Source organism: Macadamia integrifolia, unplaced genomic scaffold, assembly GCF_013358625.1.
Source record: "Macadamia integrifolia cultivar HAES 741 unplaced genomic scaffold, SCU_Mint_v3 scaffold23, whole genome shotgun sequence".
NCBI lineage: Eukaryota > Viridiplantae > Streptophyta > Magnoliopsida > Proteales > Proteaceae > Macadamia > Macadamia integrifolia.
The window spans coordinates 446,873-509,093 of NW_024868623.1; the positions used below are offsets into that span (position 1 = coordinate 446,873).

General features: G+C 41.4%; 1 protein-coding gene across 1 annotated transcript; it reads left to right on the forward strand.

Annotated features, from left to right (window-relative positions):
* The first annotated feature begins 54,614 nt into the window (after positions 1-54,614).
* LOC122066248 (ferric reduction oxidase 2-like) lies at positions 54,615-60,221 on the forward strand. Its single transcript, XM_042630076.1, has 8 exons — positions 54,615-55,135; positions 55,239-55,329; positions 55,419-55,616; positions 55,743-55,977; positions 57,987-58,314; positions 58,410-58,653; positions 58,974-59,677; positions 59,903-60,221. The coding sequence occupies exons 1-8, from the start codon at positions 54,958-54,960 to the stop codon at positions 60,040-60,042; spliced, it is 2,118 nt and encodes a 705-aa protein (XP_042486010.1). The 5' UTR covers positions 54,615-54,957; the 3' UTR covers positions 60,043-60,221.
* The last annotated feature ends 2,000 nt before the right edge of the window (positions 60,222-62,221 follow it).

Sequence of the window (62,221 nt, forward strand, 5' to 3'; positions counted from 1 at the left end):
TATGGGAGATGTGGAGCAGAATGGAGCTACAGGTTATTGTGGGAACTCTTCTCAAGTTAACTTAGGAGAACCAGAGCAAGTCAGACTAACCGGTCAAAGAGGATCTTCACTTACCCGTCCAAATGGTTGACGAGGGGCCTATTCTAGGGTCCCTCCTCCTATGGTAGTAATTAAAGACGAGGAAGAGGAATTTGCAGCACACATCCGAATGGAACATCCAGAAATGGATAGAGAAAGGAAAGTTAGGGAACAATTAGAAAAGTTAGAAAATATGTTCTGAGCAGGGAAGAGTGCGGAAAGCCAAACAGTAGTTTTAGATGGAATGAGTTTCTTTTCTAGGGCAAGGATTCTCAAGAATTTCAAGTGGCTGGCCGACAGATTTGATGGGTTAAGAGACCCCAAGGCTCATCTGAAAGTCTTCCTCAGCATCGCCAAGTCATGGTAGCTTGCAGACAACCAGATCGGTCAAGCCATCATGCTAACCCTATCAGGAGCAGCACTAAGGTGGCTCACACAGTTGGAGTAATCCCAAACTCAGAATTGGACAATAGTGGTGAATGCCTTCACCAAGCAGTACTCATACAATAATGAAGTGGATGTGAAATGTCGGGAGCTTGAGACGTTGAGACAGTAGCCCAAAGAAGGATTCACCGCCTTCTTGATGAGATTTAGAGATACGGTGGCCAAGATGGTGGATCGACCTTTAGAAGCAGAGCAAGTGGAGATGTTGATAGAGAACTTGTCAAAGCCTTATTATGATGTCCTCTACTATCAACATTTATAAACTTTTGATGCCCTAATAGCCACTGGCACACGTTTGGAAAATAGAATCCTAAGGGAAGCTCAGTATCAAGGATCCTCCCAAGATGCAGAGAAGAACACCAGAATCGGATGAGGAAAGGGTCCAGAAACTAATGTGGTGAGTGCAGTTCAGCAGTCAGTCTCATCAACCACTTCTTCACAGCCATTCATAATACAAGCAGGTGCACCCTCTCATAAGGTCCCTCATCCAAGAAGGTAATTTTTTGATTTGGGAATACCCGTGATGACAGTGTATGAGAAGTTAAAGAAATAGCGATTGCTAGGGACGATGGCTCCAAGAGTGTTCAGCAACCCTCCTCCAACTTGATATAAAGATCATGAATATTGTGCTTACCACACTCAGAAGGGGCACAACACTGAGAGATGTTTGGGTTTACAACATGTAATTCAGGACTTGGTAGATAACAGAACCATTGAGGCCAAGGTGAAGCAACCTCCCAATGTCAACACTAATCCACTCCCTAATCATGTGAACAATCTAGATGAAGAAGCCATAGAGAGTGACCCCACTCAACTCATTGTACCTAGAGCTCGAAAGAATCATATGAATGCCCGTGCTTATAGGAAACTCATGAGTTAAAGGGCCAGAGTCATGAGGACCCTCAAAGGAAAGGAATCAGAAGATCGGACTCCTGTCGTTCTTCCTTCCTCATCAACAGAAGAATCCACCGTACCATATTACCAACCTCCACCATACCTCCCGCCTTCACCATATTATCAGGCTCCGCCATACCATCAACCTTCCCCCCACCATCAAGGAGAAGGAATCTCCTAATCCTATCACATTTCTCACATTACATCATCTTCATACCATCCGGCTTCATATCCCTCATCACCCTCATACCAATCCCATTCTCAAGGTTCGGTATATAACCCAAAAGAAGGATGGACGGACAGGTATGATTGGAAGGATATGCTCACACAACCAGACTCCCCAAAGATGACTTCATCAATAGGATCAGTGAATGCATTAGGGGAAGACCAAGAAAGTGATCACACTTCTCTAATTCAGTTTGCTATATCTTCAGAGTACAATCCAGAGGTAATTGAAGAGGTTACAGTTGATCTTCTTAGAGCAGTAACCGCAATCGCCATAGGGGAACAGGTCAAAGAATGAAGTCTCTCACCAATGTACAGGCGCCGATCGAGATAAATCTGGCACATCTCTCACATATAGTAGGGGCAACATATGCAGTGCGATTATTGATGTTCTTAGATTTAGAACTTTCAAAAGGGGTCCATCATAATCGAGCTCTCCACATCACAGTAGAATGTCTTGACAAAGTGGTTCCCCTGGTTCTTGTTGACAACGGGTCCGCTTTGAATGTGCTACGATTGAGATCGGCAAAGAGTATTGGCATCAACTTGGAAGAAATGAGGCCAACTACCCAAACCATATGGGCATATGATAATACCAAGAGGAAGATCCTTGGCATCCTTACCCTTGCCGTAAAGATTGGCCAAGTGAAATTTGATATTGATTTCCAAGTCATTGACATACTAGCAGCTTTTAACATGCTCATGGGAAGGCCGTGGTTGCATCCTCTGAAGGTAGTGTCCCCTAGTCTCTTTCGAAAAATGAAGTTCATTCATAAAGGAAAGGTGATCATAGTAGCTAGAGATTCCGAGGTTGTTAACACCTTGGCCAATATTGAAAATGGGGAAGAACAAGGCTAGGAAGTCCAACTAAGTCATTTTAAATTAGACACAACTTATGCAGCCATTGCCAAAGAAGTTCCAAGGGAGGAAATCCCAACTAACTATAAAGTCATCTAGAGTCCAAAAGTGGATCAAATGATGAAGAATGTGCAATCTTTTCCTGGCATAGGTTTAAGAAAATATCATCAAGGAGTTCCAAAGCAGCCTAGTTGGGCAGTGAACAAAGGAAAGAATGGTCTTGGGTACACTCCAATGGTCAAAGGGTAGAAAGTGCTGAGGATGACTAGATAGATCTCTATCTCTTACTACCCTACTCTCAATGGGTATTTTGTGAAAGAAGGAGAGGATTTCCCTTTCTGCAGAAATGTGGAACCATGGTTTGATGAAACTGCTGCAAAGATGCAACCAAGATTTGAAGTATTTTTCCAAGACGAGTTCTACTGGGTGACTCATGAAGTGGAACAATAGAAAATGCTAATCAATGAAAGTGATCAAGACAGTTGCATCACTGGGATAGTAGAAATTGCATTGATTGAGATTGGGTCTTCCTCTGGTGACCCTACAACATTGATCCAATCGAAGGAGACACCTAGCCCTCAAGTCCTCCTGAAAAGAGAATGGGAAAAGAAGATAAGGTTCACATGGAGTCTACCGCTTCCCATTAATTTGAAAGGCTACATTTGCTCCCTCCTACAAGAGCCAAGAGACCGAGAGCTACATGAGCTTAAGCCTCATCCTTTTAGAGGAAGAAGTGCATATGCAAAGCAAAGAAGAGCACAGAGGATGATGGTTTGTATGTACTGTGCCCGAACCAATTGCAACGGGAAGGCTCGTGAAGGTGGTTAAAGATGTGACCGAGGCACCGGTATGGCATCCCTCAATAGGCTTGAAAAGATGGACTTTGTAGAAAAAGGATTGAGCATTCTCCACCAATCTTCACCCCTCAGAAAGTTCAACTTCCAAGTGTATGAGATTGACCAGTTGGTATTCGTGAAGAAGCAGGCACTTTTCCAGAAGAACCATTGTGTCACTAAAGAAGTAGTAGCAACTTTCTCAGAAGGAGAAGAAAGCCCTTTGCCACACCTCCTCATTCATCAAGCCACTGAACCGCTCTTGAACTAGACACGTATTGGAGAAAACTTCAAGTTTGCTCATGCTATTGTGTCAATCAACCTGAATACCCCTAGTGAAAGAATTAAGCCAGTTATCAAGTCTGTAGTCGAGTCTATTGTTTTTGATTTCGTGTCAACCTCCCCTTTTGAGGAGAATCCAGAGTCCTTGTATGTCAAGTCTGTTTCTCCTTCTTTCATGAATGAAATTTCTGATTCTGAGTATGACTTGCCTCCTTTTTCTGATGATGATCTTAATAAATATGAAGAATCTATAAAATAGTGCAAATCAAAGAAAGCCCAACCCATCTGTGAGGATACTTAGGTTATTAATCTAGGAACCGACTAATGCCTTTGAGATGTAAAAATTGGCACTACCCTTGATGACGAAGAAGCAGAATAGATGATTAGTCTTCCAAAGGAATTCACTGAGGTCTTTGCTTGGTCTTATGAGGATATGCCTGTATTGACCCCAATATCATGCAGCATTGATTGCAGACTTACCCTGGGGTAAAATCAGTAAAACAGAAGCTCCAAAGAATGCATCCAGAATGGAGTGAAAAGATCAGTGAAGAGGTTGTGAAGTAGTGGAATATAGGGCTTCTACAAGTGGTGAAGTACCCCCAATGGTTGGCCAACATTGTGCTAGTACCGAAGAAAGATGGCAAGGTATGAATGTGCGTGGACTTCTGAGATCTTAACAAAGTGAGCCCTAAAGACGACTTCCCATTACCTCACATTGATGTATTGGTGGATAATACGACGAGGCATGCTTTGTTATCATTTATGGATGGATTCTCGAGATACAACTAAATAAACATGCACCCAGAAGATCGTGAGAAGAAATCCTTCACGACTCCATGGGGAACCTATTGTTACAAGGTGATGCCTTTTGGACTGGAGAACACTGGGCAACTTATCAAAGAGCAGCTATGGCCATATTACATGACATGATAAACAAGGATGTGCAGGTCTATGTGGATGACATGATTGTAAAGTCAAAAGATCGACAGGGGCATATTACCATGGTAAGGCTTTTCTTTGAAAGAATCAAGAAGTATCAGCTACAGTTGAACTCTTAGAAGTGTGTATTTGGGGCAACAACGGAAAAGTTGTTAGGATTCTTGGTGAGTGAGAGAGGCATTGAAGTCGACCCTATCAAGACCAAGGCAATTCAAGAAATGCCCACACCTTTGATTGAGAAGCAAATATAAGGATTTCTGGGTCACATCCAGTATATTAGCAGATTTATAGCTCATTTGACTTCAATCTGTGAACCAATTTTCAAGCTGCTGAAGAAGGATTAGCCCACGGAATGGAATGGCCAATGCCAACAAGCTTTTGACAAAATCAAGGGATACCTCATGAACCCACCAGTATTGACACCGTCGGTGGAAGGAGAACCACTTCTCTTGTACTTATCCGTGGGAGAATATTCCATAGGCTCTTTTCTAGCATAGAAGGAGATGAAAGAAGGGGCAGAGCATGCCATACACTACCTTAGCAAGAAGTTCCTAGAATATGAGACACAATATACATCTTTGGAAAGAACTTGTGCTGCGTTGATTTGGGGTTGGCCGCGTTAGGAATGATGAACAAACAGGGGCGAGGGAAAAAGAAAAAGGAAAATATATATGTGTTTGTGTTTACAGGAAATACAGGAAAAAATCTCTATGGGTCAAAACTCATCATCAGAACCATACTCTGAATCATCCCCATAGAGTACCGGGGAACTTGCGGATGCTAGTCCAGTATGCTCCAGCCTCTATGTCATATCTTGAATCAGTGCATCCTGCTGTGCAATTTCCTGCTCATAAGAACTAACTTGGCTCTCCAATGTGGCAATCCTCCCATCCTAAGGAATATAGGAAAAGATCAAGAAGAAAAATAATGAAGGAAGAAGGGCAAAAAGAAAAAGGGGAAAGTAAAAAATACCTTGGCAACCATCGTCTCGCATAGGCCATAATGCATCCTCCTAATCTCAGAATAGACCTTCGAAGACACCTGAGAAAGAGCATATCAGCCAATGCAAGTTAGGAGTAAATTGAAGGATGATCAGATACTCATATAGTCATAAGGAATGGGCAGCCCGAGCGAAGCATCTACATCTGTTTTTTGCTCTAGAAGATGAAGGAGACTGGGGTTGGCCACGTTGGGATAGTTCTAAGAAGGGAAGCCACTTGAAGGGATGCTAGCAACTCTAAGAGACCCACCTACATTGGTAGAGGGTTCCGCTTGTGAAGGATCAACAACATTGACATGCGACCGAATAGTAGAAGGATCTACACGTCGTGCTCTCCCCTGAAAGAACATCAGTCAAAACCAAAACAAGAAAGAATTTGAAGGAAATACTCAAGAAAGGGCAACATACCACTGAGCCATCAGGTCCAAGGGGATGCATACTGTCTCCTCCAGGAAGTCTCTGTAATCCCTATCCCAGTCAAAGAATGAGTCATCCCATACTCCGTTAGCCAAACTCTCCATCTCATCTGCAAGAATGATCTTTGGGCAGTGCATAGTGGGTGGAGGACGATGAGAACAAAACGTGACTCAACATCCGACCACTGGCGAAATACTTTCTCTCCCAGATACCAAACGTGGCCCCATATGCCCCAGAAAAGGACTCGGTTCTCGGATAAGTGTTTAGCCAATGCGACTCCTTCAGAATCTGGAAATACGAGGCACTGGAATGGTCTCCAAGTGACCTGCAAATCCAAGGAAAAGTAAGTACAACACAAGATAAAATGAATTTCAGTGTCAAACATGGCATACCTCAGTGAGATCACTCAAAAGAGAAGGAGTGGTGGTCCCCAGAGGATGGCATCGAGCCCTGATCACCTGATTGTCTCCCCACCTCTTCGCTATAGGGAAGAAGAATGCCTGAGGATCCCTCAGTTTGGGAGCTATAGTCCCCAAGTGCTCAAAGCACCAAGGCTGTTTCAAGAGATTAAAGTAAGAAAGTGCAATCCAAATGAATGAAAGGAAATAGGTACAAGAAGGAAAATTACCTAGAGGATGAAGCCCGCTCCCTTGAGACCTCGGTCTCCATAAGACAACAGGTCTAGGGTCTGCAGGAGATATGCACTGACGACCCCACCCCAGTCCCAAGAATCTACCTCCCCAAGATTTCAGAGGAAGAACACCAGGTGAATGTCTACTCCCCCTCAGAGGTCGCTGAAAAGGCATTGACCCACAACAAACAGCAAGAAAGAACGGGCCACCTGTGCTATATTGTCTGGTTTCACCCACAGACCGGTTTTCCACCATTGGGCACTGATCTCCCCTAGACAGATATGTGTTTGGTCAACTGCAACGGTAATTCCTGTCAAGTCTGCAAGCTCCCTGACAGTCAGAATCCCAGGTAGGGTCATGGGTCTACCCCCAAATGGAATGCCTGTCAAGGCATAAAAGCATAGAGGCGTGATGGTGATCTCGCTAATAGGAAGATGAAAAGAATGAGTACTCGGCCACCACCACTCCATCTGGGCCCCTACCAGTGCCGAATTGAACTTCTAGGTCTCTAAAAGGGCTAACCAGCATAGGTATAATGCATCAACCATCTCCTTCACTCTACCAGGAAGTATCCTGTATGATGATCGAACCATGTTTGGATGGCCATACAGGGCCAAGGTAGGTGGTTCCTTCCCCTCATGCTAATGGAAATAAAGAATTAAAAAAAAAAAAAAACAAAAACAACATAAAAGATAGTAAAAAAAGAAAAAACAAAAAACAAAATTAGAATAAAAGATGATCAAAATAATGAATGAAATGTAAAGACTTACCCAATAACCCCATATAGAGTTGCAGATGTGGTTCCGACTGTTGTGAAGAGTCTGCCTGGAGTACCAATTGGCCAGGCCCTCATCCCTTTGGGAAGAACTACTGCAACCCTCCAGCTGGATTTCTCCACAAGTCTTTCTCGTTCTTCTTTCAACCATATTTTCAAAAACCATAAGAAGCCCCAAAAAGTTTCCCAATTTGCACAAAAGCCCACAAGAATGTCAAATTCTCCAAATGACTCCTCCCTTAAGAACAAAATGAAGAACTTCAAGAAAAACCTGAAGGTTCCAGAAACCTGAACCACTCATTCACGAATCATTCTTCATTTAGAAAAGTTAGAATGAGGAATGAACAAAGGACGAGTGACCATTTATAGGAAAAAATTCATTTTCCAAAAAAAATAAAATAATTTTTTTTTGAGATTCCAATCCTAAGGTGCAAATCAAAGTTTCTTAATGCCAAATACCAAATTCAAAGTTATTTTGGTGGTAGTTGCAAATTATTCACATGAGAAATGGAAAGTGAAAATCAAAAAGAAAGGTAAAAGTCAAATTCATGTGGTAGGTAAAAATTATTCACATGAGAAATGGAAAGTGAAAATCAAAAGGAAGGTAAAATTCAAATTCATGTCGAAAAAAGCAAAAAGCAAGATCAATAGTAAAATAAAGGTTTTAAATCAAAGAACCAAAAATCAAGAAATCAAGGGAAAATCAGGAAGAGAAACAATTTCATTGACCCGGCCCCAGATGGCCCAATTGCATTTACCCGGCCCCAGGGGGCCCTTTCTCTTTGTATCGGCTCCAAGTGACTAGATCTCATAGACCAAATCCCTGAATTGGCACATGTAAAGCCCAGCTAAGAAAAATCCAAGAATCAAATATTTTCATTCATTGCAAGATTGGATGAGCAGTAAATTTCTCTCTTGTAACCATCGGTCCCAGATACTCCAGATTGGTTCGAAAGACCTACCCTGGAGACCAAAACCCTGAATTGGCACATAAGAAGCCCATCTAAGGAAAATCTAAGAATCAAATGTTTTTATTAGAAGAGCAACAAATTTCTCTCTTGTAAGCATCAGTCCCAGATAGTCCAGATTGGTTCGAAGACCCAGCCTGGAGACCAAATTCCTAAACTGGCACATGTAAAGCTTAGCTAAAGAAAATCCAAGAATCAAATGTTTTTACCTGTTACAAGATTGGAAGAGCAGAAAATTTCTCCCCTATAACAATCGGTCCCAGATAGTCCAGATTGGTTCGAAAAAACCAACCTGGAGACCAAATTCCCTGAACTGGCACATGTGAAGCCTAGCTAAGGAAAAGTTAGAGATCAATGTACTAACATTTTTTTCAGGATTAGAAGAGCAATGAATTCTTTTCCCATAATCCGTAGCCCTGGTAAGTCCTAAAACTCTAAAGAAGTTGAGAGATATTCCCTGATCTATTGTATTTTTCAACTCCGTCATAAATGAGTAAGATAACGGTAATATATGCTCCGGGTGACAAAATGTGGTCGTGCTTTTCTTTGCCCTTCAGCTGTTGGCACAGGCCTTGGCCAAAGAGGGGCATTCTGTAGACACCCAATTTTGTCATACTTCTTCGGCTATGAAGAAATGTGGATCTTGGATGCGACTTCTGACTTTCTATCTATAGAGAAGATGGACTAAGAAAACCCTGAAACATTTCCCCACCTGAAAACTCTGGAAAACCCATGCGGGAGAGAAGAGGGTCTAATTTTGACTTTTTATATATGAAGGAATTTGGTCAAGATAACCATACAGATGGATAGTGCTCGAAAATACTGTTCTGACAATATATGGAACGTCAAAATCAGACCGTCAGATTTCCCACGATCATCCATGAAAAATTAGATTTTCCCTTATATATACCGCACACATTGGCAAGCCTACTAAAAACTTGGAAAAAATCTCTTACCCACCCAAAATTCATCCCCTACCTACCCAAATAACCAAGAAACATTCCCTTATTTGAAACCCTGGAAACCCCCACGCGGGAGAGAAGAGGGTCTAATTTTGACTTTTTATATATGAAGTAATATGGTGAAGATGACCGTACAAATGGATAATGCTCAGAAATACAATTCTGATGATATATGGCACATCAAAATTGGACCATCGGATCTCTTGTGATCGACACCAAAAAAATTCATGATCGCACGCGCGCTGGCCAGTAGGGTAGCTCGAACACATGCTATGCGCTGGTCGGTAGGCCAGCCAGCATGCATGCTATGTGCTGGCTGCTGCCTAGTGCATGCCAACCCATGCCTGCTGGCTAGCCAGCCCTGCCTACACATGACTACGTGCGTACCGCCACATTACCCAACCCGTGCCCCCACATGACCCAGCTTGCACCCCCGCATGACTTGGCCCACTAGCTATAGCCCATGTGCCCATAGGCTGCTGCCAACTCCCCCATTGGCTGCAGCCCACGTGCCCACAGGCTACAGCCAGTAGGGGTGCTGGCTGTAGCCCAAGCCTATGCCTGCTACTACCCAGTCCGTGTGGCTGCTGCCTAGTGCTTAGCCTACCCTACTCCTGCCCAGCTCGTGTGGTTGTTGCATAGTGCCTAGCCAGCCTTACCTGCTACCCTGCCAGTGCCCATGTGTGGGCTGCCCCGTGTGCCAGGTTCCACATACCCATACCACTACCTGCACACCTATGCCACTACTCGCGTGCCATGTGCCGCACACCCATGACATTACTCGCACACTTTGTACGCATTGCCTGCCCTCCTATTTGGACCATGTCCCTTACACTTCGGCCCAATCTTGTGTGTCGCCATCAATAGCCGGGATTAGTTTTCAACTGGCTCGGTAGGTGAAGAGATTTCCTCTTCACCTACTTGAGACCAAAAACCCACTTTTTGGCTAATAATTCTTTCTCCCAGAACACCCCTTTTACCCATTGGATAAAAGCCCTCTACACCCATTTAAGTCCAAGAACCCTCTTTTCTCCATTGGTTAAAAATTCTCCCTCTTCCCCATTGGTCCGGAAATCCTATAAATAACCCCTCCTTTGGATTTTACACACCAAACAATCCCACCTCACTCCATAGTAGTGAAACCCTCTCTCCTCCTCCCCTCTCCCTCTTGCTTTTTTTTGGGTCTTCGGAGCAATCAAGATCTGAAATCTTGTTCGGATCTTCGAAGTGTTCTTTGGGATTTTGAAGATCTTTAATCCAAGTTCTTAGTCCAATCGAGTTTTTTCCAAAAATAGTATGTTCTTAGTCTCCCCCTTTGAGTGTTCTTGAGCTTGACCAGAAATTGAAATCACTCCCCCCTTGAGGTTCTTCGGGTCTACAAAGAGATCTTTATCAAGATCCGGAGCTCTGTTCAGATCTTCAAGGTATTCTTCGGGGCTTTGGGGATCTTCAATCGATTTTTTAGGTCACTCCATTTCTTTCTAAAAACTGCAGTTCCTAGCGGAAGCCCTGTCTGAGTGCCCCTAGTATCTTTCCAGAAATAGCTATTCCCAGCAGAAGCTCTGCCAAAGTGCCACCTTAGCCTAGCCCTCCCCTGATGTATCCCCAGTGGAAGCTCTGTCAGAGTGCCACCTCAGCCTAGCCCTCCCCTAGCTTATCCCCAGTGGAAGCTCTACCAGAGTGCCACCTCATCCTAAGCCTGTAAATAACCTTTCTTAGCTGAAGCTTTATCCGTATCTAAATCTGGAAATAACCTTCCCTAGCCGAAGCTTTGTCCGAACCCAAATCCAAAAGTAACCATTCCTAGCCGAAACTCTGTCTGCATACCATCATAGTCAACATCTCTCAAGAAAGGAAGTTGGAGATCAAGACCATATTCCCCTGAGCCAGGAGAATCCAAAAGATAGTCCGAGCCGGTACTAATCAAGAGCCCACCCCTCTTGACCAGAAACAGGGGTTAAGTTCAGGTATAGTTTCTCAACCAACTTCTCATCATGTAGACTTTATATAGACCTTGTCTTAGTGTATATAGTAGTTTAAATTCAGTTAATGTATATATGTGTGATAACTTAGCCATGCATGTGGAATAGTAATAATTGTGGAAAATGTTCATTCTTAAGCATCTAGTAGGAAGATCGATCGAATCGGGTAGATTAGGTGCCTAACACCTTCCCAATTCTATAACCTGACACTTAATCTAAATCTCTGGACTAGACCAAATTTTGGGCCCTTTTCTCAGGAATTGGGCCCACCCTAGGGTCCTAGGCCCATAACCCTAGGTGGCGACTCCAAACTCCCATTTGTATAATCCCGATCCCCGTATTGGACTATCATCAAACCCCCATCTCGAATAACAAATTTCACACTCTTGCGAAATAGGCCTCATGTATCACCGAGTGGCGATACGGCGGTGTAGGGCCCGTAAGGTAAGCATACAAAACATACCCCCTCCCTCACATGAAAGAGAAAGAGAGGAGAGAGGATGGGATGCAAGTCCTTTCCACCCCAAAAGGGAAGAGAGATGTCTCATCATCTCTAGACGCTACCCTTGCAATACCTGACCCAGCATTCTACACGATGCACATCCATACAACACATACATACACAAATCTTGGACACTTGCCTATGTCCCTGTGAGGGTAGCGGCCCAAGAAATGGACTGGGCCTCCTCGTCCTCTCTCCTTTCCCCTTCTCTTTCAAGAGGGGGAGGGGTTCGTGTTGTGTGCGCTTTGCTTGTGGGCCCTGTACCACCGTATCACCGCTTGGAGATACGTGGAGGCTTATTTCGTAAGAGTGAAAAATTCCTCATTTAAGATGGGTGTTTTGATGATGGTCCAATTCAAGGATCGGGATCATGTAAATGAGGTTTGGAGTCACCACCTAGGGTTATGGGCCTAGGACCCGGGGGTGGGCCCGATTCTTGGGAAAAGGGCCCAAAATTTGGTCTAGTCTAAAGATTTAAGGTAAGTGTTAGGTTACAGAGTTGGGAAGGTGTTAAGCACCCAATCTTCCCGGTTTAACCGGTTTTCTTGCTAGATGCTTGAGAACAAACATATTTCATAATTATTACTATTCCACATGTATGGCTAAGTTATAACACATATATACATTAATTGAATTCAAACTACTATATACACTAAAACAAGGCATGTATAAAGTCTACATTATGACAAGTTGGTTGAGAAATTATACTTGAACTTAACCCCTGTTTGGGGTCAAGAGGGGTGGGCCCCTGACTAGTACTGGTTCAGACTATCTTTCGTGTTCTCCTGGCTCAGAGGAAGATGGTCTTGACCTCCAACTTCCTTTCTTGAGAGATGTTGATTGTGATGGCATTCAAACAGAGTTTCGACTAGGAATGGTCACTTTTGAATTTGGGTTCGGATAGAGCTTTGGCTAGGGAAGGCTATTTTTGGATTTGGATTATGACAGAGCTTCAGCTTGGGAAGGCAATTTTCAGGTTTGGGATGAGGTGACACTCCGACAGAGCTTCGTCAAGGGAAGGCTATTTTCGGATTTAGGATAAAGTGGCACTCCAGCAAAGCTTCCGTTGGGGATAGGCTAAGGGAGGGCTAGGCTGAGGTGGCACTTCAGCAGAGCTTCTACTAGGAATGGCTATTTTTGAAAAGAAATGGGCTGACTTAAAAATGGATTGAAGAACACCAAAGTCCCAAAGAACACTTTGAAGATCCGAACAGAGTTTCAGATCTTAATAAAGATCTCTTTGTAGACCCGAAGAATCTCAAAAAAAGGAGGGTTCTATCTCAAGAACGCTCAAGAACACTCAAGAACACTTAAGAACACTCAAGAACACTCAAGGGAGGGGGCTCAATAACATGATATTTTTGGCTAAAAACTGGATCTAACTAAGAACTTGGATTGAAGATCTTCAAGATCCTGAAGAACACTTCGAAGATCCAAATGAGTTTTTAGATCATGATGAAGATCGCTTCGAAGATCAGAAGAAAATCACGAGGGGGAAGGGAGGGGAGGAGAGAGGGTAGAGCTTCACTACTATAGAGAGATGGGGGTTTGGTGTGCAAAATCCAAAGCAGGGGGGCTATTTATAGGTTTTTTTGGCTAAATAGGAGAGAGGGAATCCCTTTATCCAGTTGATGAAAGGGGCGCTTCTTGCCTAAATTGAGGAGATAAGATTTTTGTCCAATGGGTAAAGGGGGGAGTTGAAGGCAAAAATGGGTGGGGAGGGCTTTTGTCCAATGGGTAAAAGGGGATTTTCAGAAAAAATGGGAGGAGAGGAATTTAAGCTGAAAAAGGTGATTTTTAGAAAAATGGGAGGAGAGAGAAATTTTTACCGAAAAAGGTGATTTTTGAAAAAATGGGAGGAGAGAGAAATTTTAGCTGAAAAAAGCTAATTTTTGGAAAAACAGGAGGAGAGAAATATTAGCCAAAAAAAGGTGATTTTCAGAAAAACAGGAGGAGAGATGAACACCAATCCCAACCATTGATTGTGGCGTATAAGACTAGGTCGAAGTGCCTGAGGTATGGTCAGTTTAGGTAGGTAGTGTAGGTGACGTCAAGGATGTGTGATGGATGATGTGCGGGTAATGGCCAAGGTGGTGCGGGCAAGAGCAGTGGGCATATGCATGCATGGGTTTGCGGGTAATGTGCACAGTGTGTGTGGGTCAGGCTAGCATGGGTGTGATGGCAACATACGCATAGTGCAGGCAAGGTGTGCGCGGTCATACATTAGGGGCACACACAGTGTGCGGCAAGGACTCACATGCTATAGGGTAAGGGCACGCATACTGTGTAGCCGGGGCACGTAAGCCATGAGGCGGGGGCATGCAAGCTATGCGGCGGGGGCACACAGGCTGTGCAATGGGGTGCGTAGGCTGGTAGTGGGGGCATGCAAGCCATACGATAGGGGTGTGCAAGCTATGTGGTGGGGGCACGTAGTAGGCAGCGGGGGCGCACAGGCTGGGCGGCAGGGGCATACAGCATGCGGCAGGGGTGTGCAGGCTAGGCTGGGCTGACTGGGCTGGCTGGCTAGGCAGGCTTGGTGTGCGCGACATGCGTACAAAAAAAATGTGATTTTCTAGAGAAAATTGCGGACAATCCGACGATCTAATTTTGGCATACCATATATCGTCAAAATTGTATTTTCGAGCACTATCCATTTGTTTGATCATCTTGACTAGATTCTTTCGTATATAAAAAGCCAAAATTGGACCCCCTCCTCTTTCTTGTATGGGGATTCCCATTGTTTTGGGTAGGGGAATGTTTCCATCAGCATCTCTATTGGTCAAAAGCTGGAAGTCGCATCCAAGATCCATATTTCATTATAGCCAGATGAGGGTGACAAAATTGGGTATCTATAGAATACCCCTCTTTGGTCGAGGCCTATGCCAATGGCCTATGGGCAAAGTAAAGAACAATCACATTTTGTCACACGGAGCATGTACTGCCATCATCTTGCTCAGTTATGACGGAGTTGAAAAATACAATAGGTAATATTTCCTAACTACTTTGAAGTTAAGGACTTACTTGGAGCTGCCAATTGTGGAAAGGAATTCGCTGCTCTTCTAATCCTGCAAAAAGGTTAGTACTTTGATCTTTAGTTTTCCTTCACTGGGCTTCATATGTGCCAGTATGGTCTCCATGCTGGGTCCTTTGACCCAATCTGGATTATCTGGGATCGAAGGTTACAAAGAGAGGAATTTGCTGTTCTTCCAATCTTGCAACAAGTAAAAATATTTGATGCTTGGATTTTCCTTAGTTGGGCTTCACATGTGCTAGTTCAGGGATTTGGTCTATGAGATCGGGCCACTAGGATCCAACTCAAAGAGATTGGGACCTCTGGGGTCGGGTTAACAACATGGGGCCACCTAGAGCCAAAAAAATGCAACTAGGCCGCCTAAGGCCGGTTCAATGAGATTGGGCCACCTTGGGCCGGGTAAATGCAATTGGGCCACTTGGGGCTGGGTCAATGAGATTGGGTTGCCTGGGGCCGAGTAAATTATGTCTCCTCTTGATTTATCCTTGATTCTTGATTTTTGGTTTAGAATTTTATTCTTGATGCTTGATTTAGAGTATTGATTCTTGATGCTTGATTTAGAATTTGATTCTTGATGCTTGATTTAGAATTTGATTCTTGATGCTTGATTTAGAATATTGATTCTTAATGCTTAATTTAGTATATTGATTCTTGATGCTTGATTTAGAATATTGAATTTTTTTTTTGAGAACAAATTTTTTTTATATAAAATGGGTCCCCTCCCTTATTCATTCTTCATTCTACCTTTTCTGAGTGAGTTTTGAGTTCTTGGAACTCTCCGATTTTTCTTGAAGTTTTCCTTCCTGTTTTTGGAGTTTTTCATCTTGTTCTTAAAGTTCTTAAAGATCTTCATCTTGTTCTTGAAGGAGGAGTTATTTGGAGAATTTGATATTCTTATGGGCTGTTGTGCAAATTGGGAAACTTTCTAGGGCTTCTTGCAATTTAGGAAAGTTTTCAAGGCTTCTTGCAATTTCTAAAAATATGGCTGAAAGGAGGAAGAGGAAGACTATGGGAGAGGTCCAACTCGAGAGTTGCAGCAGTCCTTACCATAGAGACGAGGGCCTGGCCGACTGGTATTCCGGGCAAACTCTTCACAATAGCTAGAATCACATCTGCAACTCCACATGGGGTTCCTGGGTAAGTCTTTACATTTCATTCATTATTTTGATCATCATATTGTTTTTGCTTTTTACTACTTTTTTTTTTTTTATTTCTATTAGCATGAGGTGAAGGAACCACCTACCTTGGCCTCCTATGGCCATCCAAACATGGTTTAGTTCCGACAGAGGATGCTCCCTCGCAGGGTGAAGGAGATGGTTGATGATACCTATCTGTATCGATTGGCCTTTGTAGAGACCTGGAAGTTTAATCTGGCATTGGTGGGGGCCCTGATGGAGCTGTGGTGGTCGAGTACTCACACTTTCCACCTTCCTGTTGGTGAGATCACCATTACGCCTATGTGCTTCTATGCCTTGATAGGCATTCCATTTGAGGGTAGATCCATGACCCTACCTGAAGGATTTCCGACTACCAGGGAGTTTACAGATCTGACTGGTATCACCATTAAATTTGGCCAGACATGCATCCGCCTAGGGGAGATTAGTGCCCGATGGTGGAAAGTCAGCTTGGGGGAAAATCCAGGCAATATGTTTCAAGTGGCACGTTCCTTCCTACTGTTTGCCATGGGTTAGTCCCTCTTCAGTGATCTTTGAGGGGGAGCAGATATCTGCCTAGTGTACTTCCTCAAAGATCTTCGCATAGTAGATTCCTGAGACTGGGGCGGGGCCGCCTATACATATCTCCTGCGGTCCTTGGACCTGCTATCCTATGGAGATAGGGGCCTTAAGGGGGTAGGCTACATTATCCAGGTAAATTTTCTTCTCATATCTATTTCCTTTCAGTCATTTGGTCTGCACTTTCTTACTTTGATTTCTTGAAACAACCCTGGTGTTTTGAGCACCTGGGGACCATAGCCCTTAACCTGAGGGATCCTAAGACATTCTTCTTCCCCCTGGCCACAAAGTGGGGAGATAACCAATTGGTCCGAGCCTGACGCCATCCTCCGGGGACCACTGCTCATTCTCTTTTGAACCATCTCATTGAGGTATGCCATGTCTGACACTGAAATTCTATTTTCCTGATGCTATACTCACCCTTCCTTGGAGACCATTCCATGACCTTGTGTTTTCGGATTCTGAGAGCGTCACCTTGGATCATCAATTGTTTAAGAACTGAGTCCTTTTCTAGGGTATGTGGGGTCATGCCTGGTACTTAGGAGAGAGAGTAGTGCCCCAGTGGCTAGACATCAATCCATGCCTTTCTCCCAGTCTTCCTCCACCCACCATGCACTGTCCAGAGATCATCCTAGCTGACGAGATGAGGCGTTTGGCTAATGGAGTATGGGAGGACTCCTTTCTTGATCCAAATAAGGACTATGGAGCCTTCCTAGAGGAGGAGATAGTGTGCACCCCTCTTAGTCCCAATGGTCCAGTGGTATGTTGCTCTTTCTTGAGTATTTCCTGCAGATTCTTCCTTGTTTTGGTCTTGATTGATGTTCGTTCAGGGGAGAGTGAGACATGTAGATCCTTCTGCTATTCGATCACATGCCAATGCTACCAATCCATCACAAGCAGGGCCCTCTACCAGTGCTGGCGGGTCTCTAAGGGTTGCTAATGTCCCCTTTCGTGGCTTCCCTGCCTGGACCTATCCCAATGCAGCCAACTTCAGTCTTTCTCATCTTCTGGAGCCGAACACAGATGTAGATACTTCCCTTGGGCTACCTATTCCTTATGATTTTGTGAGTATTTGATCATTTTCTAATTTAACTCTTGATTTCCTCTAGTTGATATGCTCTTTCTCAGGTTTCCCTAGAGGCCTATGCTAAGATTAGGAGATGCACTATGGCCTATGGGAGGTGATAGTTGCCAAGGATTAGGAGATTGCACGGTAGGGTGCACTGATTCAGGATCTGATCCAGAGGCTGGAACAGGTTGGACTATCATTTACGGATTCCCCGGTGCTTCATGAGGATGGTTCATAGTATAGTTCAGATGATGGCTTTTGACCCATAGGGATTTGTTCCTGCATTTACTGAAAATACAAACACATGGATATTTTCTATCTTTTTTCTTTTTCCCTCCCCTTGTTTGTTCATCATTTTATGAAAACTTACTTTTGGCTCAAAGAAAATCTTCTTTTCTCTTTCTTTTTTTTTTTTGTTTGTTTGTTTGCAATGCTTAAGCACAATCAATTCCAAAACTCAAGTCATAATTAGCATAATCGGGATAACAGGAAAATCCAAATGCTTCCTCATTCCATTTCCAAGTGAATTACATAAAAACGGGGGACAATTTTCCTACCACAAATGGGATAGGTGAATAACAAGTTGGGGAAGCAATTTTTGAGGTGGGTGAAAGTTCACTGACTCTTCTGGGTCCGTCTCCTCGAGCCCATATTGTCGACTGATGTACATAGACAAATAAAAGGATGTGTGAGTCAATCCCATCAATCTGACATAGTTGTGGCCAGGGGTCTTCATCAGAAAATCTTCTTATGGCTTCCCTTTCACCTCCACGTGATATCCTGCATAGTCCTTTCCTGCAGGTATTTTTCCCAATCAGTGATAAGGTTGAATTCTGAAACTTCTCTCGTATCTCGGTAACAAAAAAACTCTTAGTGGGCTTCCCCTTAATGGTGTGGTGAGCTTCAGTTTCTTGAGGAGCCAAATCTGAAAAATAGCAAGACTCCCCTAATAATGATCTAGTCCGAATCTATGGCCATAGCTCATGTCATCAAATCCCTTGAGCATTTATACAAGAACTGTAGTGATGATGTCACCTCCTTTCTTCAACTGTTTTACTACCTCAATCAGAACAGATGGTGCACCATGCCCGAGAGTGTGGAGAACATAACGAGCTATCATGCAAAGTAAATAAGCATCTAGGGATCTTTGCTAATGGTTTCTTCCCATTGGTAGATATTGGATGAAGATCTGAGCCACCTTCAGAATGTCAATCATCCCATACCTGACAAACTGCTTCACCTCTTCTTATTTCCATCCGAAGAAATCTTGAATTTCCTCTAAGCAATCTTTCTTCAAAGAGGGTTGGAACAAACTGCCTTTGGGTGGAGATAACATACAAATGCAGAATTCTTCAAGAGTTGGGCAAATTTCCACTAATCCAAACCAAAATTCATACAGGTTGGCATCCCAGTGTTAAGGCACCTGTCGGAGTAATTGGTGATGTATCTTCACACATCCAATCCAGCCCAGAAATGACACATTCATGGATTCTAGCAATCCTGGTGCCCACATATTTATGTCTAAGGTCCATTTCCTCAACATCTTATCTAACGAGCCCATGAGTTTTCCTAAAACCAATACAAACAATGAGATATGATGATTTTATCAAAGTATTACTCATTAGCTAATGATTCAAACAAACCTTTACCGCTGTTGCATCAAGCCCTTCTTTTTTTTTTACTTTGACTGACCAAAGGTGGAGAACAAACTAGCCTTGATAAATTGGTGCAGGGTGGCGATTTACTTTTAGGGGATAGAATCCTGGATAAGAATGGATGGACCATAGGTGAATAACAGATGCCTAATGGCTTTGCATGCCAAATGACGATTCTTGGGGGATAGAATCTTGGATAAGAAGTGATGGACTGATGGGTGGATGAAAAATACCTAATGGCCTATCATGCCAAATGGCAATTCTTGAAGAACTATGATGATCTTTTAAGGTACTTTGACTATTAATCAAGGAACCGATTTATTGGCTTTAGATGGTTGAGACTGTACTTGCACATGTCAAGTTGCCTATGCATCCCTCAAAAGGAATTAGGTCTAACATAGTTCAGGCTATTCACCCTTTCAGACAAAATATTTCTTGAGTTGGTCCATGTTGACCAATCTGGGTATTTTTTCACTGTTGTGGTCTATGAGTTTTACAGCTTTGCCTAGTAGAATCTCTTTGATAGTGAATGGGTCGCTCCAGTTGGGCCTAAATTTTCCTCTTGGGTCATGAATTGGGGCTCTTTGTTCTCAAAGAACAAGTTCACCCACCTTTATGTGACGGGGCTTTATATTCTTGTTAAATGCCCTGGCCATTCTCAGTTGATATTTCTTCAGATTATCCATAGCTTTCATACGCCTTTCATTAAGGAAATTGAGCTCATTATGTCTGGACTTTACCTATTCTCCTTCAAGTGGCTGACTATCAAGGAGTACCCATAAGGAAGGTACCAAGATTTCCACTAGTAATACCGCCTCAACCCCATATATCAAAGAGGAAGGTGTTGCCCCTGTCGAGGATCGTACAAAAGTCTAGTATGCCATAAGGCAAGGGGTAACTTATTGGCCCAATCCTTGTGTTTTTCCGCCATTTTTTACAGAATGAGTTTGATATTCTTATTAGCTGGTTCTACTGCCCCATTGGTTTGCGGCCTATAAGTGGTAGAGCGATGCCTTCTAATATCGAACTTTGTGTAGATTTTTTTGGTCTTGCCTCAGAAGTGGGATCCCTGATCTGATATCAATTCTTGAGGTATTCCATATCGCAATGATATTTTCTTGGATGAATTTGGCCACCTTAGTAGCTGTGAGGATTGCATAAGACTAAGCTTCTACCCACTTAGTGGAATAATCAATGGCCACCAAGATAAACTCGTGGCCATTGGATGCTTTAGGGTTGACTTTCACAATGATGTTGATGCCCCAAGTAGAGAATGGTCAAAGTGAACTGAGCGAATGCAGCTCTGTTGGCGGGATATGTATGATGTTAGTAAATATATGACACTTGTAGCATTTCTTGACAAAGTCCATATAATCTGCTTCCATTGTGTTCTAGTAATATCATAGTCTGAGGATCTTCTTACATAACATCTTGGCATTCATGTGGGGTCCATAAAGACCTTGATGAATTTCCTCCAGATGGTTGTAGCTTGTTCTTCATCCATACACAACTGCTATATTCCGTCATAGGATCTCTTGTATAACAGATCTTCTTGGAGAATAAAGTGGGTGGCATATTTCCTCAGAGAAATTTTCTCTATGTTAGTTGCTTCAACCGGGTGCTTCCTTTCCCTGATGAAATCCACTACGTGAGCGAACCAAAACCGACCATCCATAGTGTGAGAATTTATGAAATTCTGATAAATGAGCCTACTTCTTTGTTCTACCAAAAATGGTTAGACTCTAGCCATAAGGTTGGACTCTACCATAGAAGCCAAGGTCACAAGGGCATTAGCAAACCTGTTGTTATCCCTCTGGAAGTATCCGAACGAGATCTTCTTAAAGTGTTCAATCACCTTTTCCAGATGTTCGTGATATGGCTTTAATTTTTCATTTCTAGTTTTCCACTTTCCTTACATCTGACAAATGACAATGGATGAATCTCGGTAAACCTTGATCCTTTTCACCCCAATGGCTAAAGTAGTTTCAAGCCCCAAAGCACAAGCTTCATAGTCAGCAATATTGTTGGTACAGGGGAAATTGAGGCAAAATGATGAAGGCAAATAAAGGCCATCAGGAGTGACAAACAATATTCCCAAGCCACATCCCTTCTGATTGGCTGCTCCATCAGAGAATAACTGCCATTCATTAACTATATCTTCTTCCTCTACCGCTTTGATTCCTTCATCGGGAAAGGCATCATCCGAGGATCTTCCATATTCTATGGGGTGAGCAGCTAAATGATCAGCTATGGCCTAGCCGTTGATAGATTTCTGAGTAACATCAGTGATGTCAAACTCTGATAGCAAAAGTAACCAATGGGCCATCCTTCCTATTAAGGACGGTTCTCGAAGAGATACTTGATGGGGATTGTAGTCAACTGAGCTATGAATTTGCTAATATATTGGATGTGACCTAAAAATCCTTGTATTTGCTTCTCAGTCCGAGGCGTGGGCATTTCCTGAATTGTCTTAATCTTAATAGGGTCGACTTCAATGCCTCTTTCACTCACCAAGAAGCCTAACAACTTTCCCACTGTTGCCCCGAATACACACTTTTGGGGGTTCAACTTCAGATGATACTTCTTAATTCTTTCAAAAAATCACCTTAGTGTGGGAATATTCTCCTACTGATCTTTTCACTATCATGTCATCCACATAGACTTCTACATCTTTGTTCATCATGTCATGCAATATGGCCATGGCAGCTCTTTGATGAGTTATCCCAGCATTCTTTAGTCTAAAAGGCATCACCTAACAATAGGTTCCCCACAGAGTGGTGAAGGCTGTTTTCTCACGGTCCATTGGGTGCATGCTTATTTGGTTGTATCCCGAGAATCCATCCATGAATGATAACAAAGTATGCCCTACCGTATTATCCACCAATACATCAATGTGAGGTAATAAGAAGTCATCTTTGGGGCTTACTTTGTTAAGATCTCGGAAGTCTACACACTTTCGTACCTTGCCATCTTTCTTTGGTACTAGTACAATATTGGCCAACCATTGGGGGTACTTCACCACTTGTAGGAACCCCCTTTTCCATTGCTTCACAACTTCTTCTCTGATCTTCTCACTTCATTCTGGCCATATTCTTTGGAGCTTTTGTTTTATCAGCTTTACCCCAAGGTAAGTCGGCAATCAATGCTGTACAATATTGGGGTCGATACCAAGCATACCCTCGTAAGACCAAGCAAAGACCTTGGCAAATTCCTTCAGAAGATTACTCATCCATTCTGCTTCTTCTTCATCAAGGGTAGTGCCAATTTTTACCTCTCGAAGGCATTGGTCAATTCCTAGATTATAGCCCGAGTATCCTCATAGATGGGTTGGTCTTTCTTTGGTTTGCATTATTTTATTAATTCTTGATATTTATTAAGATCATCATCGGAAAATGAGGCAAGTCATACTCAGAATCAGTAATTTCATTCATGAAAGAAGGAGTAACAGACTCGACATACAAAGACTCTGGACTCTCCTCACGAAGGGAGGTTGACACAGAATCATAAACAACAGATTTGACTACAGACTCGATAACTGGCTTGATGCTTTCTCCGGGGGTATTCAGGCTGGTTGACTAAAAAAAATGATCAAACTTGAAGTTTTTTCCAATGCTTGTCCAGTTCAGGAGTGGTTCAATGGCTTGATGGATGAGGAGGTGTGGCAAAGGGCCTTCTTCTCCTTCTGAGAAAGTTGTTGCTACTTCTTTAGGGGCGCAACGGTTCCTTTGGACAGGTGCCTGCTTCTTCATGAATACCAGCTGATTAATCTCTTGCTCTTGGAAGCCAAACTTTCTGAGGGGTGAAGATCGGTGGAGACTGCTCAATCCTTTTTCTATGAAGTCCATCTTTTCGATGCTATTAAGGGATGCCATTCCGGTACCTCGGTCACATCTTTGACCACCTTCACGAGTCCTCCCATTACAATTGGTTCGGGCACAGTACATACAAAACTTCATCATCTGCGCTCTCCTCTGCTTTGCATACGTGCTTCTTCCTCTGAAAGGATGGGGCTTGAGCTCATGCAACTCTTGGGCTCTTGGCTCTTGTAGAAGGGAGCAAATGAAGCCTTTCACATTAAGGGAAAGTGGTAAAATCCAGGTGAGTCTTATCTTCTTTTCCATTCCCTTTTCAGGAGGACTCGAGGACTTGGCAATTCTTTAGATTAGATTAGTATTGTGGGGTTACCAGAAGTGAACCCATCTTCAATCACTGCAATTTTCGCTATCCTAGTAATGCAGCTGTCATGGTCACTTTCCTTAACCAGCATTTGCTGTTGTTCCACTTCATGAGTCACCCAATCGAACTCGTCTTGGTTGCATTTTGGTGGCAGTTTCATCAAATCATGGCTCCATATTTCCGTAAAAAGGGAAGTCCTCTCCTTCTTTCACGCAATACCCATTTAGAGTAGGGTAGTAAGTGACAAAGATCTTCCTAGTCATTCTCAGCACTATCTGCCCTTTGACAGCTGGGGGAGTGTACCCGAGACCATTCTTCCCTTTATTCACTGCCAAACTAGGCTACTTTGGAACTCCTTGATGATATTTCCCTAGCCCCATGCCAGGAAAGTACTACATATTCTTTATCATTTGATTCACTGGCGGACTCTAGATGGCTTCATACTTAGCTGGGATTTTCTCTTTTAAAGCTTCTTTGGCAATGGTTGCGCAAGTGGTGTCTCATTCAAAACCACTCAGTCGCACCTCCTGGTCTTGTTCTTCCCCATTTTCAATGTTGGCCAAAGTGTTAACCACTTTAGGATCTCCAACCACTAAGACCACCTTTCCCTCATGAATAAACTTTATTTTTTAATGGAGACTAGAGGACACCGCCTTCGTAGGATGCAACCAAGGCCTTCCAAGTGCATGTTAAAACCTACTGGTATATCAATGACTTAGAAATCAACATCAAACTTCACCGAGCCAATCTTTACAGCGAGGGTAATGATGCCAAGGATCTTCCTCTTGGTATTATCATATGCCCTTATGGTTTAGGTGGTTGGCCTCATTTCTTTCAAGTTGATGCCGATAGTCTTTGCTAATCTCAATGGTAGCACATTCAAAGCGGACCTATTGTCAACAAGAACCTGGGGAGCCACTTTGTTAAGGCATTCAACTGTAATGTGGAGAGCCTGATTGTGTTGGGTTTCCTTAGGAAGCTTGGAATCCGAGAACATTAGGGACTGCACTACATATGTTGCTCCTACTATATATGCGAGGTGTGTTGGATTTATCTCAATCGACACTTGCACATTAGCGAGAGACCCTTAAGGCTACTTCACGGTGCGAATGGGATGCCATCAACAATCCCCAAATGGAGATATTTTCCGGGGACTTCTTGAGTTGAGCCAAGACTGGATTCTTCTATTGATGAGGAAGGATGAATTACGGGAGTCTGATCTTCTGATTCTTCTTTTGATAATTCTCTTCTTTTGGGGGTTCCTATGACTCTAACCCTTTGACTCATGACTCTTCTATAAGCACGGGCATTCATATGATTCTTCCAAACTCTAGGTACAATGAATTGAGTAGGGTCACTCTCTGTGTCTTCTTCATCCAAAATTGTTCACATGAACAGGGAGTGGATTGGTATTGACATTGGGAGGCTGTTTGTCCTTGACCTCAATGGTTCCATTATCTACTAAGTCCTGAATTGCATGTTGTAAACCCAAACATCTTTTAGTATTATGCCCCTTTTGAGTGTGGTAGGCACAATACTCATGATCCATATACCAAGCTGGAGGAGGGTTGCTGATCACTCTTGGAGCCACTGTCCCTAGCAATCATTGCTTCTTTAACTTCTCATATGTGGCCATTACTAGCATTCCCAAATCAAAAAATTGCCTTCTTGGGCGAGGGACCTTTTGGGCGGGTGCATCTGCTTGTATTATAAAGGGGATTGAAGAAGTGGCTGGTGAGACTGACTGCTGAAATGCACTCGCCACATTAGTTTTCTGACCCTTTCCCCATCTGGCTCGGGTGTTCTTGCTTGCATCTTGGGAGGATCCTTGATACTGGGCCTCTCTTAAAATTTTGCACTTCACAGGCGTTTCGGTGGCTATTAAGGCATCAAAAGTTCAAAAATACTGATAGTAAAGAACATCATAATAGCCTTGTCTCTGAATCTCATCAAGAAGGCGGTGAATCCTTTTTTAGGCTGCTACCTCAACTTCTCAAGCTCCCGACGTTTCACATCTACCTCAGTATTGTAGGAGTACTATTTGGTAGAGGCTTTCACTACTGTTGCCTAGTTTTGAGTTTGTGATGACTCCAACTGTGTGAGCCACCTCAATGTTGGTCCTGATAGGGTTAACATGAAGGCCTGCCCCATCTGGTTATCTGTAAGTTACCATACTTAGCGATGCTGAGGAAGACTTTGAGATGAGCCATCAAACCTATTAATCTGCCACTTGAATTTTTCTTGAATTCTTGCCCCATAGAAGAAACTCATTTCCTCAGAATCCACTACTTGGTCTTCTGAGCCTTTTTTCGCTAGAATCATGTTCTCCAACTTCTCTAATTGCTCTCTGAGTTTCCTTTCTTTCTCCATCTCCGGAGGCTCAAAGTGGACGTGTGCTGTAAATTCCTCTTCTTCATCTTTAATCACTACCTTAGGAGGAGAGACCCTGGAATTGGCCCCTCATTGACCATTCAGACGTGTAGGTGAAGATCATCTCTAACCAGTTGGTCGGACATGCTCGAGTTCTCCTAAGTCAACTCGAGAGAATTTCCACGATGGCCTGTAGCTCCATTTTGTTCCACATCTCTCATAGTCAGTGTCGGCTCATTCCTGGGATCAGCTCTGGGAGGGTTCTAAAGTCTATGCAATATATGAGCTATCCCTCTCTTGACTTTAGCTATTTCTATCTGCAAGGTCTCCACGGGATGGACCTAGGCCTGTTCAGGTGTTTCTATGTTGGGTGGATCCATGCTTACTGGGTTATAATCACTTGGTAGTAGACAATCTTGAAGAGATAATGAAGGTGATTCTGGACTTAGGCGAGTTAACCGATTACCTTGATGCGTCCATAGGGATCATGAAGAATACTTGAGGTGTGGAATTGTGCTTGAACCAAAAGTGGTTTATTTTAGAATTCTTGAATTCCCAACCCCTTATTCATACATTCACTAAATTAACAGACATTGATTTATCCAAAGTCAGTCCACCAAATGGTAGGGGTGGATAGGGTTTGATGCCCTTGGTCCACCCAATGTTATAAGCTGGAAGTTCATACAAATGGCCTATTGAGAATATTCCCATAAGACATTTCATGTAATAAAGTCATGCTTTCCTTGCTTTTTTCCCACTAGGTGCCCTTCCTCCTGATTCTTCTCAGAACTTCTCGGGATTTGATGTGACTACAAGTCCTTCCTCCTGATTCTTCCCAGGACTTCTTGGGATTTGACATGATTGCAACGGGATTGCCCCTGAGTCACGTATCTGAACATTCTTCTTAAGGAGGAGGGGCACCTTTTATCCGAAACCCACTTTAGGAAAGCAATTCTTTACGATGGGAATATAATATAGGAACATTCATTTTCAAGACCGCAAACAAGCCCCTCAGTTAGCTTGTGTTGCTCCTATCTTCTTCATCTATTTTCTACATGATGTGAGTATGTGGTCTATGCAATAGGACTGACAAGGCTTCCTTGACAGGATCTATATACTCAAGGTACATGATCCTTTTGATATACTCGTAGGTATGAGATCAAGGGGGTTACTTCCTTTCCCATTACTCATGACTGCACACAAGGTTAAGCAATTAGCCACAGGGTGGTGGAACCGTGAGTGATTGTGTGCAAAAGTGTAATGTATGGTAACCATCATTCGATCTCAGAATGCCATAAAGTGCTCAGACCTCCCCGAGGGTGTTGGCACAAATACAACATCGTTGCCATTTGATGATACCTTCCATTCTTGTATAGGAAGCAGGTATCATTTGCTCTCAGAGTACCTCCATGACACACTAACCTCCCCGAGGGTGCGGGCATGATAGGGAGTCCCTCGCCAAATGATTTCACTTTGATCATGATGCATGATATAGTTAGTGAATATAATTAAAAACATGGGGTTAGCCAAACATGTTTTTAAACAAATGTGGTGGAAAATGTTCTTGCATTTAAAGGTAGCATTTAGTATTAGAAGCTTGATATGGTTCCCCAGCAGAATCGCCACTGGGAGGGTAGCAGCCAAAGAAATGGACTGGGCCTCCCCATCCTCTCTCCTCTCTCCTTCTCTTTTATGCGAGGGGAGGGGTTCGTGTCATGGCCGCATGCCGTCGTATCGCCTCTTGGAGATATGTGGAGGCCTATTTCGTAAGAGTAGAAAATTCTTCATTTGAGACGGGGATAGGCTAAGGAAGGGCTAGGCTGAGGTAGCACTTTGGCAAAGCTTCTACAGGGAATGGCTATTACTGGAAAGATTCCAGGGACATTCAGACAGGGGTTCGGCTAGGAATAACTAATTCTGAAAAGAAATGGGTTGACCTAAAAATGGATTGAAGAACTTAAAAGTCCCGAAGAACACTTTGAAGATCCGAACAGAGTTTCAGATCTTAACAAAGATCTCTTTGTAGACCCGAAGAACCTAAAAAAAAGGGGGGTTTCTATCTCAAGAATGCTCAAGAATGCTCAAGAACACTCAAGAACACTCAAGAACACTCAAGAACACTCAACAATACTCAAGAACACTCAAGAATACTCATGGGAGGGGGCTCAAGAACATACTATTTTTGCCTAAAAACTGGATCTAACTAAGAACTTGGATTGAAGATCTTCAAGATCCCGAAAAACACTTCGAAGATCCAAATGAGTTTTTGGATGTTGATGAAGATCGCTTTGAAGGTCAGAAGAAAATCAAGAGGGGGAGGGGAGGAGAGAGGGCAGAGCTTCATTACTATGGAGTGAGGTGGGGTTTTGGTGTTTGAAATCCAAAGGAGGGGGCTATTTATAGGTTTTTTCGGCCAAATAGAAGAGGTAGAATCTCTTTATCTAGTTGACGAAAGGGGGGTTCATGCCTAAATTGAGGAGATAGGATTTTTGTCTAATGGATAAAGGGGGAGTTGATGGCAAAAATGGGTGGGGAGGGATTTTTTCCAGTGGGTAAAAGGGGGCTTTCAGAATAAAATGGGAGGAGAGAGAAATTTTAGCAGAAAAAGGTGATTTTCGAAAAAATGGGAGTAGAGAAATTTTAGCCAAAAAAGGTCATTTTAAAAAAAAAAATAGGAGGAGAGAGAAATTTTAGCTGAAAAATGTGATTTTTGAAAAAATGGGAGGAGAGAGAAAATTTAGCAAAAAAAAAGGTGATTTTTAGAAAAACTGGAGGAGAGAGGAACACCAATCCTAGCCACTGACGGTGGCGTACGGGACCAGCCTAAAGTGCCAGAGGTATGGTCAATTTAGGGAGGTAGTGTGGGTGACATCACGGGTACATGACGGATGACGCGAGAGTAATGGCCGAGGTGGTGCGGGCACGGGCAGCGGGCATATGCATGCACAGGTGTGCGAGCAATGTGCACAGTGTGTGTGGGTCAGGCTGGCATAGGTGTGCTAGAGACATGTGCACGGTGCAGGAAAGGAGTGCACGGTCATGCAGCAAGGGCACGCACAGCATGTGACGGGGGTGCGCAAGCTGTGCGGTGGGGGTGCACAGGCTGGCGATGGGGGCACGTAGGCCATACGGTGGGGGCGAGCAGCCGGTAGCAGGGGTGCGCAGGCTAGGTGACGGGGCCACACAGCATGCAGTAGGGGTGTGCAGGCCAGGTAGGGTTGGCTTGGTGTGTGCGACATGCATGCAAAAAAAATGTGGTATTCTAGAGAAGATTGTGAGCAATCCAACGGTCCGATTTTGGTGTTCCATATATCATCGGAATTGTATTTTTGAGCATGATCCATTTATATGGTCATATTGACTGGATTCCTTCATATATAGAAATCCAAAATTAGACCCCCTCCTCTCTGCCGCGTGGGGATTCTCAGGGTTTTGGGTAGAGAATGTTTCCATCAGCATCTCTATTGGTCGGAAGCCGGAAGTCGCATCCAAGATCCATATTCCATCATAGCCGGAGGAGGGTGAAAAAATTGGGTGTCTACAATCCCATCTTACCTAACTTACCTTTCTCAACTCAAGTCCACCGAAATAGCGATTTCACGAATTAAAGAGATAATGCACACACATCGTAATGCATGAACATAGAATGCAAGCATAAAAGGAAAAATAAAGAAACATTCTATAAAATGATCAAGGCACCCACTCACTTTGGTGTTCAGTGTTAGGTAGATTCCCTTTTTGCACTATACAGATTTTCACATTGCTAGTCAAATTCCCTAAAACCAGAACATATTTAAAGCATTAAAAATAAAACTAATTTTTTTGTAAGCAATCAATTTTGGATAGGATCTTTTCTGTCTCTGCAATTTTCTGTTTAGGACCAAGCTTAAAATCTCATTTCATTTTGTAATTGAGCATGTTATTCTCTTTTTATGTATATAATAAGTCCTAAATAGACCCAATGGGTTTTAGATCAATTCTGGAACCTTACTGGTCTCTGGAAGCCTAATTGGATGGCGACTTTTGGGACGACCGACCAGCCTATTGTCTGCCATTGGTTATCCCAAAACCTGCATAATTCGTTTCTACTAGACTCCTACTGCTCTCTGTTTACAAATTGGAGCTTTTCCTATGTTCTTTGGGATCCGAGTCATTTAATTGAGTCTACTAACCTTTAATTGAGTCTATTAACCAAGGTTTTTGGGTCCAACTGTTACATTTTAACTGGGAAATTCTTCAATTCTGCAGAATTCCAAAAATTTACTAACTCAACTTCAAATTCTACACAATTGATCCATGATTCCCAAAATCCTTGCAATATAGTGAAACTAATTTACTTTAATTTCGTCTATAATGAAGATTGGAAAGAGAATACCATTCTTTAGGTTAGGATTTCAGAAAAATGGGATTTATTATACAAAACAGGCAAGCTTTTCCCAGGAAGTTAATTAAACCCCCAATTCGGCCAGAATTACTAACCTCAACTACTATGCCTAGTAATAAATCTTAAAATCCCTTTTTTATACTTCGTTAAATTCTTGCCTAGATAAGGAATTATCCAGCTGTTGCCTCAAGATCCACAATTCTTTCCTTATTTCTTCTTCCTCTCTTCTTTCCTTCTCTTTTCTTCTTTCTCTCTTCTTGTTCTTACTGTGCGAGGAAAGTTAGGGGTGTTACACCCGTGCCCTAATCCGGTCAAATTTGAACTGTTGTGACAGGCCTCGGTAGAGATGACCCCACCTGTCTGTGTATCGCGTTCCTATCCAACTGGAGAGGATTCATACATTTTTATCCCAGACGGTAACTGACCCGACTCCCCACACTTGATTTCTAGCATGCATCATAATTGTCGAAAAGCCTTGGGTATGTCTGAGAGCAACCACATGTGTGAGACCAACCATAGGACAGCAAGCTATCTTGGCCACCGGAAACAAGCCACCGAAAGCAGCCTAGGCATGAATCTGGTGCCATTTTCTGGTGGGTCCATTGGCTGTAGTCGAGGTTTTGATGCCCGTGGGTCTAGCCACTCGCATCGTAAATGGTTTCGGATGATCCCAAATCATCCTTCACACCTTCCTCTTGAAGTGAACACCTTATGGACCTAAATATGAGGGTCCTCGTGCCCCGAAACTCATTTTTACCCGATTGGTTCAAAAGAGGCCCAAACCAAACAGATCCTTAGGCCCAACTTAAGTTATAAGTTGGAAAATGAGGAAAAGATCCTCATTTCCCTTGTGTCCAATGTAGGAGAGGAGAGAAAGAGGAGAGGAAGAAGAAGAAGAGGAAGGAGAAGGGGATTGGAGGCCTACCTTGGTGCCGGCTGCCACTTTGTTGCCGGAATCACTGCCAAAGGTAAGTACAACCTCCCATGCCACTCTCTCTCTTCATTTTGACCTAGACAAAGCTAGGTATAGATGGAATCTTGGTGTACACACTATGTTTTGGTTGTAGGATGGGTGTTCTACCCTCTCGGTGTTGTTGCCGAGCTTGAACCAAGCCCGGTGAGCTCCGGTAACATGTAATGCCAAAAGTTCAACTAGGATTTTGATCGTTTGATCGACGTATCTCCCAAATGGCTCAATGGAAATGGAGTTCTCTTCGATTAAAATGATGCTGGGAATATCCCCTACAAACTCCACAGAACAAATCTCGACAATCGGGCCCGATTCGAAAAGCCCCAAATTATTTGATTGACTTGTATCACCACCAAAAATGGTCCACTGGATCCACTGGGTCTATTTCCGATGGCATATTTCCAGTAGACTTGGAGCCTTATGTGCTCTTTGTCACCTCCACTAGAAACAGGTCTAATATTTTTGGTGGAAATACCCTGTTTTCGGTGATTGTTTCTGGTGATAGTACTATCACCTAGGGACTATGTCTGTACCTTTTGGGGGTGACTTGTGTGGTTCCCTTATGATGTTTCCAATGCATACTAATATATGATTCCCTTGTGTTTAGGATAGAAACCCGCATGTGCCCTGAAGCCAGAATTGAATTGATTGATCGGTGGCCGTACTTGAACCCTAAAACAAACAGAGATCAACAAGGTGAGGGATGGACTGCGTTTATTTTTGAAATGTTTATTATTTATTAAATTTCTCACATGCTTAGACTTATATGTTCAATTGTAATTATTCAAATACGATTATGATATGCTACATTGTCATTTTATGATTCTGATATGAATTGAATAGAAATGTATGACGGGATCCGATGTGGTCGAGGTTATACCAGTACCATGATCACCGTGTGTTGGCTATGTGTGTGTGCGTGTGCGTGAGACAGAATCTGATGTGGCTGAGGTGGTACCGATGCCGTGATTGTCGTATGTATGTTGCATTCATGCATTAATTATGTGCATTGGAGTTAGTTGTAGTCACAGGTTACACTTTGAGGCCAAGGTCTCCCTGGTATCATGTACCCTCGGACTATATTTGGAAATGGATACGCTTTGTGTCCGAGGTCTTATCGGTGTTGTGTAGTCCATACTCAACTACAATTTGTGTGCTAGATTAAGTAAACGATCTCGAGTTTTACCTTTTGGCCAAGGTCTCTCTGGTATCGTGTGCTCGGGACTATATTTGGAGATGGGTTACACTTTGTGGCTGAGGTCTCTCTGGTATCGTGTAATCTATACTAACTGTATCATTATGAAGGCATGTAGTATATATGTGGTTAGGTATCACTCCCTATGCTATGCACCATTGCCAATAGGAGTTGAGGTGTTGGATAACCCATTGTGGTATGTTTGATGAGCCTTCCTGAAGTGCCACTCCCTTGGTACAATGTGATTGTTGCCAGACGCGAAAACCTATCCGACATGGCTGATGTGTTACCGGTGCCATGACTGCCAGGAGGGGGTTATTAGGAATTTTTGGGTGATCCATGGATGCATACGGGGACTGGCAGGCTTCTAATCATGGCTAGGGTTTGTATCATTGCGTAGTCGATGTCGTTTCTGAGATGAGGGATACAACCTAATTCACTATAGTAGCATTTACCAGACTTAGTTGTATTGCTAGGTGGATAATAAATAAATGAACTGCGTCCATGTTTAATTCCACAATCATGCCTCATAAATATTGCTACTATTGACTGGCTTGGATGTGCTTGACCCCACCCCTCACTGAGCGAGTTGAAAAGCTCACCCCATGTATACACCCCTTTTTAGATGATGATGCAGGTACTGTGATGTAGATGGCAGGTGATCCAGTATCTTCTGGGTCGGAGTACGATGTGAGCGACTGGTGGATGCTAGAAGTGGAGGAGCATGATCAGGACTGTGCTTGCGACCACTGTGCTTACGCCACACTGTGAGATTATACATCATATCGTGGTACTTTTGGATATAAATTTTGGATTGTATATTTTCCTGAGATTGTAGTAGTTTATGTCATGGATGAACGTAATAGAATAACTCGACTATTGCTATTATATTACCATTAGATGTTTCCCCAATTTATTTATAAATTTTGCTACTATACACTGATTCCGCTGCTTATACTGGTTTGTGATGTGAGATTGTGAAAATGTTAAGGTATTGCTATCAAAGATCCTAATAGGTTGGTATGACAGGTACATGTCTTACTCACACCATCGGTATTCCTAATGGTATATTGGGTCTGCCGGGAGTGGGGTGTGACAAATATGGTATCAGAGTGCGATGCTCTGCCTTAACTCACAACAATAATATAATTTGTACAATTAGGAGACAAACATAGGTGTTAAATCTGTTTCATTATAATAAAGAACTTGAAAACATAGTTTACACTTTTTATAAAATTAAAGTACAGAAAGCAGGAAATCCTAACTAGCTTAAGTCTAGGAAATTTAATAATTGGAGCAAATGACCTAATGTAAAAGTTCAACTAAACCTAAAAACATCAGGCTTAAATAAAAGCATGAAAATGGAAATCCTAAAGGCTACAGTGGCAAACATGCCACTACTCTTGCTGCTGCTACTAGTTTCGTTCATGGCCCTGAGCCTGGTCTGGACCATACATTCCTGGAGGAGGCACCAAAATACTGAGGTGAAAGACCATCGCATGCATCTGTGCTTCTAGGGAAGCCACTCTATTGTCCATAAGACAATAGGTCTTGTCCATGCTCTCAAGGCAGCCATCTATGCTCCTCATCACTGACATAGTGGTGACCAGATGGGCCATAACATCGTTGAGACCATAAGGCCTCGCAAACCTAGTGCTCTGAGTTGTAGAAGACACCATAGAACCCATAGCCTGGAGATCAGGTGGTGGAGCCCACCAACCCCAGCATCTTCTCCTCCTACACCAACATCACCGGCACTGCCACCCTCTACCTCCATAGGCTACTAACCCTCTCCTGGGATAGGTGTCACCTCCCTTAGATCTATGGTCATCTTCCTCAGTGAGTCTTAGTTGAAGTCTGTGACCTCATCACCCAAGTGTGCCTCACCCTCCAAATCCACCCCAAAGCGGTGGAAGATGTCAATAAATATCCTTCTATAGCATAGGTTCCCTACTCGACAATCCTACCCCTTAGACCGAATTAACATGGTCCATATTAGGAGGTAAGATAGACGTATCTGCACCCCCATGTACATGTAGTATGTCACATAGGCTTACAGCGTGGATACCTCGTTATAGTGTCTGCAAGTGGGGAGGACATTCAGCTGAATTGCATGGCAGACAACCTTTGGAGTAGAAAAATAGTTGACTGAACAGTTCCATCCCTTGGCTTCCTTAGTCAGCATGTCAATGATCCCCTGAAAGGTATTGGGACTCTGAAACTCATATGCCGGAGTACGAGGGGGCAGTACACTAGGTCACCGGTATTGCTAACCATCCGAATATTGGCCAACTGCCCATATTAAAGGAGATCTCCACCCGCTTCACATATGAGGTGATCCGCATCTCTTCGGTGCCCTGGTTCGTGCATTCCATGTTGGAGTAGAATAGCCTGACCAATGTGGGGTAGTAGTATTTGTTGGGTTTTAGGATACGGTACCACCCGATCTCCTTAAACCTTTGATGAAGATGGAATGCACGGAAGTCGTTGGTCCTCACATAGACTCCTAGGTCAACATTACGAACTCAAAGATCTCCCAATGGTCTCAGTCAACCACAGAGTGGAATAGGATTGGGTTGAACTACTTAGCATCATCTTGCTCCTCTTGTATAAGAGCACGTCGGGTACGTACACGGTGCCCAGACATTGTTGTAAGATGATTCCTAAGGATTTGGAATGGAAAACCTAGATAAATGGTTGAATGCAAAATTCATAGAGAAGAAAATCATAAAACTAGGTTACAGAGAGAGAAAACATATCTTGGATGTGAATGCAGCTCCAATCGATAGCGAAATAGCGCAAGAAAGGTAGGGAATGGGTAGCAAAAGACTCCTTGGCCATTTCCACACCTTTTTCACAAGATTAAATAGGGTTTTGTGTGAATAAACCAAGATCCGAGCCTATTTAAAGATGGTTTGGGGCCACCGGAAACAAGCCACTGAAAACACTAGGCCTGCTTCCGGTGCCTGTTTTTGGTGAAAGGAAAAGTTGAAGTTTGGCCTTTGTTTTGCTCACCGGAAATACCACTGATATTTTTGGTGATTTGACCCCCTGTTTCCAGTGGACTCTTTTGGAAAATAAGTTATTTTATTTTTCCAAATCTAAGGTTTTAATTCGGTTCCTTTGATGGTGTGCCTCTTTGGGATGTGTACGCGATCGGATCTTAATATGTGTGGACCCCACTTATGTATGCCCTAACCCTAATTTTTCTAATTGTGTACATGTGGGACCCACTATGTATGCGTGTGTTCCAATTACATGCAACCTTGTTTATGTATGTGTACTAATCGGATTCCTTCACAGTAATCATGATCCTAATCACGCCCGTCACCTCCTGCTTCCCCTGTATGGAATTGGGGTAGACCCGTCATATTCCACCGGCCTCACCTATACTTACGGCCCAGGATGTGGCATCCATCATGAATACCATGATGCAGGAAGTGGAAGAAAGATAAAATCAGTTTATGGCCGGGATCGATAATAGAATCCAAGCGGCAATGGAAGCTTGCAATGCACCGCTCGCAAGTCCTACTCCACCGGTGCCCATTCCAATACCCGCTGGATCGACTACTCTTCAAACATCTGGTGGGGCACAAGTGCATGGGCATGTGCAAGGTCCGATTTCGGAACAAGCTCAAGCCCATGTAGAGGGCTGGACAGATTTGACAAAAATGATGGAGAAGTTTCAACAGCTTAGGCCCCCATGTTTCTCCAAGGTGGGGCAAGACCCTTTGTATCCATCAAGATGTATTGGTGGACTGGAGAATGCTTTTAGACTGATGGGCTACACTGATGAGCAAAAAATTTTGTGTGCGGGCTATCAATTACAGAATGAAGCAGATGGTTGGTGGAGTGCCACCGAGCCTATTCTGAGGGCTAGTAACCCAAACCCTACTTGGGCAGATTTCAAAGGGGCCATCTTTGAGAACTATTTTTCAGAAAGCTTTCGGGATAGGAGAGAGAGTGAGTTCTCTCAGTCAATTCAAGGTCCCCGGTCGGTGCTCGAGTATCAGCAGTGCTTTGAGGAACTATTCCATTTTTCTCCTGAGCATCTGAGAGGTGATAGAGCCAAGGCAAAGAAGTTTGAGAAAGGGTTAAGGCCAGGTATTGGGTCAACCATTGTGGGGTTGAAACTGCAAACCTATGCTGAGGTGGTCCAAGTGGCCAAATCTATTGAAGATAGGCATAGGGATAACTACATGGCTCAACAAGGGATGGGAAAGAGGCCAATGGGATCTACTTATTCTAGGGGAGGCAACAAACCTTTATGAGTGCCCTACGCCAATCGAACTCCAGTGTAGTTTAAGAGGCCCGATATAAGTCAGACTTCCCAGTCCTTCCAATCTAGTGTTGCATCTCAGTCTTCAGGATCAGGCCCTAGATGTTTTCATTGTGATCAGCCGGGCCACATGGCGAGGACATGCCCCCACCGAAGGCCAGGTGATGCACCCTATACTATGCCACCTAGGCCCTAGTAGACATATTCAACCCATAGACCAGAACAGCCTCTACAGGGCCATAGACCACAGAGCAGAGTGTTTACTATGACTATAGAAGATGCTAAGGCTGCATCCAGTGTAGTAACATGTACATTATTGATATCATTATAGCATGCACATGTGTTATTTGACTCAGAAGCGTTGCATTCGTTTGTGTCACCGACATTTGCGAAGAAGATGAGAATTCCACCTGAGGGACTGACTTAATGTTTGGATGTGAGCACCCCTATAGGAAGTGTGGTGGGTTTGAACTATGTTTATGAGCCCTGTCTAGTGACCATAGTTGACCATGAGTTGAATGCTCACTTGATCGAGTTGGCTATGACTGAGAGAGAAGCAACTCTATGCCAAATTTAGAAAGTACGAGTTTTGGTTGTCACAGGTGGAATTCCTAGGCCACATTGTTTCAGCCAAGGGTATAAGGTTGACCCAGGCAAGGTAAAGGCAGTATTAGAATGGGAGACTCCCAAGAGTGTAGCAGACATATGTAGTTTTCTGAGATTGGCCAGATACCATAGGAGGTTTATCGAGAACTTCTCCCGCATTGCTACTCTGATGACCTGAATCACACTGAAGGGTGTAAAATTTGAGTGCTCTGATGCTTGTGAGAAAAGCTTCAAAGAGCTAAGGTAAAAGTTGGTATTAGCTCCAGTTTTGACTATTCCGACCAGTACAGGTGGTATGGTTGTGTATAGTGATGCCGCCAAGCTGGGATTGGGTTGTGTATTGATGTAGCATGGGAAAGTCATTCCGTATGCATCTCGTCAGTTGAATGATTATGAGAAGAACTACCCCAACCCATGATTTGGAGTTGGTAGCTGTGATTTTTGCACTGAAAATCTGGAGACACTACTTGTATGGTGAGAAGAGTGAGATCTTTAGTAACCATAAGAGCCTCAAGTACTTCTTCACCCAAAAAGAGCTCAACATGAGACAGAGACGTTGGTTAGAACTGATGAAGGATTATGATTGTACTATCCACTATCACCTAGGAAAGGCCAATGTGGTAGCTGATGCACTTAGTCGAAAATCCCAGTCACTGACTCTAGCATCACTGACCACCAACGTGTATCTCTTAGAGGAGGCCAGAAAACTATACTTGGAACTATTAGTAGAGGGTGTCACTTTGTCACTATCGACATTGGTGGTACAACCTAGTTTGGTGGATAGAATCACTATAGCTCAGGTTACTGATGTAGAACAGAAGCTGATAGCAGAATTCCAGGAAGGAACCCCAAAGGACCCAGATTTCTCAGTGACTAAAAGCGGGATCCTCTAGTTCAAAGGGAGGTTGTGTGTGCCCAGCGATGGTGATTTGCGAGACACAATTTTGAGAGAGGCACATAGCTCTCCATACTTCATTCACCCTAGTAGCACTAAAATGTATAAGGACCTCAAAGGCTCCTACTAGTGGAAAGGAATGAAGAATGATGTGGCCACGCATGTGTCTAGATGCCTCACTTACTAGCAAGTCAAGGCAAAAAGACAGAGGCCCCATGGGTTATTGTAGTCCCTACCTATTTTGGATTGTAAAAGGGAGCATATTACCATGGACTTCATCAAGGGCCTACCTCGTACACAGAAGGGTATGGATTCCACTTGGGTAGTTGTGGACTGCTTGACCAAGGCAGCTCACTTTATCCCAATCAAGATTACATTTTCCATAGACAAGTTGGCCAAGTTGTATGTCAATAATGTCATCAGGTTGCATGGTGTACCAGTTAGTATCATCTCTGATCGAGATCCCAGGTTCACTTCTAAGTTCTGTACATGTGTACAAAAGGCTATAGGCATATAGTTGGCTTTCAGCACTGCCTTTCACCCTCAGACTGATGGTCAATCGGAGAGGACTATTCAGCTATTGGAGGACCTACTCGAGCATGTGCCTTGGATATGAGTTATAGTTAGGATGAGCACATTTCCCTTATTGAGTTCTCCTACAACAACAATTATCAGGCCACCATTGAGATGTCCCCATTCGAGGCACAATATGACAGGAAATTCCAGGCTCTACTCTATTGGGATGATGTTGGTGAGCGACATAATTTGGTTCCGGACTTGATACAAGCTATTAGTGAGAAGGTGAATGTGATCAGAGAAAGGATCAAGGCAGCTCAGTCCAGGCAGAAAAGCTACATAGATGTTAGGAGGAAACATCTGGAGTTTGGTGTTGCAGACAAGGGCTTCTTATGGATCTCCCCAGTTAAAGGGGTGATGTGGTTCGGTAAGAAAAAGAAGCTCAGTCCAAGGTTTATGGGACCGTATGATGTACTAGAGAGGATCAGACTAGTGGCTTACCGGATAGCTTTACCGCCATAGTTAGAAGGTACACATGATGTCTTCCACGTATCTATGTTAAGGAAGTACATTCCTGACCCCACTCGTGTCTTGACTTACATACCTCGTGAGTTAGACGAGGATTTTGCCTATGTAGAGTTTTCGGAGAAGATTGTTGACCGGAAGGAGCATGTTCTTCACAATCGTATCATTTCCTTCGTCAAGGTGAAATGGATGAATAGCCCGGAACAGGAGGCATCCTGGGAGTGAGAAGATGAAATGATGAAGCATTATCCTAGATTTTTTGATTTGCCTAGGTACGTTCATTTTCGAGGATGAAATTCTTGTAAGGTGGGGGGAGTGTTACACCCGTGCCCTAATCCGGTCAAATTTGAACTATTGTGACAAGCCTTAGATCGAAGATCAGAAGTATGACCAAGTTTTGGCTCGTGGTTGCACATTGTCGAAGGGGTAGAGATGACCCCACCTGTCATGCATTGCGTGCCTGTCCAACTAGAGAGGTTTCATACCTTTCGATCCCAGATGGTAAGTGACCTGACTCCCCACACTCGATTTTCGGCACGCATCATAATTGTTAAAAAGCCTTGGGCATATCCGAGGGCAATCACTCATGTGAGGCCAACCATGGGATAGCAAGCTATCTTAGCCATCGGAAACAAGCCACCAGAAGCAGCCTGGGCATGAATCCGGTGCCTGTTTCTGGTGGGTCCATTGGTTGCTGTCAAGGTTCCGATTCCCGTTGGTCCCACCATTCGCATCGTAAATGGTTCCGAATGATCTCAAATCATCCTCCACACCTTCCTCTTGAAGTGAACACCTTATGGACCTAAATGTGCGGGTCCTCTTGCCCTGAAACTCATTTTAACCCCATTAGTTCAAAAGAGGCACAAACTAAATAGACCCTTAGGCCCAACATAAGTTATAAGTTGGGAAATGGGGATTCATTTCCTCATTTCCCTTGTGCCCAAAGTAGGAGAGGAGAGAAAGAGGAGAGGAAGAAGAAGAAGAGCAAGGAGAAGGGGATTGGAGGCCTACCTTGGTGCCAGCTGTCGCCTTATTGTCGGAATCACTGTCGGAGTAAGTACAACCTCCCATACCACTCTCTCTCTCTTCATTTGGACCTAGAAAAAGCTAGGTATGGATGGAACCTTGGTGTCCACACCATGTTAGGGTTGTAGGATGGGTGTTTTACCCTCCTAGTGTTGTTGCCGAGCTTGAACCAAGCCCAGTGAGCTCCGGTAATATGTAATGCCAAAAGACCAACTAGTGTTTCGATCGAAGTATCTCCCAAATAGCTTAGTGGAAATGGAGTTTTCTTGGCTTAAAATGATGCTGGGAACATCCCCTACAAACTCTATGGAACAAATCCCGATAATCGGGCCTGAGATGGAAAGCACCAAATTATTTGATTGACCTGTATCACCACTGGAAATAGTCCACCGGATCCACTGGGTCTGTTTTCAGTGGAATATTTTTTGTGGACTTGGAGCCTTATGTGCTCTCTACCACCTCCACTAGAAACAGGTATAATATTTTCGGTGGTTGTTTCCGGTGACAATACTGTCACCTAGGGACTATGTCTGTATCTTTTAGGGGTGACCTGTGTGGTTCCCTTTCTTTGTTTTTGACATATACTGATGTACAATTCCTTTGTGTCTAGGACAGTGATGCGCATGTGCCCCGAAGCCAAAATTGAATTGATTGATCGGTGGCTGTACTTGAACCCTAAAACAAATAGAGATAAACAAGGTGAGGGATGGATTGTGTTTATTTTTGGAATGTTTATTATTTATTAAATTGCTCACATGCTTAGACTTATATGTTCAATTGTAATTATTCAAATACGATTATGATATGCTACAATGTCATTTTAGGATTCTGATATAAATTGTATAGAAATGTATGATGGGATCCTATGTGGCCTAGGTGGTACCGGTACCGTGATCGCCATGTGTTGGATGTATGTGTGTGTGTGAGACAGAATCTGGTATGGCTAAGGTGGTACCGATGCTGTGATTGCCGTTTGTATGTTGCATTTATGCATTGATTATGTGCATTAGAGTTAGTTGTAGTCACGGGTTAGACTTTGTGGCCAAGGTCTCGCCGATATCATGTACCCTGGGACTGCATTTGGAAATGGATACGCTTCGTGGCCGAGGTCTTGCCGGTGTTGCGTAGTCCATACTCAACTGCTATTTGCATGCTGGATTAGGTAAACGGTCTCGGGTTTCACTTTGTGGCCAAGGTCTCTCTGGTATCGTGTGCCCGGGACTGTATTTGGAGATGAGTTACACTTTGTGGCCAAGGTCTCTCTGGTATCGTGTGCCCGGGACTGTATTTGGAGATGAGTTACACTTTGTGGCCGAGGTCTCTCCGGTATCGTGTAATCCATACTAACTGTATCATTATGAAGATCCATACTAACTGTATCATTATGAAGGCATGTAGTATATATGTGATTAGGTATTACTCCCTATGCTATGCACCCTTGCCAACAGGGTTTGAGGTGTTGGATAACCCATTGTGGTATGTTTGATGAGCCTTCCCGAAGTGCCACTCTCGTGGTACGATGTGATTGTTGCTGGAGGCGGGAACCTGTGCGACATGACCGATGTGTTACCGGTGCTGTAACTACTAGGAGGGGATTATCAGGGGTTTTTTGGGTGACCCATGGATGCATACTGGGATCCGCAGGCTTCTAATCACAGCTAGGGTTTGTATCGCTGCGTAGTCGATGTCATTTTCGAGGCGAGGGATACAGCCTAATGCGCCGTAGTAGCATTTACCAGACTTAGTTGTATTGTTAGGTGGATAATAAATAAAAAAATGAACTGCATCACGAGCATCATGGACTATATGTTTAATTTCCGCAATCATGCATTATAAATATTACTACTATTGACTGGCTTGGATGTGCTTGATCCCACCCCTCACTGAGCGAGTTGGAAAGCTCACCCCATATATACACCCCTTTTTAGATGATGATGCAAGTACTGTGGTGCTGATGGCAGGTGATCTAGTATCTTCTGGGTAGGAGTATGGTGTGAGTGACTGGTGGATGCCAGAAGCGGAGGAGCATGATCAAGACTGTGCTTGCGACCACTGTGCTTACTCCGCACCATGAGATTGTACAACATATTGTGATACTTTTGGATTTTATATTTTCTTGAGATTATAGTAAATGTCATGGATGAATGTAACAGAATAACTCGACTATTGCTATTATATTACCATTAGATGTTTCCCCAGTTTATTTATAAATTCCGCTATTATACTCTGCATCTGTTGCTTATACTGGTTTGTGATGTGAGATTGTGAAAATATTAGGATACTGCTGTCAGAGATCTTGGTAGGTTTGTAAGATAGGAACGTGTCTTACTCACACCTCCAATATTCCAAATGGTAAGTTGGGTCTGCCGGGAGTGGGGTGTGACAAGGGGTTTCAAAGTGGCATTCGTTGGTATCCCCACATTTATATAACCCTCCTCCACCGACTTGGCTTAAAGCCTCTTTGATGGAGAATTATATGTATACATACATATATATATGTATTAAATTTATTTATGTACATTTAGTTATGTAGGTATATTAATTATGTCTACCTTATTATGTTAAGTTATTATATCATTAGGAATACTAAAGGGGAAGAGGTTCTCATATTAAGGACGTGTGTGAGGTGTGTGGCCCACAAAATCATAAATTCTGAGTCAGCCAAGCCAACCAGCCAGCCTGTTAATTCCAAAGCTCTCCCACCTGTTGAGCTAAATTCACTCCCCTATAGTCTATTATACCTTCCATCTGTTGTAGGTTATAGTATACCTGTTGGCCCATGTTTCTTGCTAGTCCCTCCAACACCGTTGGAGAATGCACAGGTCCATGTAGGGTCACTTTTCCCTTCTTGGCATTCCACTGCTGCCAACCAAGCCAATGTTGTCCGTCTCTGCCTAGTATCCTTGTCTGTCCACAAGTAAAGTAGAGAAACAGAATTAGGGTGTTACACTTACCATCTCGCTGTAAGGATTTTCATGGGTCCTCACTTCTACTATAAATAGGTGCCCTGGGGTCACCATGAGAAAAGGCTGAGAAATCATGAGAGAGAGAGAGAGAGAGAGAGAGAGAGAGAGAAATTCCTATTTCAGAAGTCCCCACAATAAAAAGAAGATAAAAAATAGAGAGAGAGATAGAGAAAAAATGCAAGAGTTTGGGAAATTTCAGAGTCGATCGTCCAAAGCTCGCTGAAGTTGATGCCCTAGTACATAATCCTTTCCCTAGTTTTCGAAGCCCATCTCATCCATTTTAGGTTAGTACAGAAGCACTGCTTAAATTTTTGTAGTTAACTCCAATATTTTTAATATTGTGCAGAAGCCCTGCCCGTATTCCTATAGCTAATTACTATTCTAGAAATATAGGGTGGAAGCCCTACCCGTATTCCCACAGTTATTTTATTCCTATAGCTAATTACTATTCTAGAAATATAGGGTGGAAGCCCTACCCGTATTCCCACAGTTATTTCCTATTCTAGGAATATAGCGTAGAAGCCCTACCCGTATTCCCACAACTATTTCCTAATGACTGATTCCTATTCTAGGAATATAATAGGGAAGCCCTACCCGTATTCCCACAGCTGATTCCTATTCTAAAGATATAGTGTGGATTCGCTACCCAAATTCTCAAAGCCAAAATCCATTTCTAAACCATAGCATTGAAGCCCTGCTAGATTTCTTGCCCAACTGTCGAAAGTTTCAATTTCTCCAAGAAATGAGAAGAAAGTAGAACCTTTGCTCTTGATTTGGGAAGAATTACTGAAAATTTTGTTATTGCTATCAGTTGTTTCATGTAAATATTAGATCGTAATTTCATTTGTGTACATGATACATACCCTATCTCCGCATGCATTATTTTATGTATTCATCGCATAAAATAATGACTTCTTTTTATCATTCCATGCATTAATTTATGCATTTGTACATTAAATGATAATCTATTTCATCATTCTATGTGCTATTATATGTGATCCTCACATAAAATAACAATCATAATCATCATTTCATGAGGCATCGCACATATATGTAAATAAGTTAGTTGCATTTTCTATTATTTTATGCAACTTTTATCATTTTATGTGATTTTAATATAGATTATTTATTATTCCATGTGATTCTTTAATAGCTTTTGCAATCATTTCATGCAATTATATACATGTTTTATATTATTTCATGTGATAAAGCTTCCATGTTGGCTTAGGCTGTTAAAATTTTCGAGGGAGAATATTTGAAATTCAAGCATCTAGTAGAAAGATCGGAAATTCCGGACTAGGTCAGTGCCTAACACCTTCTGACACTTGTAACCTGACACAGACCCCTATCTCTGGAATAGACCAAAATATGAAGTCAAATTCGAGGATTCCATCCTTTCACAGGAATTTAACCTCCTACTTGTGCTCGATCCCTTGATCAGAATTGGGCTCCACAATAGGGTTTTAGGCCCTGAATCCTAGATGGCGACTCCAAAAATCATGTTTTCCCCATTCCCCATAGTTTCCAGACATGTTTGGAGACATCACCCTGCAAGGTAGATAGGTGAGAGGAAATAAGCGGGAAAAAGACAATATTCCATATAAACCCTAAAAGGAATGAAGGAGAAAAGGGGGTAGGGTTAACCCCTCACTCTATATCCCCTTCTGATCCAAATCCATTTTTCTTACCTGAGTGTTAGTATCACTATCTCTCATCTAGTTAAGTCTTAAAGGATGCTCCTAGAGTTTCTCGTCTTGAATGATGTTACGCTTAAGGGAGGCATTTAGAGATCTCTCATGAAGAATCCAATTATCATCTCAGGAAGAAGGTGGGATACCATATAGAGAAGTTAATGAATCACGAAGAGAAGAGATTTTATCCCTAATGTTGCTAACAATATATTTATTCCACCATTTAAGATCATGACTAGAATTAAGTAATTTCTAGTGATGATAGTAAGATAAGGAACCTGTGAAACTCTTAGACTAAGAGCTAGTAATAAAATCTATAAAAGACGGTTAAGAAATCCAAAAAGCTTCAAACCGAAAGGGCTTGGGTAGAAGAGGTTCCACATATAATTTAGTTAAAAACAATGCCTTATGATGACAAAATGGAAACATGCAGATAATGTTCAATAAATCTTGGAAATAATGAAATCTAATCACTCCTGTAGAGAAATCTATTAAGATGTACCTCAATACATTACATGATTGCCCAAAATGCAGCAACAATTCCTGGATTATAAACTCTACCGCCAATCCGAAGAGGTGAGACTAGGGGTGTCAATCCCAAGCCCAAACTGGTTAGATCGAGTGGGTGTAACCTGCACCGATTAGTAAACGTGTCAGACTCTGGTCTAGCCCATTTATAAACATATAGTATATAGTGCAAGGGGTAAGCCCGATGGACCCAACCTACTTACAAGCCGACTCGGCCCGACACGTTTAGCCCAATCATTTATATGTATATTTTGTTTTGTCTTGGATAGAATAGAGAATATATTGATTTTTTTTTTATCAATTATTGAATGTAACTAAGTGTAATATATTTTCTAAATTATTGATTATTTAATAAAATATATTAAAGTATCTTAAATCTAAGACAATTAAAGCCCATTTAAGGCCAATTTGAGGTTTTAATAATGGTACATTATCCTGTTTAAGTCCCGACGACTATAGCATGATTAGCCCGTTTAGGAGAAGATCGGTTAAAGCTCAAAACTCGACCAAGCCTGACATGAGATCGACTGAGACCGACTCATTCCTTAAGTATCTAGGTCACGGTTCAAGAATATAGGCCCTTCAGGCCTAACTGGCCTGGCCCGATTGATTGACACCCTTAGGTGAGATGAACATTCCAATCTCCACAGAGCAGCTAAGGAGAGGAAACAAAAGGAATCAGATTGAGTAATGAATTGTGTAGACACCTAATTTTGTCCCCCCTAACAAGGATGATTTATGGAAGAAGGCAAGGCTAGTATGCTCTCTTTCACTAAGGAATCGGACTTTTGGCATAAACCCAGTCCAACTTTGTCAATCCTAGTTATTGTACCCTAAAACCACTGTGTGTGAGTACATGGAATATTGCTAAGCATAGAAGAAGTCGGGGATCCAACCGAACACTATTTAATGATGTGGGGAAGGTGACCATAAGTGGTAATTGATATCCTTCGCCAGAATACGACAATCGAGTCTAGCATGTGCTCAATTCACGTATCATTGGTAAGCATTCAAAAATATAGTCTTCCTAATAGATTTTCCTCTATTATTCCTATACCACATGCATGAATAAATTATTTAATATATATACACTACCGTAAATGAATAACAGGTCTACATCTTGTTAGATGAGTATGAAATTATACCTGAGCTTGACCCCTGTTTCGGTTAAGAGGGGTGGGCCCCTATTGAGATGAACATGGATCGTCTCTTAGGTTCTCCCAGCTCAAGAGAAAGTGGCTTTGACCTCTAGCTTTTCTTCTCTAGAAATTTTGACTTTCTTTTAATCCTTTTGATTCCTCTGGATGCTCAAATAGAGGTTTGACTTGTGAAGGCTAGTTTTCGGACTAGGACTTCGGCAGAGGTTCGTCTTGCAAAGGCTAGTTAGGATTAAGCTTGCAAAGGTAAAAGCTAACAAGGGACTAGGCTTACAAGGGCAAAGGCTAACAAGGGATAACTCACCAAAGGGGAGGGGGTAGGTAGACCTACCATGAGTGCCTTGGGAAGGGTGAATAGTGGGCTATTTATAATTTTTCAGACTCTATAGAGGAATTTTCATGGCCCTACCACTTTTGGACACCCACAAGGTGAGGGTTATTCATGGGACTACTAAATATCTCATGGGGCCACAGGGTTTACGATCCTATGAAGTTCTTGCATTGAGCCGCGAGGGTCACAGTCCTACGAAGTTTTTCCGTGGGGCCACAGGGGTTATGATTGTACAAAGTATTTCGTGGGGGTCCCGGGGCAGCCAATACTTCATGGGGCCATGGGGAATATTCAGGAATATCACAGATTGTGATCTGATTATCCATAGGGGTTTCATCTTCTGTAGATTATTACGGGAGATCCAATGATCTAATTTTGACATACCATATATCATTGGAATCGTGATTCTAAGCACCATCTATTCATACGGTTACTTGGACTTGATTCCCCAGTATATAGTGTACCCTAATTAGACCTCTTTTCGCCATAATGTTAGTTCAGGTTTAGGGTTTCTAGGGTTCAATGCGAGGGTGGTTTTTCCGAGTTTGAACTACCTTAGAAAGTCATCTCTTCTATCGATAAAAATCAAAGGTCGCATCCACAATCTGTGAGTCATCATAACTAGGGGAGAGTGACAAAATTGGGTATCTACAATGTCGCAATCATTAGAATTAAGGGACAAAGAAGAGTTCAAGGAGTGTAAAACATGGCCTGATGGGTGGCCCAATCTCCAATGCAGAGGAATTTGCTCCACTTTTTAAATTTATTGTTGTAATTCAAAAATCCGAGAAGCATTCTCTATATATCCACACATATCCTTTAAGGAATCTCATAGTATTTTAGACGTTTCAGAGTACACAAAAATTTTATATACTTGGGATTCCATGGAGTTAAAGAGACAACTTATAACAAGGTTATCATCTACCTCCCATTTAACAAACTTTGGGTCCTTAGAGTCGGGTGGTGTAACTTTGCCATCAACATAGATGAGTTTTGAATGGCCTCTGAGGGCTATTCTTATAGCCTAAGCCCAGGAAAATAGTTTCGACGATTAAGGGTAATGGTGATGTGCCAATTATTAATCTCAATTGAAGTTTTAGTAACCTCAGCCAAGTTAGAAGACTTTTTTCTGATAAATCAACCATGATAACGAGAAAGAAACATGAGAGGGAAAATTAACTGAGATCAGACGGAGCACTTGATCACACCTGATTCTTCACTCTTTAAGCCTCAAGTTCAATCATATACCATGTTCATTTGCATATTCATTCACACAAGAGATAAACACAAATAGACACACATAAAGAAGAGACAGAGATAACGTGGTTCGGTTTTCCCAAAGAAGGAAGCCTACTCCACAGTGAAATGCCTTTACTCAACTTGCTTGTTTGAGAAGGACTCTTTATCCATAAGGGAATTTCTTGTACCACCACTAAAAATCTCCATAATATTGGGTGACCCCCAAAAATGAAAATAAGAGCTCGTATATCCCTCACTTTCATAAGAAAATTTCTAAAAAATCCATTCAGTTAGAATTAAAGCGGTAAGTGATGATGTCATTAGTCTCATATTATCTAAATGGACAAACTACCCTTATGGGTATGTAAACTTACCCTTATACCCTTGACCTTAATTAGTAAAGTAAAGTAACTTGTGAAGTGAAATCTACTTCGACCACCCCTAACCTTTGCTCTGACTAGAAATCAGTTCCTACTACCACTACTTTGCTCCGACCACCTGCAAAGAAAAAAAGAAGAGGAAGAGGAAGAAGAAAGCAGCTCAAGATGAAGAAGATTTGACCATCTCTGCTCTATTTCCTTAGGTGATTTTTCTCTAAAATCCCTCTCTCTGTGTTTTGTTCTTGTCATGGATGCTTGGATCTCTAGTCATCTATTACGATTATTATGTGAATGTAGCTTTAGGATTTAGATAACTTTCAAATCGAAGACCCAAATCTAGTGTAGATGTATGTTGAGGGACTTACCAAAGCTTTTCTTTTCGTTTTATTTTTTTTTCTGGAAAATTCTGATAGTGCTTGTTGTGAAAGCTTTAGGATTTTTTCCCTTATTGTTTTCTTCAACTGATTACCTAGATCAACTTCTACAAAAATGATGGATTTTTACCAAATATTCAGTTATGTTATGCTAAATGGATAGGCATTCTACATCATCTAATCAGTTATGCACAATCTAGAGATGGTGGCACTGTCCAAATTTTTTATCTCCATATATGGGCTTAGGTCAGATCTAGGAGCTGACAACTTTAAACATAATGTCTATAGTTGAGCCTACAGTTTCTAACACAAGATGTCATTGGCCTGAAAATTTTAAGTTTCACTAGAAAAAAAGGGGAATAATTGTTCGTTAGATGTTTTATTATTGGCACTACCTGGAGGAATCTTTTCTCTATGTGAATGTAAACATTGTTTTGTTCTATGTGTACCAATTTTAGTGTTTAATGTAACAATGATGTTATTCTATCTTGGGTTCCAATTTCTTTAAACATGTTTAATATCACATTCCCAATTTTGACTGCGGTTTTGAAATTTGTGAACAATGGAGAAAAGGTATCTAATCCATTACACTTATAATGGGAGGCTTGTAGAGCTATTAGTAGATCCAGAGTTGTATTCACACTTGGAAATGGTTTCAGATATACACAATACTGTTATCAGAGAGTATGCCACTGAAGGTCATACTATAAGCTTCAAGATAAAGTGTATATTACCTTATCTGGATGATATGGAGGTGGTTACAGATTAGTCTCTTATGACTATGTTTTCTTTACATGTTGATGTGGATAGGATCAATGTCTGTGTGTATGATTTGCATGTAACCAAGTACAATACTTCAGAGTATACCATTAATAGTTAATCTGGTTCAGTAATAAAGAGATAAAATATCCAAAGGAGGACCAATGTGACTTCAAGTGCAAGTGATAAAACCAGTTGGCTTGTGAAGCATACGGTTAGGAGGGGTGGTGCTATTGGTATGGCTTCTACAAGTGCTATTGGTACTGGTCATGGTAATGTAAGCATTAAGAATGTGAGTGCTACCAGAGTTGATGCAAAAGACATAGATGCAAAAAATGTGGAAACTATTAGCAGGTCCACTATCTCAATTGGTGGAAGTGATAGTATACTGGTGTTGTTAGGGCTAAGCGCAATACTACTGCTTTTGCTAGAAGTAAGGGGAAAGAAGTTAGTTAGCTAATGCAAGCTGATCATGTCATTTCTGATGATGAGGAAGACAGTGATTATGAAGTTAATGATGATAGTTATAGAGAATATGTAGAGTTAAAAGAGTCAGAAGATGACGACAATTGTGATTCAACTTACGGTGATGATGATGAGTATGAAATGAGAACACATGATACAGATGGTCAACCAGAGGTTGAGAGTGATAGAGAATACAATTCTGATGAGTATCATGAAGGGTATGACAAAGATTATGATAAGAATGTAGATATAAGAGTTGAGTTTGCTCTGCACTCTGTGTTTTATGATATGTACCACTTTGGAGCTACCCTTCAGACTTACGCTATACAGGAAGGAATTGATATTTTGAGAACAAAAAATGAGAAGACCAGGGTAACTACTATATGTAATGGGGATGGTTGCAATTGGAGGGTACATGCCTCATGTATGAAGGATAAATCCATCTTCAAGATTAAGACAATTGGTCTACTACACACTTGTAGTGGTGGACCTATAAAAAAGAACAAGAATGTTACTTATAAGTGGATAGCTTATATGCTGAAGATAGAGCCAGATATAAATGTGAAGAGTATGAAAGAAATTTTACATCAACAATATGGTTTTAAAGCACACACTCTATAGTGTTACAAAGCATGCAGTTTAGCAAGAGGAGAGAGTGAAGAGAGCTTTGTCAGTGCATATAAATTTCCTGGTTATGGCAATTTGTTACGAAGGTCTAACCCTAGTATTTATTTCAGGCTCCAACCATATGAGAGACATGACTTAACAAAACCTCTTTAATTCAAGAGATTATTTGTGTACATCCAAGCTTGCAAAATTGGATTTTTGAATGGATGTAGACCTTTTATAGGTCTAGATGGATGTCCTCTCAAAGGTAGATATGGTGGAGTCCTCTTGTCTATAGTTTTAGTGGAAGACAATAATAGATTGTATCCTATTGCATTTGGGGTAGTTGAAGTAGAGAGTAAAGACAGTTGGTCCATTTTTCTCTATTGCCTAAAAGAAGCACTTGGGGTGGAGAACTTTGACATGGGCCTAATATTCATGTTAGATAAACAGAATGTATATTTTTTTTAGAAAATCTATATTGATATGGTATTTACATGTTATGAAGTAAATAGTAAGAACTAATTAAGTGTGATTAATTTGTTTTGTAGGGCCTTGTAGATGCAATTTCTGCCATTTTTCCTTATGCTCATCATAGAAATTGTTGTAGACACCTATACAAAAATTTCAAGAGCATGTATCCAGGCTTGTTGTTGAAGATCTAGTTTTGGAAAGCATGTAGAGCACCCAATGAATTCATCTTCAAAAAAGCAATGGACAGGATAAAGGAGTACAACAGTGAAGCACATGATTGGTTAGTAAAAAAAAAAAATAACCCTTCCAGGTGGAGTAGATATGCTTTTGATTTTATAGCAAAAAATGACCATATTACAAATAACATAACCGAGTCTTTCAACAACTGGGTATATTTTTCCTTAGCATGGTCTTAACCATTTATTTTTTGTGACTTAATGTGTAGAGAAAGAAAATGAATGAAGATATGGATGCAACTATGAGGTCCCAAATGGTCATTAGATCTCAAGCTTCTACTGCAGACCCTGTTATGAATGCAAAAGAGAAGCGAAGAGAAAGAATGGCTAGGAAGGCTGCATGGATAAAGACAAAAATAGCTAGTGACAGAAGAGATGGTGGAAGCTAAAAATAGGGAACTAATGGTGCTATAATTTTTAGGACTTACTTTGGTTGACATTCATCTGTAAACAGTTGATTTTGGCGTGAGTTTTTAATGGTGTTGTAATAATTTTGGATGATCTCTGGTTGACATTGGTCTTGACTATATTATCTTAATTCTTTAATGGTATTGTATAGTCTGGTGTTACTCTTGTTTATTTAAGTTCTAGTAATTTTAGACTCATCCTGTATCTCAACATTGATAATAAACAAGTCACCCCAAACATTCCAATACAGTACATCCCCATTTAGACAACACAGTTGCAAATTAACTACATTTTCATTGATAATAGGTAACTATAGATTGGAATCTTTTACAACATGATATGTCCTTCATAAGCTTCTATTAAGCTTATCACTAAAACATATGAAAAAAACTACAAGAATAACCATTACAATCTGACCCATCACATTCAAGCTATTCTTTAAATTACAGATTTCTTCAGTCAACATCTTTAGCTCATCCTTCATCTATTGTTCCATTTGTATAATTCTTTCATATACTGTGGTTTCATATGCAGTAGTTTCAAGAATGCTTTGCACGGGTGAACACTAAGACAAAAAACCACAGCTTCCTCTTGGAAACTCTAAACAACAATAGTAGAGTTTGTTCATATTTTGGACAGACTTAGAAATCCTCACTACTGCCTTTCTATTACAGCCATATCTTAAATTCCGATAATTTAATGGACACTGGGAATTGGAAGAGTCATTAATACTGCTAGATGACATAGTATATCTGTAACAAAAACAGTACATCCAAATCAATACACTACAAATGAACCATATAAAACTAGATCACTGCACAACAATACTGAGTAAAGCTTATGGACTCATTATTCTATGATACCAACAAAAGGATTTACCATTCTGTAGGATCCTCTGTTCTAAATCAATACAGAGCTACCAATTTCTCTATAGAACAATAAGGATCCTCTGTTCTGAATCAATACAGAGCAACCAATTTGAAATACTAAACCCTCGAAGGTATGAGTCAATATCCTCCCAAGCTGGAATGAAGGATTAAACCCCATATAAGAAAGAAATAAGTCCCACTTACCTTCAGTTGTTGGCTAGTGTCATACTATGAGGTCCTCCCTGTTGTTGCTGCTAGGGCTTTCTATAAAGCCTTTGAAACCCCACTACTACTCCTGGTTCTAAAGTCACGAATGAGGATCTGGTGACGATGGTATGATCCCCAAACGATGGTGTTGCTAGTGCATTGGCTGAGCTGAGTGCAGTGGTATGAGCTACTCACTACAGCTGCTGCCTATTGCTACTAAAGTTTTACTCACCCAACTAGGGTCGCGGTTGAGCAGATGGTGAGAGTATGCAAGAGTTTGGAATGGTAAAAACATGAGCTCTTTTTAGAGTTTAAGTAGAAGGGTAAAAAAGTCATTTCACGCTTTCAATTAACGGTGTTACAATTAGGGGTGCGGTGGGCATTATTTTCATTTTTGGGGGTTACATTGAATTATGGAGATTTTTAAGGGTGGTACAAGAAAATTTTCCTATCATTAAATAGAGAATTGTACAACTGTTGTATAAGGATAAACAATTTGAACAACCTATAGATCTCCAAATATGGCATCACTGGTAAGCAGCTAGTTCCTTACTATATTGGGAGGATTTGGTGCAGCAACCTGGTCATTTCCTACATGAATCTCACTAACAATCCCCATCAACACATCATAGGAGTTCACAATGTGTGAGAATTTATCCAAATTTGGTATAGCCTTAGAGACAACTACTTCAAGCCAATGGTTTTAGCTAATTCAGCTATTTCATTAACATTAAAAAATATTGATTACAAGAAGGATAAAAAGGTAAGTTACCCTATACTAAGGGTAATTTGGTGATTTAAAAAATGAAGCCCTGATGATATCACTACTTAACGATGAACATCTAACGGAGTGGGCCTAATTGTAGTAAGGTCATCAACATGGGAAGGTTTGAGTTATACTTGACATTGTTGGGAGTGCATTGGGTTGGCATAACATAGGGGAGGTCTATATAATTTTTCCTAACTTAATTTAATTGGACTAAATGACAACTCTATAAGGTGTATTTAAAATTTGACATCTCGTTTTAATTATTCCTTGTTTTATTGTTAAAATTTATTTATTTTAGTATTTAATATAAGGATAATTATGGGACGTCAATGAAAAAACCTCTTGAAATTGGGCAGGAAACCCTTTGTCAAAACTCAGAATACAAGACACATGAGAAATAAAATGATCACCCTACTCGTCTTGTGGAAGCGCAAGGGCATGCAGCCTGGTAGGAATCTGTTTCGCTTTAATTGCGGCCCCCTCTTTTTTGTTTTTTTCATTGGTGAAAGCGGCCGTCTTTGTTGCTTAGGCGAACACTACTTGCTTATGTGGCACAGAACACATGTTAAAAGAACATGAGAATAGCATACGGGATGGCTGAGGAGAGTTGACCTAATATGGTCCACGAGGAAACCACGGGGACTCGAGTTTGACTAGGGAAAGCACTCAACAGATCAAACCCCACACACATTTTGACACACACCTAACACACTCTTGGAGGCGCCGTGCACACACTTATCACGTCAAACAAACACTGCCTCAAACACCGCCATATTAAAGGAAGGGTCAACCCAGCAAATTTTGGGATAGTTATATATTTCCTTTTATTAGGGCTTATGCAAGTCTCATTCATTTCCATCGTTGACCCTCCCATTGTCATATTTACAGACATTGCCACGTATCCAATGTCCACTGCCTGATCCCACTTCCACCCAAGAGATAAACAAGCCCCAAAGAGATCCTCCACTTTCTGCTTCACTCTGTGTGTGTGTGTGTGAGAGAGAGAGAGAGAGAGAGAACTGGTACATTGTAGTTAAACTGTTGTGTTGGAGAATCTCTTGGGCTAAGTTTCTGGAAGCTATTTTCAGCTAGTCACTGTATCTTGGATCTATTTCTTTGTCTTAATTCAAATGATCTCTTAAAAAAAAAAAAAAGAGAATCTCTTGGGCTTAAAATATTATAAATTCATTCTTGGCTATAAATAAGCGCTTGCCGAGATACATTCCCCACAATCCTGGCTGCTTTGTTTTGAGAGAGAGAGAGAGACAGAGAGAAGTATGGAAAGATCATCGGAGGCAATCAAGAAGGTTAGGGCAGCAATATGGCTTCTCCTCCTTCTGGTCTCTGTTGGGATTGTTTTCATCTGGATCATGATGCCCACCAACACATACAGGCAGAAATGGTTGCCTGAAATCCGAGCGAAGATTGATTCAACCACATATTTCGGCCGACAAGGTTATAGTTATTTTCCATCAATGCTCATAGAAAATTGGTTCCATGCAATAAACACTTACCATGTTTATTTATTTATCTATCTTCTGTCGTATACTTTCTCTAGGAGATAAACTCCTCATGTTCACATTCCCAGTCTTATTCATTGCTTCCTTGGGCTGTGTTTATCTTCATTTGGGGAAGAAACGTGTTGCGAGGTACGTATGTTTCTGTTCTTATTCTTATATTTTCTACAAAATTAAACCTCCATTATCCCATTTAGGATTGATTGGATTATCTTAAACAGCGAGACCAACCATCACCGGCGATTGGCGAAATGGTCAAGACCGGTGCTAATGAAAGGTCCTCTAGGGATTGTTTCATGGACAGAGCTAGCCTTTCTCTCCATGTTCATTGCACTCTTAGTCTGGTCCTTATCCACATATTTGCACTTGAGCTTCAACGAGATAACTGCACAATCAGCTTCGGAGGATGGGGAGAAAGTGTATGAACTCGTTCGTCGTTAAGATTGTATTGTATTATATATGATCTAACAATTGATATGAATAATTTATAGGATCAATATGACGGATCAAAGAACTGTGTTAATGGACGCGATTTGTTTTGGCAGGTGGGAAGCAAAGCTGGACAGTACAGCTCTATTTCTAGGCGTTGTTGGTAACATATGTCTTGCCTTTTTATTCTTCCCAGTGACCCGAGGATCGTCGGTCTTGCCGCTCGTCGGGCTCACGTCTGAGGCCAGCATCAAGTATCATATATTGCTTGGACATATAGTTATGACCTTTTTCACTGCTCATGGCCTTTGTTACATCATCTATTGGGCTTCAACCCATCAAATCTCGGAGGTATTACAAGTACTTTAATTATGAGTATTGATGCCAGATGATCTTTGCAAAGAAATGCTCCATCCTTCATGGGGCACATAATTTATTCTTAGATCCCCCGACTTGGTGGGAGAGGGGTTGGGAATCGAAGTACAAATTTCTAAGAACTCTACACCCCAAGCCCTCTTGGGACCCCTTGAATCTATTGGCAAAGGTACCACGAATTGCTATCAATATATAAAAATACAAGAAATATCTTGTTGCAGTGTTTATTCATGAATGGGCATTGTGCAATGCTTCCTTACCACGCCACTGATGCTCAAGTCGACGTAATAATGCCAATAAAAAACACTTTGACAACTTTAAGATAATTTCAATTTAATAATTAAAAACAAAAAATAAATTCTTTGACACAGTGGACTATGCAATTAAAAAGGTCCATAATTTAACACACGACTAACCCAATAAAGGAGTTAGACATCCTAGGATCGTTTCGATAGGAGGAGCCTTCCACTTGACTAAAAGATGAATAAAAGAGATCGATAGTAAACCGACTTGTCTTCATTGTCTTCCTTGACTAAAAGATGAATAAAAGAGATCGATAGTAAACCGACTTGTCTTCATTCTTTATAGGGCCATGAAGTGGCGATTAACTCTTGTATCATTATTATCCCTCATATGGTGTCACGTGTGTATTTTCACTTTCGCACATGACCCGTTTCCCTATGATAGTTGACTAGTAGAGGACCTAAACTAGATGTGCTTCAATGGCATAAGGAGAGCGGATCAAATCTCACACGAGGTTGATTCATGAAATCTATCCAACAATTAACTCTCTGGTAAATTCCATCTGTATGGATCAATCATATAAGAATGGTTTTCATACTAGAACTTGATTCACACTCAAAGTGTTACAGCGGTTGGACTCTTTTTTTTCTCGTTGTGGACGAAGGTTCATGTTATATTGGAACGACATTTGGATGGCCAACCCTTGGCCCAAATGGTCAAAGCCGGGCCTGTGCCTTCTTAACAATTTTTTAAGCGGACTCTACACATGGCTAATAAGTTTCAGATTATTATCATGTAATTTAAATGAACTTTCTTTAGATCAGATTATGATTTTGTTTTGTTGAGAAACAATAAAATTAATCTTTTGAAAATAAGATGTTTTTATACAATTATAAAATGCCCCAAATTTTCAGATCTGGAAGTGTGGTGATCCATGTTATACCTTTCCAAGTAATGTTGAGTGTGGATCAGGATCTCATATGGGCTGATCCATATAGATGGAATTCACCATCAGAGTTGATTGTTGGGTAGATTTCATCTGTGTGGATTAGCCCCGTTATGAGAATGGTTCTCGTATGAAGACATGATCCGCTCTCAAGAATGTTCTAGTGTTGATCACCAACTTCTAAAGTAGCAAAGGTTAGTAGATCCATGTGAAGGAAGACCCTACACCTATCTCATGGTCGGATATTAATTCAATATAAATAGAAGAAGTGATCCAATAGTAAAAGTAAAACTTCAAAAAATTGTAGTATTATGATGAAAATTGTGAAATTATGGACTCACTTTTACATATTATATGAGCTTATTTTGGGGTGAAATTGTCTATCCATGTTTACCATGTGGAAAGTGATGTTAATTTGGTAAAGAAGATTTAGTTAATGGAAAATATTTTTGACATATGATTCTTTCCCCATTAAACGACCATTTCAAATTATACTATTCTACTAATTATTCTCAAACTTAATAAATGAGCTTATTTTATTTAGCTAAATGATCATATGTATTAAAAAAAAAAAAAAAAGGAATATACAAAATCAGATTGGGAGTATCTAGACACAACTAAATCAAAGTAAAGCTAAACTTTTTCACCTTTGGTATTGCCATCAGCAGGAAGAAAACCAGCTAACATAAGGAAACCACAACCACAAAAACAATTAGATTCCCCCCTTCCCCTTCCCCTTTTCCTTTTTTTAAAACATTTAACGGAAAAGTTGGAGAAACAAATATTTGTGATGCAGATGCTAAAGTGGGATAAAGTTGGAGTATCAAATATTGCAGGAGAGGTGTCTTTACTCTCTGGACTAGTCTTGTGGGCAACTACCTTCCCTCGCATAAGGCGAAAAATGTTTGAGCTCTTCTTCTATACCCATCACTTCTACATCCTCTTCATCATCTTCTTCATATTACATGTCGGGATTGTATATGCTTGCATGATGCTACCATGTTTTTACCTATTCTTGGTTGATCGTTACTTGCGATTCTTGCAATCTAGAAAAAGCATTCGCTTAGTCTCCGCTCGTGTTTTATCTTGTGAAACCGTCGAATTGAACTTCTCCAAGAGCCCAGGTGAAACTATAATCATTAAACTAATTGTAGGTTTAAGTTTAATCCTTTTTCACATTATATAGAAGTACTGATTTATGCCAGTTTTATTCGTTTAGGGATGAGCTACACTCCTATGAGCACTGTGTTCATCAATGTGCCTAGCATTTCAAAGCTACAATGGCATCCTTTTACTGTAACTTCCAACAGTAATATGGATCAGGATAAGCTAAGTGTGGTGGTGAAAAGTGAAGGAAGTTGGACCAAAAAACTTTACCAAATGCTTTCATGTCCCTCACCTGTGCCCCATCTTGTCGTCTCTATTGAAGGACCCTACGGACCTGCATCTACTAGTTTCATTAGGTTTGTTGCTATAGAAGGGAAAGATCAATTAATTAAGGAAGTATCTAAATGACACCTTTCTAGGCATATTTAGAATTTGAAACTTTCCTTTATTTTACCTTTTCTTATTCTCAAGAGTCTTTTAAGATAGAGGCATAAAAGGTTTTAAAAAATGAGTTGAAAGTGATGTATCATTAATTTATATCAAAATGTGTCATTATCATGAACATTTTTTTAATACACATTTGAAATGATACTATTACTCTCATTGGAAAAAATACATTGAGGGTGTCAATAAAATAATTCTATTAAGCCTAAAACACTTTTGACATGATGTGCAGACATGACATGGTTGTGATGGTAAGTGGAGGAAGCGGCATTACATCATTCATCTCTATAATTAGAGAGCTCTTGTTTAAAACCAAGTTAGGGTTTAAGTCTCCCAGTGTTCTCCTTGTTTGTGCTTTCAAGAACTCTTCTAGTCTTGCAGTGCTAGACTTACTCCTACCAATGTCAGGGACCCTGACTGACATTTCTTCTTTGCAACTACAAATTGAAGCCTATGTAACAAGAGAGGAAGAGCCCAAATCAGACCCCCAAAAACAAATCAGGTTCCTATGCTTCAAGCCCAATGTGACTGATGCTCCCATCTCTGCGATACTTGGCCCAAACAGCTGGCTTTGGCTTGGAGCTATAATCTCCTCTTCTTTCATTATTTTCCTTCTATTCTTGGGATTACTGATGCGTTACTACATATACCCAATTGATCACAACACCAACAACGTCTATTCTTATACCCCAAGAGCTCTTTTGAACATGTTATTCCTATGTACTTTCATAGCTATGACAGCTAGTGTAGCCTTTCTTTGGAACAAGAAGCAAATAGCACTGGAAGCGAAACAAATTCAGAATGTGGATGCTCCAACACCGATGACATCGCCATATTCAGTGTCTTACGACGCAGGTTGCGATTTGGAAAGTCTCCCTCATCAGTCCCTTGTTGATGCTGCTAAGGTGCATTATAGAAAAAGACCAAACCTAAAGAGTAAGTTATTAATTTCACCTTTTTGCCTTGCACATCTTTGTAAGGGTTTTTGTGTAAGGAATAAACGGTTTGAAATGGTTCACCTTCAATTAATTAATAACTACTTGGGGCCTATAGATATCTAGTGGGGATGAAGCTGAGTTGAATTGAGTTGGTAAGTGTAAATATAAGAATCTCAATGATTCTATTCAAGAACTAAAATGTGTAACTGTATCCTCATTGCAGAGATACTGCTTGAGTGTGAAGGATCAAGAGTTGGAGTTTTAGTTTCTGGCCCGAGGAAGTTACGACAAGAGGTTGCAACAATTTGTGCATCTGGTCTTGCAGAGAACCTTCATTTTGGATCCACTAGCTTCAGCTGGTAGTTTGTGCAATCAGGGAAGGATATGTATTAAATGTTTAGTTATGTTTATTAGCATATAAAAAAAAAAGCGATACGCTTGTAAAAAAGTTGTGCCTTTGTGTGTTTTCGTTAGTGTTTCACTAGTTGCCGCAAATGTAACTTTATTTCTACCCTATTCCATAATGTGGCATATTCTCTCTCTCTCTCTCTCTCGATCCAAAATCCCAACATGGCTAAGAATTTGAGAATTTCAAAATATTTTGGGTTCGATCACGATCATAGAATCTTGGAATAGGTATGTTCAATGAACTAGGATTCGGCTATAATTTAATTACAGCTTCTATAGTTCAAATGTGATAATATTTGGTGAGGGGCTGATGTACAACTAATTAGATCAATTACAACTACCTACTTTTATGAAGAGTAAATGGTTTTAAATTACCTGATGCGAACTGTCTACAACAACAGGTGGTGACTCAGCCAAGAAAATCTCTTATACTAATCATTTGACCACGGTTTTGCCTTCCTCAAAAAATCTGGTGGAGAATATACCTAAAAGAGACAATGTTAATGTGGCAAATGGAGAGGATAATGATAGGTTGATTGAAGATTTGACTCCCAAATCTATAGCAGATGCGACTTATTTCAAGGGAGCTGAGCATCTTGTATGTTCTGTTATTTCTTCAGATGAAGAGACAGTTGAATCATAGTGAGGAGGTGATAGATCAAGTTGAGTTAAACCACAGTGAGGAGGTGACCCATCAAGATGATAATATAGAGGGTATACATTCGGATTTTTTTTCAGAGGAAGCATCAGAATCAAATGAGGACGGTGGCTCTAAAGTCTTTAGAAACCTGACCCATCCAATAGTGAGAAGCTTTCTGTGGAAGAGTCATCGCATGAAAAGTGCCCCGTACTTTCTTCACTCCTGTGATTGGGTTACTTAATTCTTTCTTAGCATCTTTTCCTAATTGTTAAAACTTTTCTTCCTATATTAGATGAACTATGTTACAGGATTTGTCCTGTTTGATTTAGGGATCTCTCAACCTTTCTTTTAGTCTGCCCAAAGAAGATTATAGGGGTTGCTTTAATCTATATTTTTATATTTTTCTTTTTCCTTAATACATACAAATTACCTATCGAAAAAAAAAAAAAAAAACTTTAATCTAGATTAATCATATTAAGTACATAGATCCCTTTTTTATTCTACCTCTTCTTTCCCTTTAGCAACAATCTAATAATACGAAACATCCCAATAGATGAACACGGTAAGTAGAGATTGAGAATCCCAATTTGAAAACAATCTAGGGAAACCCCAAAGTGGGATCTATATAAAGAGGAGGGAGAAGGAGGCCTCACATGATTTCGGTAGTCTCCTTCCTCCCTCTATTGATTTCTCTCTCCCTCTCCCTACTTGTAAGCTTGAGAATGAAGGGTTGTGAAACCTTAAAACTAAGAGATCGTGTGTGTTTCTCTTGGAGTTTTTAATTCATTCAAGCGTTAGAGGCATCAATTTCTAGCTTCGCTTAGGTGTGGAAGAGCTACCATCAAGAGGGAGAACTATATCTGTCGTTCCAAGCTTACATGTTTTCCTTCCTGAGTTAATCATGATTTTTGTGAGGTGATTTCAGGTGCAAAAGTTATCCGATCCAATTAATTTAGCAATGTTATTGGGTTCACACTAATAGAAACAACCTCCTTGGAGTTCCAGCAGTTGCATTCACTTATTGGGCCGAGTAGACTTACTTAAGTTGTGCTCAATTGATCAAAGAAAGGCAATTCAATTTAAAAATCTTGAAACAATAAGCAAGAGGCAATATCATACTATTATTAAAAAGTATGTACTCTTGTATTTCGTATGCCTTTTCAAAAAGACGAAAAACCATTGACATCTACCAAAATTTTTTTTAAATGACCAGAAAACCCCTCAAAAAGGAAGATAACAAAAATAATAATTATCTCTCTCTCTCTCTCTCTCTCTAAACGTGGAGGAGAAAGGGGGAAGTAATTTTTGCTATTACTACTCCTTAAATCTCTCTCTTTGCCTCTCTCTCTCTCTCTCTGACCAAAAAACCCCTCAAAATAATAATAATAATTCTCTCTCTATATATATACATATTTAAATCTCTATAATTATTTTAAAATAAATCTCACTGATCCTGTCTAATAGGATGAAAAAAAAGGTGGAGCACAAGGGGGG

Bases quoted from the DNA above. Each gene is read 5' to 3' on its own strand.
- LOC122066248 (XM_042630076.1), top strand. From the start codon at position 54,958: ATGGAAAGATCATCGGAGGCAATCAAGAAGGTTAGGGCAGCAATATGG. The intron at 55,330-55,418 runs GTACGTATGTTT...TATCTTAAACAG, and splicing joins GGGAAGAAACGTGTTGCGAG to CGAGACCAACCATCACCGGC. The intron at 58,315-58,409 runs GTGAAACTATAA...TTATTCGTTTAG, and splicing joins GAACTTCTCCAAGAGCCCAG to GGATGAGCTACACTCCTATG.